Consider the following 72,089-nt stretch of genomic DNA (forward strand, 5'->3'; position numbering starts at 1 on the left):
TAGTAATTTTTCTACCATAGCAACTTTCCTGTACCGAATTAATTGTTAGTTATATTGTATTTTACGAGTAAGATCAGTTAAACTTTTAATTTACCTTTTAAATTTACTTACATCTTGAGAACATAATACCTAATTATAAAGTATGCTTTGAAACAAATGAATGATAAATGTATCAGCCAAATTATTTATTAATATAAATAGTATTAAATGGTGTCACAATAGCTGGTAATACTTTTGTAACAATTTTTTATATTTTCAATTTTAATTTTTCAATCGAACAATTGGTGGATATGACATTTGTTTTGGGCGAAACCATTAGAAATTATTACCAGCTTTTGTGACACGACTACATATATACTATGTACTTATTTACTTCATAATAATATACTTCTATAACGTTCATTTGTTTCAAAGCATACTTATACATAAATACAATTTACCTAACAAAATTGGGTACAATAAAGTTACTAGGGTAGAAAAATTTCTAGCGTAGATTTTAAAATTGTTGTTTAATTTAATAATTAATTTATCCATATTAATTACTTATTAGTATGATAAAATATTGTTTGTAACATAATTTTATATAAGTATAATAATAACTATAATAAGTTATTAAATTCAATTAAGTTGCACTTGCATACGTTTTATTTTCATATTTAATTACGTTTTTATTTTCATCTTTGATATTTTAGTGCATGTTTCTAAAATTCTATTAAATTTTTTTTTGCAAAAAAATTTAATTAAAATTGTCGCGGATATAAAATATCCGCGAAAAGTAAAATCTATAGTCCTTTTTTAAATATTTACAAAACCAGACATGCTATGTACATACAACCTTATACCAAAAGAAAGGTTGTAATATTTACTACAAAATGCAATAATATCATACAGGGTGTTCCATTTAAAAAAAATGAGAAAATTTTGTATTCGCAAATAGTGATCACACTATATATTTTAAGGCTATAAGTAAAAGATATTAAATTATTTAAAAATGACACTATGTATTATATAAAAACTTTGACCTACCACTTAAATTTTTATAACCTTGGAGACATAATCCACAGCCCTATAAATATTAGGTACCATTTTTCTCAATAAAAATGTAAATATTTCAAAAATTATTAACTTAAGGCTTATAAGGCCTAATACAAATTTTTCATATTTTTAAAAGCTATATTTAAAAATGATTTAATATACAGGGTGAGGCAAATAAAGGGCCTATTAGAAATATCTCGAGAACTAAAGGCAACAGAATCATGAAAATTGGAATAAAGGGGTTTTGAAGGATGGTCTATTAAATGAAAATATTTTCATCTCTTTGCAACTTCCGGTTATACCGGAAGTTGCTTATAACTTCGTTTTTTTAAATGGGACACCCTGTATATTTTTACATTTTTGGATTCTCTTTGATGTCTTCTTTCTTAAAATATGAGGTTTTGTAATATTATACAGGGTATTTTAAAAGATAATTACGTTTTTTTATTAATTTTGTAGCAAAATTAACACCCTGTAGAATTGTAGTAGTTTGACATCTAAAACTCTACTTACGTTCAAATGATTTTTAATATACTCTACTATTGTTAAGAATCATTAGTATAGCTAAATTTTTAATTTTAGTATACAGGGTTGGTCGAAACTCGGAATGAGTATTTTCTGAGTTTTCTTAAATGGAACACCCTGTATTTTAGTATTGTAATGAAATGATATTTTATGGTACTCTTTTATTTCTTAAGCATTCCCTATACCTAACTGCTTTAATTTGTGCTTAACTGTTAATCGCACCAACAATCTTAACTAAGTAGGTATTTCGATAGCTAAACCATTATTGGTAATTTTAAGGACCAGTCTGGATTAATAAGTATTTATTTCTGAAACATTCTTTGGGATTGAGTATTTTCACGGGCAACCTAATAAAATTTTACGTATTTTTTGTTGCAATTAATGTTTAGCTTGAATCACCAATAACTCACAAATTAAAGCAGTTAGGTATAGGGAATGCTTAAGAAATAAAAAAGTACTATAAAATATCATTTCACTACAATACAAAAATACAGGGTGTTCCATTTAAGAAAACTCAGAAAATACTCATTCGGAGTTTCGACCAACCCTGTATACTAAAATTAAAAATTTAGCTTTACTAATGATTCTTAACAATAGTAGAGTTCTTAACAAAAATCATTTGAACGTAAGTAGAGTTTTAGATGTCAAACTACTACAATTCTACAGGGTGTGAATATTGCTACGAAATTAATAAAAAAACGTAATTATCTTTGAAAATACCCTGTATAATATTACAAAACCTTATATTTTAAGAAAGAAGATATCGAAGAGAATCCAAAAATGTAAAGATATACAGGGTGTCCCATTTAAAAAAACGAAGTTATAAGCAACTTCCGGTATAACCGGAAGTTGCAAAGAGATGAAAATATTTTCATTTAATAGATCATCCTTCAAAACCCCTTTATTCCAATCTTCATGATTCTGTTGCCTTTAGTTCTCGAGATATTTCTGATAGGCCAGTTATCTGCTTCACCCTATATAGGGTGTTCCATTAAAAAAAAAACACAACTTTGGTTCGTACCGTCGTTCTGACTCACCCTGTATAATCGAAAATAATTTTAAATTATAGACGGTTTTGATATACATATACATTTATGTTTTGTTAAATGTTTTTTTTTTGTATATCCCATAGTTTGGCCGTAATCAAAGAAAACCAGAGGTTTGGCGCACCCTGTATAACCATACATCTGAGATATATAAACATACTACCAATTAATTTGCAGATGATAACTTACGGCATATTCTCCCATTCATTTAGCACAGTTTCCCAGTTGGAGTCGTGCGGCGCGACGTCTAACTATCCGATTAAGTGCATCTCACAGATGCTCTATGGAATTCAGGGCTTTTAGGTGGGTAATATATAACCTAAATATTCACTTCACAAAGGTAGTTCATTTATATAACAATGCATGGCCACGTGTTATCCTACATGAAAAGGTAGATGATGAAGTTAAACGGTACAAACGGCACAACATCACCTTTTAAAATATAGTGTTTATACAGGGTGTCCCGAAAAGATTGGTCATAAATTATACCACAGATTCTGGGGTCAAAAATAAGTTAACTAAACCTGACTTACTTATATACAATAATGCACACAAAAAAAGTTACAGCCCTTTGAAGTTACAAAATGAAAATCGATTTTTTTTCATATATCGAAAACTCTTAGAGATTTTTTATTGAAAATGGACATTTGGGACTCTTATGGTAGCAACATCTTAAAACAAAATTAAAGTGAAATTTTTGCACCCGATAAAAATTTTATGAGGGTTTTGTTCCTTTAAACCCCCCCCCCCCCCCCAAACTTTTGTGTACGTTCCAATTAAATTACTATTGTGCCACCATTAGCTAAACACAATATTTTTAAAACTTTTTTGCCTCTTAGTACTTTTTCGATAAGCCGGTGTTTTTCGAGATATTTTGAATACTTTTCGAATCCACCACATATTTGTATATGGTTAAGTACGATTGTAGCGACCTGTAATAATCTGAAACTTTATTTATAATTTACATTTTTACATCACACATCACATCTCGATAAAAGATGACTTATCAAAAAAAGACTAAGAGGCAAAAATTTTTTAAAAATACTGTGTTTAACTAATGGTACCACAATAATAGTTTAATTAGAACGTACACAAACATTTGGGGGGTTTAAAGGAACAAAATCCCCTTAAAATTTTTATGTAAACATATTAAAAAAGAAGCCGCATCTCGATAAAAACTGGCTTATCGAAAAAGTACTAAGAGGCAAAAAAGTTTTAAAAACGTTGTGTTTAACTAATGGTTCCACAATAATAAATTAGTTGGAACGTACACCAAAATTTGGGGGGGTTTAAGGGAACAAAACCCCCATAAAATTTTTATGGGGTGGACAAATTTCACTATAATTTTGTTTTAAGATGTTCCTGCCATAATAATGATACATGTCCATTTTCAACAAAAATCTATAATAGTTTTCGATATATTGAAAAAAATCGATTTTCATTTAGTAACTTCAAAGGGCTGTAACTTTTTTTATGAGCACATTTGTACAAAGGTAAGTTAGGTTCAATCGAACTATTTTTTACCCCAGAATGTGTGGTATAATTTATGACCAATCTTTTTGGGACACCCTGTATAAATCTGAATTTATTGATAATAAATCTCAATAGATGGTCATAAAACAAACAACCTACGTTTCGCAAATGAACAGCCCTTGCAAATAATCAAGCAGAGCTGATTGATCTTATACGACTGGTCGAAAATAAAAGTAAAATATTTTTTCTGCAATTAAACATATAAAAAATAAAGATCATGATAGTAGATAGACTATAATACCGGGTGTCCACTTATATTTTCCCCCATTTTAACTGCCTATATCTTCTAAACGTTTCAAGGCAGAAATATGCGGTTTTCGCTGAAATGTTTTATTTTAGTAAAAGTTTTGTCTGAATGGATTGAATTTTTTATATCGCTTTCAAATACGAAATAAAAAATGGCGGATTTTAAAAAAAACTTTGTTGACTTTTTTTTAATGGAACACCCAGTATATTTTTTTGTAAATTGAAAGAAAGGTCATTCACCTATCCAGCGATATAAAGTTTTTCAAAATCGGTTGTCAAATCACTGAGTAATTAATTTTTAAAATGAGGAGTGCAATGTGGATATCACATACCTAAATAACGTAACTGAGCAAAATGATATTATGTTATGTGATTTCCACATTGCATCTCTCATTTTAAAAATTAATTGCTCAGTCATTTGGCAACCGATTTTAAAATTTTTTATATCGCTGGATAGGTAAATGACCGTTTTTTCAAGACACAAAAAATATACTGGGTGTTTTAATAAAAAAAGTCAACAACGTTTTTTTTTTCAAAAATCCGCCATTTTTTATTTAAAAGCGATATAAAAAATGGTCATTTACCTAAAAACTTCAAAAAACGGTCATTTATCTATCCAGCGATATAAAAATTTTTTAAATCGGTTGTCAAATGATTAAGCAATTAATTTTTAAAATGAGAAATGCAATGTGGAAATCATATAACTTGCTTGTTATGTTATTAAGTATGTGATATCCACGTTGCACCTCTGATTTTAAAAATTAATTACTCAGTGATTTGACAACCGATTTTGAAAAACTTTATATCGCTAGATAGGCGAATGACCTTTCTTTCAATTTACAAAAGAATATACTGGGTGTTCCATTAAAAAAAAGTCAACAAAGTTCTTTTCAAAAATCCGCCATTTTTTATTTCGTATTTGAAAGCGATATAAAAAATTCCATCCATTCAGACAAAACTTTTACTAAAATAAAACATTTCAGTGAAAACCGCATATTTCTATCTTGAGCGGTTTAGAAGTTATAGGCAGTTAAAATGGGGGAAAATATAAGTGGACACCCGGTATAACAATCATCCACACATAACCACAATTAGTCGGTTAGAGCAGGGCTTCCCAAACTTATTCGTACTGTGACGCCCTTGGGACTTTGCTATTTTTTTTGCGACGCCCCTCAACCCAACCCCCAATAATACTTACAAATTTTAGTACTAACCTAGTAAGTAACAGGTTATAGTTATATTATAACAAAAACACTATTTGAACATTTATAATTTTTATTAGAAATTAAGAACGAAATCAAAACATAGGCACAAAAATAAAAAGGGATATTATAGGTATTTATTTATGTAACTGGCTGGTTAATGTGAGGGATGTGCTTGCTTTTTTGAGCACAGCTTATGCAACCGGGGCTTCAGTTTGTAAATTGCCACTCTCATTTCTTTTTCTACGTTTATGTTTGACCTGTACTTGTTTTTAATTACTACTGCAACCGCAAATGGTAATAAAACCTTTAATGCAGAAATACTGATGGCATGATATTCATGAGAAACTGAGCTCCAAAAGCTTTAGGTTAGAATCATAGGACAATTCTGTCAGTTGTTCTTCTTCCTCTGTTAAAAGTGTCAATTGTGTGGATAACTGGAAAGGGTTTCTGACCCAGTCATATTGCTCCAGATCTTCGGGAAAATATTTCTCAAAGTGTTCGCTCAATGATGACATGTGTTGCGTAAACATATTTTTTAAAGAGGGATCGAGGATTTCTATCGATTTTTCTTGTAGAATTCCTTGTAAAGCAGGGAAATAGTCAATTTCTTGATATTCTAATTTTCTCTTCCATAAGAACAACTTCTTTTGAAACCAAGTAATTTGATCTGCCAATGGCAGGATATGAGTATTGTTTCCCTGCAAAGACTTATTAGGATCATTTAATTTCTTAAATATGTCCAAGAGGTATGCTAATTTTATTATAAACTCTGAATTAATAAATTCTGAATGCAGATACGTGTAAAATTCATTTCTTAATTCGTATACATGTCCGAGTATGTTGTCTTTGGACAGCCAACGAGAGTTGTATTAATAAATTAAAGGCATTTCTGCACAAAGTTCTTGAAAATCTTGATTTCAAGGGTCGTGTGTAGTTCACCACTTTAATAATGCTATCCATCACAACACTTAATTCAGGTCTAATTTCTTTGCTGCTAAGGCCTCTCTATGTATGACAAATGTGTCCATTTTACACTTGGAGCCTTGGTTTTGATGAGAGCTTGTTGTAGTCCTCCATACTGTCCAGGCATCGCTCGGGCACCACCGTACACACGCCTACACAGTTATCCCAGTTAATATTATTTTCAGTCATATATCACTATATCAGTTTAAAATATCGAATAAAAGTCCGCGCTGACACGCGACGCCCCTGGAACAAAGCCGCGACGCCCCAGGGCGTCGCGACGCACAGTTTGGGAAGCCCTGGGTTAGAGGTTATGAGCTTATACTGTTATCTGAGATCATTGATCACAAACACAGGGTGGGGTCCGGACAAACAATCCCCGGACAAAAGTCCCCACAAATTATCCCTGGCCAAATTACCCCGGACAAAAAATCGCCGGACAAAAAATCCCTACAAAAATCCCGGACAAATATTCCCCACAAATTTTTTTGGACAAAATATCCCTACAAAAAATCCCGGACAAAAAATCCCTAAGAAATATTTGCTGCCGAATAGTTATCTAAAAGTTTTCCCGAAATTTTAACAAATTTCGAAGTCCAATTCCATGCTGAAAACTTCAAATTTTCATGACAAAAGAGTGTGAGTTTTTTCAAAAATCGTGGAAGATATAGGGAATGATCTAAGGCCCCGTTTTCATGACAGGAGCTTAACGCGCGATTACAACTACATACATTTTAGCATTGATTATAAATATTCCTCTAGATAGCTCACCTCTTGGTAACCGAAAGACGTATCAACAACTAGATGGCGCTACTCGAAAACCGTATCGAGATTTCTCATTCCCTCTCTGACTTGCGAGGAGGTAGGAGTAGCGTCAGGGCCGAACTTACCCTATAGGTGTATTATCTGTGACAAGTGTTGTGACAAGTTATAGCAAAATTAAAAAAAAGGACTCACATTTTAGATAAAATGGCCTCTGTAACGCATAAGTGTGTTTACGCGGGATGTTTTGAAAGAAACGATGGAACAAATAATAATATATCTTTCTTTAAATTTCCCCTGAAAGACGTATCCATTCTTTCACGGTTTTTGGTCTAAATTTTAAAGAACCGCTTGGATTGACATGAAATTTGGCATACGTATAGCTTACATGTCAAACAGAAGAAGTGATATTGTGCCGATGTGTGCTTTTTCCCTGGGGGTGACTTTCACCCCCTCTTTTGGGTGAAAAAATATATGTCCAAGATAAGTCCGGAAATGGGTAAACTGACTAATTTTAAGTAACTTTTGTTCTATAGAGCTTTATTATTCTATTAGTTCTATTAGAGAATTATGACAGGTGATAAATAGCAGTCTGATTTTTGCATGAGAGTTTAATCTCTGTTCGGAGAGTTTAAGTCTGTTCTGTCGGACAAAATAAATGTGCCGTTTTCGTGGTCTAGACCGTTCCAAATTTTTAAGCTGTTCCACAATTAAAACTGCCCCTGTTCCAGTGTTCCCATATATCAAAGTTTCTCCGACTCGACACCCTTAAGCTATTAACAAATTTTCAGCTTGCTATTAATCAACTTTTTTTTGCATACGTGGGATCCAGACCTATAAGTATTTTGTCGAAAAAAGCGTTCTTAGCAAAAATATAGCCTATAAAAAAGTAAAAAAAAAAATGTTGTACGCGTTAGGTCTCTGGATCTCGTAGAACCAGAGTTATAGCCAATGAAAAATAGATTAATATTCACCAAATTTCAAATAGAATATTTCGACGAGAAATATCCAAAAAATTAAGCACTTTTTGGGAAAACCCATTATAACTTTTTTAAAGTGTTTAAAAAAAGCTTTATTTTTGTTTTTACAAAAAGTTTCTAACATTAAATTTAAGCAAGTTACGCTCAAAATAAAGTTGGTCCCTTGTGTCTTTGCAAAAAACAATCGGGAGGACCACCCCTTAATTAGCAACTTAAATGAAATTAATCGTTACCGCTCCACAAATTATTTTACTTATGTTGTATTTATATGATCTGTAAGTTTCATCGATTCAAAAAGCTTATTTTTGAAAAAATTTGGTTTCAAAGTAAAATTATTAAAAATTTTAATTTTGAAAAATATGCTTTTCTTCAAAATAACTTAAAAATGGTTAGAGATACCAAAAATCTCGAAAAACACAAAAAAGTCAGCATTGCTTTTCTGAATATCACGTATTTTTTGTTTTTCTGTTAGACAAAAATTTATTAAGATTTGGTGTTACTAAATTTGCATACATTCGTGATCAGTGACTCGTTCAACCCCTTTTAACTACAGCCCTTTCAATAATAAGGACTTTGAACCGATGAAACTTACAGATCATATAAACAATACATACACGAGTCAAGAAACTTATGAAGTCGTAACGATTAAGTTCATTTAAGATACTCCGTATCTTAAACTCCGCGTACTAAGTCACCGCTCCAAAAATTATTTTACTTATGTTGTGTTTATATGATCTGTAAAGTAAAATTTTTAAAAATTTAAATTTTGAAAAATATACTTTTTTTCAAAATAACTTACAAAATTGTTAGAGATACCAAAAATCTCGATGTTAGGCGCATGTAAGGATCAGCCTGCAATAGAAATAGGAAATCAGAGGATTTTAACTGTGTTCGATACACCCCACTTATTAAAAAGTCTAAGAAATAATTTTCTTAACAAAAAGTTGACGTTTTTTGCCGAATATAAACAAATATCGTGGCAAGATATTGAATACACATACAACATCGATAAAACCAGTGTGAGAGTACGATGCATGGTGAAAATGACAAACGTTCATATAAACCCTAATAATTTTCAAAAAATGCGTGTAAAATTAGCAGCACAAATTTTTTCCAACTCAATTGCCTCAGCAATATCAACAGCAATGTCTGTAGGGCAGTTACACACCAAAACGGCTTCTCTTACTGCCGAATTTTTGAAAATTATAAATAATATTTTTGATGGTCTTAACAGCAAATATTGTAGTGATAGTAATCCAAACAGAAAGCCAATGTCAACTTTAAGCAAGTCAACTGAAAACTTAAAAGCAGGTTTAGAATATTTTTAAAAAATTTAAGTTTTTGATAATCAAAAAGAGAGAAATAATATTCACTGTCTACACGGCTTTCAGTGGACCATTTTCTCAGTTTTATGTTTGTGGGAGGAACTTCAAAAATAATATAATGTGTCATATCTTTTAACATCTTTTCTGAACCAAAATCCTCTAGAAAATTTTTTCTCTATTGTGCGCAATAGAGTTAGTCTAGTGCGTTCATAAAAAACATGTGTTTTTACTTAATAACAGGCGGTAGCTGGTTTGTCTTTAGTTTCATGCGTGGAAGAGAATGATGCTAGATCAAAAGTATGTGTTTTATCTCGTCAGGTATTAATGACGCACGGGTAAATAATCGTGGACTCAACTGAATGTTAAACTACACTATTAGCTTTAGTTTATATATACAGTAGATATTAACAAGTATTTTATAATATCAGGAAAACAATATCAGTATGTCTTAAAACATTGGAATCATATGGAAACTTTTTTATTCAGTTTAGGGAAAAATGTATTATTGATAAAAACTTGCACGTCCTAAAACTCAAAATGAAAGAATCAGATGTCAAATATTATGAGTCGTATACCAAGTTTGTTAAAAAATATTAATTCTTCTCAAGAGTAATATACCTTCATTTTTAAAGTACTTTCATATAAACATGAACGTGGTTTTTAATTGTTCTCGACTTTTAATAATAAAATGTTTCGATATTGTCAATAATGAAAGTACTTCTTGAGAACAAGAAATAATAAATATCTTTTTTTCTAAAATTTTAATTTTACTATCTTAGTTTGAAAATAATTAACATTCAAATATACTTATTTACTTTGTTTTGAAATATGATCTAATTAGTGATGTTTTAAACTTTCTAATCCTGTCCGTTTATCAGCTTTTACCTATTGTTCCTAGGCAGATGGCCCTCAACTATTTATATGTTGGAAATTCCCTGTCATTTTATCAGTATATGTATACCAAATTTCATGCCAATCCAATGGATTCTTTAAAATTCGGAGGTTTTGCAATATTTTACCTGGGGTGAATGGGTTAGATCTGGAAAGAAATTCTGTATATCAACTTCAAATAGTTTATTTCGCATTAGTTCTGAAAATATCATTATTTTACAAATTGCAAAAAATAATTTACATGTGAATTATCACTGCTAATTTTATTATGTATTTTCTATTTTGTTGTTTTTTTGTAGTGTATTAATAATTAAATAATTTTTAAGAAACCTCTTCACTATTTTTATTAATCAATTTTTAGCGTTTTATCTGAAGTAAAATCGGAATTCCAAAATAGAGATTACAATCGCGTTAAAATTATTTGTTAAAATGCTGAATACTACCCTTATATCGTTGTCTATTACGCCAGCCAAGCGACTCAAATTTATTTTTCAATCTTGGCAAAAATTTCAATAAATGTCGCCACCGTCCAGCCAGTTAGTACTTAGACTTGAGGGGCAAAGAGGTGTAAGTGGGCGGAGTTTAACACTGAATTCGGTTTTACCTAAAGGTGAGGTATCTATGTACTTATTAATCAATGATTTTAGTGAAGACCGTTCACATGCTAACGCGCGTTTTAGGTCATTAAGACGCGCGTTGGCATGTGAACGAACGGTCTCAAGTAAAATGTATGTAGTTGTAATCATCCGTTAAGCGCCTGTCATGAAAACGGGGCCTTAGATCATTCCCCATATTTTCCACGATTTTTGAAAAAACTCACACTTTTTTGTCATGTAAAATTTAAAGTTTTCAGCATGGAATTGGAATTCGAAATTTGTTAAGATTTCAGGAAAACTTTCTAGAGAACTATTCGTCAGCAAATATTTCTTGGGGAGTTTTGGTCCGCGATTTTTTGTGGGGATATTTTGTCCAAAAAAATTTGTGGGGAATATTTGTCCGGTGATTTTCTGTCCGGGGATTTTTTGTCCAGGGATAATTTGCGGGGATTTTATGTCCGGGATTATCTGTCCTTGTCCTAGCTTCGTTCGGGGACGAATGTTACGAATTATTTGGACTGACCCACAGTGTGTCGTTGAGCCTAGTAGCTGGACAAAAGTCATGTTCAAAACTAAAAGAATTATTATTTGAATATTGTAAAGAATACATCAAAACATCCTATTCTAATATTTATTTGTGTCTGACACATCCACCGTGTGAGTACTAATGTCCAAAAGTAAGTATTTTGATTGTAATAGAATAAATCAGTTGAATTCCGGACATCATTTAAATCGCACGAAATTAACGTTTCCTCCAATTTATAAAGATTAATTGTTTAATATGGATAATACTTATATTGGTAAGTGCTAATTTTTATTAATTTAACAAAACTATCTGATAACCAAACACTATTAAAAAAAGTTTTTATGATGAATGAAGGAAATTTTCTTCGTTTTGAAACTTTGGAAGGGTGGGAAATACTTGTACCCTTTTGTACCCGGGCTAAATTTTTTATATGTCGTAGCTGCACCTATCCCATTGATAATAAGGCTTATTATAAACTGCACACGCTTGCACATCATTTTGTTTTTTGAGTAATAGCGTCAAAAGGTACGTATTTTTATTGTAATAGAATAAATCAGTTGAATTCCGTAGATCATAAAAATCACATGAAATTTAAGTTTTCCTTAATTTATAAATATTAATTGTTGAAGGTGGATAATATTTATGATAGTAACTGATAATTTTTTCTAATTTAATAAATCTATCTGATAATCAAAGAATATTAAAAAAAATTTGTATGACGAACGAAGGAAATTTTCTTCGTTTTCAAAGTGTGGAAGGGTGGTAATGACTTGTACCATTTGTATCCAGGTTAAATTTGCTATTTGTCATAGTTGCATCTTTCCCATTAATAATAAGACTTATTATAACCTGCATACTCGAGCACATCATTTTTTTTAGAGCACTGTCTTCCGAGGAGGGAATTTTTTGAAGAATGGGTAAAATGCTCAACAAAAGGAGAACAGAATTGTTTTCTATTTGAGTTTCCTTTCTACAAAATTTAATTTTAGAGACCTAACAGAGGACTCTGACAGGAAAATCAGAATGAGGATAGCAAATTATGCCTCCAAAATTTCTGATAAATGGGTTGCTGCGGGAAGATCAAAACAGCGTTTTTTGGCAACTAATGAAAGTTGGTTGAATGAGCACATCAAATTTGAAGCTCAATGTACTGTGCCGCGATCGTCCATATTATTTCAAGGTTCCGATAGGAAGACCACGGAAAAAATTTGACGAGGCATCGTTTAAAACAAAAAAACGTATAGTTGAGGACCTCGTTGAATCACGCAGTGTGGGGAAGTTGGTAACTGCGTCAGAAGTAGCAGCTCGTGCAGTAGGGAAAAGAAACGTTGCAATTCAATTAGGAGCGTAAGTGAATGCTCAGTAGGTGCTACATCTTCCAATTATAAAAAATCGAATAGCTTGCAGGATGGTAGGCAATTAAGTGGAGATGAAGCATTAGCCTGTTACATAGACTCCAAATCTACAACGCATTCATACAAGCAGACTAGGAAGTGTCTACCATAAAATATGCATTAAATATAGAAAATCTTTTAATTTTTTTATATATTTCCCTGACGAACGCCTCTAATTTAGTCTTTGACTAATAAAAATGATTTATTTTAATATCAAATTACTTAACTGGTCGATACAAATGTAAATAGGATGAAAAATAATTTTGTCCACCTAGTTTGTTATAAGCGACACACTGTGCGACCGTGGGACAAATAATTCAATTTTAAGAGAGCTCAAAGTTAGCCAACGGCTCTCCAGTAAAGTACATCTCTAAAAATTAAAATACTTTGGACATGTCGCTCATTTACCAGAACAACGTGATAACACAAAAAGTACAATTTTACAGGAGAACACTTTTTATGTTTCAAAAAATCATAAACTGGTAATGACTAAATTAATTTGCTTGAAATTGTAATTGGAGTATAGATTAACTATTAGCTTTGAATAAAATTAATCATTTTACCTAGATTTTATCAATATACTTATAGAATTAAGACATGCAAAAAAAATTAACATATATATCACATTCTTTCTGAAAATATAGAAAGAAAGTAATGCAATAAATTAACTTGTAACATTGTAGATGATAAAATTTTCTGATTTTAGGTAACTTAAATAAATAAAACACATGGTTTTTATTCATATGTTTATTGAAAGTTATAAAATATTTTAAAATAAATTGTGATAATGATCATTCATGAATATTCTTTGAACACCAGGAGTAAAAAATTGCTGTAAATGAACAATTAAGTAGATAATAGTATTATGAGTATTAAGTAATTAAGTCAACTTTCGGTATTGCTTTTAGAACTCTCTAACTCCATTCTTTATAAAAAGACTAAGTTTTCAATGTAATGCCATATAAAACAGCATAATGCTACTCTACATCCCACCAGACTGAAAACAATAGGAACCTTCTCTGGTAACACCTCCGAGGCTACTACAATTTGCAAGCCATAACGGATGCTGAGTCTAAGGAAGACGAGGCAATTTTACAATTTATAGTTCACGTCCCATCTGCTCAGCGCAGTAAAGTTCCAACGAGAATGGAATCCATTCTTTATGTTTTCATCTAACTTCTATGATTTTCATGGCTCAAACCTTCATGGAAGAAATATTAGTATTTTTATTCTTTTTCTAAAGCTGTTTCGATTGGACGGTTGTTAATACTGAATGTGTTTTTAAAAAAGGTTTTGCATACTCTGGTTTTCACACCAGACACAGTTAAAAATAGGCATTATTAATTTTACGCTTTGGAACAATACATCCATGAGAGTCAACTTTGATATAAGGATATTTTGGGACAACTGTTTCGACGTTGTTACGACTTTGTTACGACGTTGTTTCGACGCTAAGAATGGACAATAATTATTGTTTTTCAATGTCCCCCGAGCCCAGTATTGTGTTAAAAGTTGTTGCAGCTGACTCACTGTGATTTACTTGACATTTGAATGTGCAGGTATCTTTGCATGGTGACTTTAAAGAGTGTTCCAGAAAAATTTTACTGGATTTTGAGGATTGGTATGCTTTTCCACTGTTTCTTAATATTTTCACAACATTTTTCTTCCATTCACTTTTCTGTTTTATTATCTTCTTTTCCTTTTTCGTTCCTGTTTCATCGATTACTCTCGACTCATGCTGCGTAGTAGTTACACTTTTCTCTACATTAGTTGAATGTACATTTTTTAAGTTGTCCTGTAACGTTTTATCTTGGTAAGTATCTTTGTATGAAGTGTCAATAGTAACCGATGTAGAAGGAGAAATTTATGTGTATTTTGTCGAATATAGAATGTTGTCACAGCAGTTTTCAATATCATCTTACTTTCAGTCTTACGTTCTGGCTCTTCTAGTTCAGAATTGGGATCATTGACAGAATCATCACTATCTACAAAATAAAAAAAATATGTAGACCAGTGAAAACAGTAACAAAAATCTACCTAATTCATATTGTTCTGCAATATAAAAAAAACTAATAACAAACTATACTATATTCACAATCAAGATGCACTAGAAATAAACACACCAAGTCACGTTAACTGCTACAAGAAGCACTCCTGAATCATGATTTACAATGTATAGGTATACATTGTAAATCCCAAATGATGATTTACAAAGTTTATACATTGTAAGTTATGATTCGGGACTTCGGGAGTGCGCCTTGTAACAGTGAACGTGTCTTGGTTTGTTTATTTGTAGTACTCTTGATTGCGATTGTTGTATAACTTTGCTAATAAAGTACTTACCTTCGTGAAATAACGAGATATTCTTTGTAGAACTACTTAATGATCTACTTACTGAATTGCTGCTACTTGCCGATTCGCAGCGATAATGTTTTCTGGGATTAACAACATTAATTATTTACAAAATATTACATTTATATCAATAGCAAATAATAAAATTTATAAAATTCTCATTTACCAAAAACATTATCAAAATCAGAATTATTGTTTAGTATTAACAACCTCATTACCTGACAATCCAGCAACAGCACAATTATGTATTTTCTAATGCTAACTTGAATATTTTCTTAGTCCGCGATCTCATCTGCAAAAATAACTCTCATTGTGAATTTTTATTAGTATGTATAACGTGATATAATGACATAGTAGACTGTGAGATAATATAATTTTTCTGGAAAAAGTGCACAACAACAAATAATCAAAAAAAAATATCCAGTTTATCATCAAAAGTGGTTCTTCTTGTGATATTACCTATGAAAAATAATATTTTTACAACAAGAACGTGATATCAATGATAAGATTATTTCACATGTTACTGAATTTTTTCTGGATTAACGGGTCAAATACCTTTGTTACATTTTAGAAATAAAATTAAATATTAGATTGTAGCTTATCTTTGTAATAACAGGGTGGTATAGTCGTGATGTCGCGTTGTTTGTGAAAACAGAGAGCACTTCACCCTACGCCAAACAGATCACAACTAATACGTCACACTATTGAAAATAACGAGGTGTCCAAAAGAAACAACGCTACAAGATGAGTTGTCACATCATTTCTGTCTCTGTCCCTCCAAAGCATACTTTACTTTTATGTTAAAGATACCACGTTTTTGCAGTATATAGAATGAAATACGGCGGATTTATTTAACAGATAATACAAAAATCAGATATTTTGAAATATCACGTTGTTCTGGTAAATGAGCAATGTTACGAGAACAAACACAGAAAACATGGAAAGACCCATTATACAAGGAAAGGTGGAAGGCCGAAGATCACGAGGAAGATCCTCAACAAGATGGATCGATCAAATTACAGGAATATGTAAAAGACCTATGCATGAGTTAAAAGAAATGACTAGAGACAGAGATCTTTGGAGACGAACAATACACGACATCACGTCGACCACAACACTCTCTCAGAGGAATCAGGATTGAAGAGAAAGAACTTTAGAATGCCAACTATGTGCAAGCGTTGAGAAAATTAGCAGCAAAAAGACCGAAGCCTACCATTTTTTGCAGTTGGATGGATCTTAATGAAACTTACTGCATTCGATTCGTAAGAGCCTTAGGAAATTTTGTGAACTAAAGTGGTGATGTAGAAATTAAATATTCATTGCTGAATAAGGAAAATGCATTTTCAACGTGTATTTCGAAGTTTATTTTTTTTTTATTATTTATTAAATTTACAATGCACCTAATCTTAAGACTAACCAGCATTTTACATTTAACTTAATCTACTACTGTACTGTCCTAGGTATTCCCAACGGTTCACCTTAGAATTTAATAATTATTGTTGCACACATCACTGTTGTGGCTAGGTTCACTGTCCGAATTTAAACTGACACTGACATTTTTATAGATTTATCACTATCACACAAGTTCAAAAGGTTTGGTGCGTTTGAGCCTGCGGACTAGGTTTTGATTATCTAAAAGTTCTAACACTTCCCTGTTTGTATGGTTGTGGAGTCGTTTTTCGTGACCCTTGGCAATCTTCTTTATTTCTTCTTTGATTGTTGCTATACGAAGTTCCCGATGTAGGTCTTTGTTGCGGATATACCATGGAGCGTTGACTATGTTTCTTAGTATTCGGTTTTGGACTCTTTGAAGGCAAGCATAGTTACTCTCACTAGTACAGCCCCATAACTGTAGACCATAGGACCATACTGGTTGGAGCATTTGTTTGTAAACTAATACTTTGTTTTTGATTGTAAGTTGTGAGCTTCTACCTAATAACCAATATAACTTCTTGTACTTCAGTTTTAGTTCTTCGGTTTTCTTTCTGATATGTTCCTGCCACTTTAATTTGCTATCCAAATGTAGCCCTAGATATTTAACTGTTTTCTTGTACGGAACGATTTTATTGTTTATTCTAACTGGGTGACTATTTATTCTTTTGTAGGTGAAATCGATATGGGCAGATTTCCCTTCATTGATTTTTATGCGCCATTTATTATTCCAGGTGTTTATTTTGTTTACTGCATTTTGCAGGTGTCTAGTTGTTTCTTCGAATGTTTCACCGACTGCTAGTATTGCAGTGTCGTCTGCAAATGTTGCCAGTTTAATATTTTCTGTAACAGGTATGTCACAAGTATATAATAAATATAGTATGGGTCCCAGAACACTGCCCTGTGGGATTCCTGCTTTAATTGGCCGTAATTCTGAATATTCGCCTTCCTGTTTAACTCTAAAAGTTCTATCTTCCAAATATGATTGTATTAGATGTACAAATTGGATGGGAAGATATCTTTTTAATTTTAGTAACAAGCCTTTGTGCCACACTTTGTCAAATGCTTTTGCTATGTCTAGAAAAATAGCTGAGCATATTTTATTCTCCTCCAGAGATCTCTCTATAATATCTGTTATTCGATGAATTTGGTCTATTGTTGAATGTTTATTGCGAAATCCAAATTGGTGGGAAGGAACAATTTCCCTGTGGTCGAGTATAGGTTGCATTCGTGCTAGCAATATCCTCTCAAATAGTTTGGATAAAATTGGTAGCAGAGATATTGGTCTGTATGATTCTACCTTGTTGGTTGGTTTCCCTGGTTTGGGAATCATGATTAATTCAGATGTTTTCCACGTTATTGGTACATATTGCAACCTGAATACTGCATTTATAAGGTTTGTGACTTTTACGATGGCCTTTCTAGGTAATTGTTGTAGTATTTCTCCTGTTATTAAGTCAAATCCTGGAGCCTTTTTGGGATTGATATTGTTTTTGATTACGTTGGTAACCTCTTTAGGAGTAGTAGGCTTTATTATGTCTTGATCAGTATTGTTCAAATCAATTTCAGTGCTTTGATCATCTTCGTTTTCGGCTTGATGATTATTTCCCATTTCGTTATTTTGGAATACATTTTCCAAGTATAAAGCGAAAAGATTTGCTTTTTGTTTTCCATCTCTTGCCCATGTTCCATTTTCTTTTCTAATTGGCGGAATCTGTTGCGTTGGTCTATTTATTCTTTTTGTACATTTCCACAACGAGTAGTCAGTGGTTTGGTCATCTGTCAGATCATTTAGGTATTGGTTTACTGATTCATTTTTAATTAAATCTATTTCCCTTCTTAACTGTTGGGTGAGGTTGTTTAATATATTTTTATTTTCTGCAGTTCTGCTTTTTTGCCATGTCTTCCTGGCTTTTCTTTTTCTTTGCACCAGTTCTCGAATTTCTTTGGGATAATTTTGTCCTTTGGTTTTTCTTATAATTTGTTTGGTATTATTCCAAGCTGCTTGTTGTATATTTATGGTTAGTGTCTCTGTTTCTTCATCAAGTTGTTCATTAGTTTTGATTGGTACATTAAGCTCAATTCTGTCACTTAACTCCTGTCTAAAGCTAGACCAGTCCGTTCTCTTATTGGTTAATGTTGGGTTATTTTCTCTTAGTATTATATGCTCACTGATTGTGAGTAGTATTAGAGAGTGATCAGAACTGGGACCATCAACTTCTTCTATTTTCATAAAATTTGTTGCAACTTTTCTTGAAATGAAAAAGTCAATTAAGTCTGGTATTTTATTTTGATCAGTGGGCCAATATGTTGGTTTTCCAGTTGAGTGCCATTTACCGTTTATCTTTTCTATTGCTGCATGTAGTTCTCTACCCTTTGTATTGGTTAACCTTGAACCCCATACAGTGTTTTTAGCATTAAAGTCTGCACCAATAATAAATTTTTCTCCAAGCGTGTTAAGCAAATGGACATAATTTTCTTTTTTTAGATTGTGTTTGGGTGGAAAATATGCAGCTGCTATTGTTACTTCATATTTTTTTGTTTTGACACTTATACTAGCTGCCTGGATGGCTTCAGTCTCTATATTTTCTCTTTCGAGGTGAATTAGATTACTCTTAACGATTATTGCTGCTCCTCCACTAGCTGTGTTTCTAGGGTGAAGAGCTTGATATATTTGATATCCTCTCAGTTTAATATATGTTTGTTTAGTGAAGTGTGTCTCTGATATTAAACATATATCGATTTTTTGGTTATTTAAGGTAAACAGCATCTCCTGCTGATGTTGCAAGAGGCCGTTTGCGTTCCAATGTAAAATTCTTAACTCTTCCGCCATTTTATCGTCTACTAGTTTCTATGCTATTTAATCTTTCTAGGATTTTTTTATTGAATTCTTCTTGATTGTTCATGCGTTCTATTAGTATGTGTAGCATGTTTGATATCGAATTGAGATCATTCTCTACTGGTTGTTTTGGCTGGTTAGAGGCTATTTGGCCATATGTTTGGTTTTGGTTAACCTCTCTTGGATGGATTTGCGTAGGATTCTCCATGTCTGCTGCCTTGTTTTGTAGTTTGGTTGTAGGTCTCTGTTTGTTCCGTAATTTTTGAAGAGATATAGCAGTGGTGCAACCTCTATAACTAGCTGGGTGGGCACCACCACAGTGTATGCATTTGGGTTCTTTATCTTGTGGCTTCTTACAATCTTTTGTTAAATGTTTTCCGATGCATTTTACGCATCTCGGTTCTCTTCTGCAATAATTTTGTGTATGTCCGTACTCTTGACACCGTTTACATTGTGGAATCAAATTCGGTTTTCTGAAAGCTTCTATCGTCACTTTCATGTTTAAAATTTCGGTAATTTCATACACTTTTTTTGTATTTTCCTCTTTACTAAAAGTAAGTGCAAAAAGTGGCAGTGGCGATTTGTCCTTTCCTCTTAGTAATTGGGTTACGTTTTCTATTTTATATCCCTTATTTTTTAGGTCTTCCATTATGTTCTTAACTTGGCAAGTTTGATGCAGTTTTCTTGCAACCACTTTTAGAGGTCTATTTTGTTTATCTTCAAACGAATACCATTCGAGATTTGTGTCATTTAGAGTCTTGGTTAGGTTTCTGTAGCTATTTTCGTCTTTGACATTAATTTTTATATTTCCACCTGCAAGCATGCTAGTTTGATAAGATATTTGCTTACCTGATAAGTGGCTGACTAGGGTGTCGTATTTTTCCAATTTGTTTATAATGACTGGTGGTGGTTTACTTGCCGTTTGTGTCTCATCTGGTTTACTTCTCTGTTGGTGGGAGTGGGGCTGTACTTCCTTTGGGGAGTTGCTTATCTTCCTTTTTTTTGAATTTTGGACTCGAATCCATTCCGTTTCTTTACTCAGTTCTTCGTCGTCTGTGCGATATTCTATATCTTCATTGTGCTGTTGTTTTTCTTCGCCTATCTTCTTTTGTAGGGTATCTATTTGGATTTTCATTTGTTGTATGACGATATGTAGATTTTCTCTTTCTTGTTTTTCCTGTAACCAGGCGTTGTAGAACATCTGCTCATTTTGACTTCTGGCTTGATTCTCAGTAAAGAGCACTTGATTTTGTTGAAAAGGTAATGTTTCACTTGATGTTGTCGGTAGGGAAACCATATTGTCTTTTTCCATTTTTCAGTACACCCATCTCACACTATGGCCCGAGATTGCCTGGACTATTCCAGGCCATATATTCCATGAAATATTTAACAGTGTAACTATTTATTTGTGCAGATAAAACTTTTGTATCTTATCACAGTCGAATTTTAATTTTGCAAATAAAAACTTTCTAACTTTAATAACAATCGGTTTTTAATTATCACCTTAATTACTGTAATTATGGCTTAATTCATTTGCTAACGATACTGCAATATAAAAAAAACTAATAACAAACTATACTATATTCACAATCAAGATGCACTAGAAATAAACACACCAAGTCACGTTAACTGCTACAAGAAGCACTCCTGAATCATGATTTACAATGTATAGGTATACATTGTAAATCCCAAATGATGATTTACAAAGTTTATACATTGTAAGTTATGATTCGGGACTTCGGGAGTGCGCCTTGTAACAGTGAACGTGTCTTGGTTTGTTTATTTGTAGTACTCTTGATTGCGATTGTTGTATAACTTTGCTAATAAAGTACTTACCTTCGTGAAATAACGAGATATTCTTTGTAGAACTACTTAATGATCTACTTACTGAATTGCTGCTACTTGCCGATTCGCAGCGATAATGTTTTCTGGGATTAACAACATTAATTATTTACAAAATATTACATTTATATCAATAGCAAATAATAAAATTTATAAAATTCTCATTTACCAAAAACATTATCAAAATCAGAATTATTGTTTAGTATTAACAACCTCATTACCTGACAATCCAGCAACAGCACAATTATGTATTTTCTAATGCTAACTTGAATATTTTCTTAGTCCGCGATCTCATCTGCAAAAATAACTCTCATTGTGAATTTTTATTAGTATGTATAACGTGATATAATGACATAGTAGACTGTGAGATAATATAATTTTTCTGGAAAAAGTGCACAACAACAAATAATCAAAAAAAAATATCCAGTTTATCATCAAAAGTGGTTCTTCTTGTGATATTACCTATGAAAAATAATATTTTTACAACAAGAACGTGATATCAATGATAAGATTATTTCACATGTTACTGAATTTTTTCTGGATTAACGGGTCAAATACCTTTGTTACATTTTAGAAATAAAATTAAATATTAGATTGTAGCTTATCTTTGTAATAACAGGGTGGTATAGTCGTGATGTCGCGTTGTTTGTGAAAACAGAGAGCACTTCACCCTACGCCAAACAGATCACAACTAATACGTCACACTATTGAAAATAACGAGGTGTCCAAAAGAAACAACGCTACAAGATGAGTTGTCACATCATTTCTGTCTCTGTCCCTCCAAAGCATACTTTACTTTTATGTTAAAGATACCACGTTTTTGCAGTATATAGAATGAAATACGGCGGATTTATTTAACAGATAATACAAAAATCAGATATTTTGAAATATCACGTTGTTCTGGTAAATGAGCAATGTTACGAGAACAAACACAGAAAACATGGAAAGACCCATTATACAAGGAAAGGTGGAAGGCCGAAGATCACGAGGAAGATCCTCAACAAGATGGATCGATCAAATTACAGGAATATGTAAAAGACCTATGCATGAGTTAAAAGAAATGACTAGAGACAGAGATCTTTGGAGACGAACAATACACGACATCACGTCGACCACAACACTCTCTCAGAGGAATCAGGATTGAAGAGAAAGAACTTTAGAATGCCAACTATGTGCAAGCGTTGAGAAAATTAGCAGCAAAAAGACCGAAGCCTACCATTTTTTGCAGTTGGATGGATCTTAATGAAACTTACTGCATTCGATTCGTAAGAGCCTTAGGAAATTTTGTGAACTAAAGTGGTGATGTAGAAATTAAATATTCATTGTTGAATAAGGAAAATGCATTTTCAACGTGTATTTCGAAGTGGTGAAAAGTAATAAATTTGTAATTCGGAAATAATCGGCGGAAACTAATTCAGTATTACTACTGCAGGATTTATGATTTTGTCCATGTTTGCTTTTGTAAACTTCCACGTTTGGGAATCATAAGTGAGAACAAGGAGTACGCATTGATTGTATACCTTGACATGTCGATATTTTTTATTTTTAAGGATGTAGCTTAATTGGCCAAATGCCGCCTATACCAGTCTAACTCGTCTTTCTCTGATGTTTGGTTTTCCTTGATAATTTTTATAATTTGACCCTAAATAATCGTGAATTTGTTCTATTTCATCTTATCCGATTCTCATTGTGATGTCTTCATCTGTTATTGGTTACGATTTTGGTCTTGCTGTATAAACCTATAAGTATGTCTGCCATATTAAGGCCTATCTTTCCAGCTGCTGTGTCCAGTTCTTTTATCATTTTAAACAATTCTTCCTGTTTATCGGTTATCAATACGATGTCATCATCGCACTTTACACGGTTCAAGAGTTGTCCACAAATTTTTATATCTGTTTCTTCCCATTCTAATCTTTTACAAATATCTTCCAGAGCCTGATTGAAAAGTTTCTGCGATATTATGTCTCACGCCTCTATTTATTTGTACAACAATAATAAGAAGATAAAAGACAGTTTTAAATTAGCGTAGAAATAAATAATATTAATTCACACATATCGTTTTTATCACCTTTGGTCGTCGAACGAGAATGCCCCAAAACAAATAAGACATAAATAACAATAACACAATGTCCAAACAAATTAAAACCCCACAATCGGTATGCGCCTACAGAAATGTGTGTACCTGAATCACTAAATAAATTTTACTGAATTGCCATAACGCCGTACATGGTGAGGTCACTCCCAAAATTCTCCACCTACGGAAAGCCATAAATACCCCAGGAGTGAAATATTTAAATAAACAAGACGGTCTTAATTCCAATGTAGACAACGCTGGGAATTATCTAATATTTGGAATGACTACTTGGTGTGTACATTATTTTATATTTGTAGGGATAATACAATGCTCAAAACAAATTAGAGCATACGAATACTAACAAAAGAAAAACGAATAGTCTCTAGTAACTCGAAAGTAGTCTCCTCTTTAGGACAAAGCTGCCTAGATGTCAATCAAGATATATCGCACCCTCAGTAATATAGAGGCACAATTTAAAAAAGTAGATTTTTGGGAAATCGCGTTTAAAGATTCTAGTTTCCAAAATTACAGCTATTGTTTCAAATAACATGCTTATTATTTAAACTATAAATGTGAAATTTGGCAGATTTGTTATTTGATAATTGCACTACAAATAGCAATGAGAAAAAAAATAATATAAACAGATTCCATTAATTACATGTAATTGAAAAAAATATTAAAACTATATGGTCGCCAAAAAGGAAGCGAAAGTAGCAGTAGCAAAAGCTAAAGCAGAAGCGTATTCAAACCTATACGATCAACTTGATACCAGGGAAGGCGAGGCAAAGATATATAAAATAGCCAAACAAAGAGTAAAGAAATCAAGAGATTTTAATCAGATTAGATGTATTCGAGATGAAAATAATAAAATACTAATTCACGAAAATGATGTCAAAAAGAGATGGAGAACGTATTTTGACAGTTTATTAAATGAAGAATTTGACAGTCAGCCTGCGGAGTCAACGGAGACTGTAACAGCAATGGTTACCAGAATAACAAACGAGGAAGTGGCTCAATCGCTTCAAAAAATAAAGAAAGGAAAAGCAGTCGGACCAGATGATATTCCTGGGGAAGTATGGAGAGCATTGGGAGAGACAGGAATAAGTTGGCTAACAGGTCTATTTAATAGCATTATGGAAGTTGGACAAATGCCAGACGAATGGAGAAGCAGTATATTAGTACCTGTCTACAAAAACAAGGGAGACATACAACAATGCACAAACTACAGGGCTATAAAACTACTTAGCCACACCATGAAAATATGGGAGAGAGTAATTGATAGAATGATACGTGAAGAAACCGAAATATCCGATAATCAATTTGGCTTTATGCAGGGCAGATCAACAACAGATGCAATTTTCATTGTAAGGCAACTGATGGAAGAATACAGGAATAAAGAGACCAACGCTCATATGGTATTCATTGATCTTGAGAAAGCATATGATAGAGTTCCTCGAGAGATTCTGTGGTGGGCACTCAATAAGAAAGTAGTCCCTGGCGAATATGTAAAGATCGTGAGAGATATGTATGAGGGAGTAACGACTAGTGTTAGAACAGGTGTGGGAGAGACTAATAAATTTCAGGTCAAAGTAGGATTGCACCAAGGCTCGGTGCTTAGTCCTTATTTATTCCCATTAGTTTTGGACCAGATAACAGTGAAACTACAGGGTAGCATTCCATGGTGTCTAATGTATGCTGATGATGTAGTGTTAATAAGAAATAATGAAAGAGACTTAGAACAAAAACTGGAACAGTGGAGACAAGCTCTGGAGGAAAAAGGTTTAAAAGTTAGTAGGACAAAAACAGAGTATTTGGAATGTTCATTTAAAGATGGAGTTACTACAAATAAAATGGTATCTTTGGATGGTGAAATGATTGTGAAAAGCAATAGTTTTAAGTACCTAGGATCGGTATTACAGAGTAATGGAGAAATAGATGGAGATGCATGCAGTAGAATTAGGGCTGGACAAATGAAGTGGAAAGAAGCGAGTGGTGTGTTGTGTGATAGAAAAATTTCAATGAAGCTGAAGGGAAAATTCTATAAAACAGCCATAAGACCGGCTATGATGTACAGAACTGAATGTTGGGCAGTGAAAAAGAAAGAGGAACAAGAATGCATGTGGCGGAAATGAGAATGCTTAGATGGATGAGTGGAGTGACAAAGAAGGATAAAATTAAAAATGAGTATATTAGGGGAAGTCTAGGTGTGGCACCAATTGATGCCAAAATGAGAGAGCATATGTTAAGATGGTTTGATCATGTTCAACGTCGAGACGTTAATCACCCAATACGAAGAATAGTTGAAGTGCAGATTCCTGGAAGGAGTAGGAGAGGAAGACCAAAGAAGACGTGAGGGGAGACGATAAGGTAGGACATGTTGGTAAAGGGGATTAACATTGATATGACCTAAGATAGAATTGTATGGAGAAATGCAATTAGGGAAGCCGACCCCGCATAGCGATAAGGCAAAGAGAATGATGATGATGAAAAAAATACTTTCAAGTTAGCCCCATATAGTACAAAAAAACGTAACAGAAATAAGGAACTGTTTAAGTCTGATCCCTTATATTATAAATATTAATACCCTGTCACTGTTTATGCAAAATAGCGATCTATTATGAATTATACCCATTTATTTATTATATTTTATATAATATAACGGCTTAACTAAAAACTATTCTCTATACCTAATACAAAATGTTAAAACACAAACTAACCAGGATTTTCGTCATAGAAAGAGATGCTACTGATTCCTCCCTTGTAGCAGTAAAAGCCAGAGGTGGCCCGGGAGAGTGAGAGAGAGGCACAAATATATTTACCGAACCATTCATGTTCTTTTTCTCCCTCTGTCAATACTAACCGGTAGAGTAGATAATTTCATTTTGTGTCCTTATCATTTAAAATCACAGTTAACACAAATTTTGAGTTAAGCCTTTATATTACTGAGGGTGCGATATATGTCTGTTTTATCGACTGTACTAAAGCTTTCGATAAAGTTCGACATGAACAATTAATGAATGTCCTGAAATCAAAGAAGATAGACTACAATGGCATCAGGATCATATCATCTATCTAATTTATATTATAAGCAGCGAGCAAAAGTACGTGTAAACGAACAGTTGTCAGAGGAAATTGAAATTAGACGTGGGGTGAGACAGGGTTGCGTATTGTCCTTAATGCCTACTCGAAAGAGATCCTAAAAAGATCATGTTCCTCTTATGGGTGAAATAGCTGGAATAAAGGTAAACGGAGTTCCCATTAACAATATTAGATAATATGCTGATGACACTGGCATCTTATTTGAAAATCTTGAAGTTCTTCAGAGATTGGTTAACAGAATAGCGATATATAGCCAAGAATATGATCTAACAATGAACATCAAGAAGACAAAATTTATGAGAATATCTAAAACGCAAAGAAATAACGAGAATCTTCTCATAAACGAAACCAATGTCGAACGAGTAGACCAATATGCATATCATGGAACAATAATTATCAACTCCACAAATGATTATTTCCAGGAAATTAAAATTAGAATGGAAAAGGCTAGAGCGAATTTTAACAAAATGAGAAAAGTGCTCTGCTCAAGAGATCTGAAGTTAGAGCTAAGGGTAAGGAATAGAAGCTTGGGCCTTGAATGCGGTATCAATAAAAAAATGGAATCATTCGAGTTGTGGGTGTATAGAATTCTGAAGATATCATGGACAGAACACGTCACAAACAAAGAGGTTCTGAGAAAGGTGAATAAAGAAATTGAAGTCTTAAATACAATCAAAACAGGAAATCAGAATATCTCAGGCATATTACACGTGGAGAGAGATACAACTCATGATATAACTCATTATGCAGGTAAATATTCAAGGAAAAAGAAGCATAGGGAGATACAGAATATCGGAGCTGCGCAACCTGAGAGAATGGTACGGATATACATCAAATAAACTTTTCAGAGCAGCCGTCACTAAAATCCGAATATAGCTATGATGATTGCCGACTTTCGTCGCGGAGATGGCGATTGAGGAAGAGTCTCCTTTTAGCACGATACACTTGACCCAGTGATTCTCCACCTTCTTTACAAGGGCGGATCCAGGGAGGGGGCCATGGGGGCCATGGCCCCCTCCGAGAATTTAAAAAATAGTAGTTTAAATATTTGCAGTTCAAATATTTTTAGTTTTAAACACATACTTATATATGCACACAACAGGGGATACATATTATGTCTTCTGAACTATAATTGAACAAAAGCAGTAACGGAAGCTTTAAGAATGACATAGGATTTTTTGTAAATATAAATGTTAATAATTTTACAAAGTGTCATTTGTTAGAACTTCTTTGGCAGCCATCAATCGTATCAATTTCAATATTCTGTACACACAAAGAATAAAAAAGAAATTAAGTGTTACTTGGGTCACCAGCACTTAGAACAAAGGAGTTGGTTGGTACTTTCGCACATTAAAAAAGGGATTGTTTTGCAAGTATTGCGTTTTATTTTTCTAATAATAAATATGGTTACAATAAAGGGGTGACAGCCCAAAGCCTTGTCACGAAACCTTAATATTTTTCGCCAAACTCATGGGCAAAGATGGAGCCATACAAAACCATGAAGATATCGCAACCCGCAAAAGTCAGATATTAACCAGATAGACCAGATATTAACCAGATAGGTCTTTAAATATTTATTCTTCTTGACATAGTAGTCATGTTGTAAATGGCTGATTGACATAAAGTCCATGCCATTAAAAAAAAACAGATAGACTCTCAGAGGTCTAGACAGCTACAAGCAAATAGAGAAAGACTACGACCAATAGTAGAGTCTATAGTGTTCTTAGGTCGACAAATTATTCCTCTAAGAGGCCATCGTGATGATGTCCTTCTGCTTCTGGAAGAAGATACTGGACCTAACAATGAGGGAATTGTTAAGGTTTAAAACAGCATCAGGGAATAAGACTCTTAAACAACACCTATCCACAGCATCCTCCCGAGCAACATAGGTTAGTGGTACCAATCAAAGTCAATTGATAACATGTTGTGGGGAACAAGTGATGGAACAAATAATGAATCAGGTTCAAAGTGCAAATTTTTACCCTATCATATTTGACAAAACGACCGACGTATCCCACGTGGAACAACTTTTTCTACATTTGAGATACATATTATGTAGGAAAAATGAAAGATTACCCATAAGCGATCATATTAAACACATCTTTTCTATGTTCCACAAAATAATGAACTAGCACCAGTACTATAAGAACAGCTTATATAAGTATTATACATGTACTTGCGTTGGACAATTTTTTTTGTGACACGGTGACAGAAAAATACAGCTTGTTTTATATGTTCGTTCATGGGTAATCTTTTATTTTTCCTACTGTACACAATAACAACATTCGTGAAGCCTTTGTCAAGTTCATTGACGATTATGAGAAGATAAAAATAATTAGTAAAAATCAAGAATGAGGGGAAGAAGAAGGCCTGACAGGGGAAGCATTGGGGAAAATAGTATTAAACTTATTGAAACAACTGCACTTGGATCCGAAAAAATGTGTAGGAATCGGTGCTGACTTTAATAATACTTTAAAAACATAAGTTTTGAATGTCTTTATGGCACTCAATACTGTGTGAAAAGTGCCTTAAAACTCACCATTGTAACCCAAATCTTTAAAAATTACCCCCAGACCTCCGGTCTCCCTCCCAAAAAAAAGTTCATGGCCGCTCCCGAAAATCGGTCCTGGATCCGCCCTTGCTTCTTTAAAGCGTCTGGAAACTACGTTTTTTTCGACGTCTTCAAAGAAGGCTTCCGTGGCGGTTATGAATTCCTAATTCGATTTAAATTTCTGCTCGGTGAATGATTTTTTCAAGTTTGGAAAAAAAGAAGTCCAATTCGACCAATTCAAAGAAGTACGTTGTCCAATTCGACCAATTTGGCCATGGCAACGGCGGAGGTGTGAGCCAGTGCGTTGTCATGGTTTAAGGGTAACCTTTTCTTGGGGCTGTTTTTTCTGCAATTCTGTTTTGCCCTTTTCCAGGAGTTGACATAAATAACAGCCTGTGAATCCCAGAAAATGTTTTAAATGTTCGCCCTCTTCGGAGCACGTTCGCTGGGTGACGTCCACTGTATCGACTATTCTTTGGTGTCTGGTGTATACCAGTAGAACCATGTTTTGTCGACAGTTGTGAAACAACGTACAAATTCCCTTGGATTACGCTTAAACAGCCTCAGACTCTGCTCTAAATTAGTCTCATGGTTGTGCTTATTACCCGGAGTGCGGCACGCATAGTGCCAACTGTTTTCTTATGCCCACAATAGGGATGTTCACTAATTTTTAAATATAGTTAAATTCAATAGATTACAAGGTATATAAAAACGTAACAATCATAAAACTGTTTAAAAATGTATATTTTTTAAGATAAATGAGTTCATAATGTTGATTTTCTTGGAGGCTAGAAAAACGGTACCCTGCAGCGAGGCTACGGTCTGTGACGTCAGCAGTCGTAACGTCTTTGGTCAACGACTAGCTTTGTATACTTATTTACTCAGTGTATTTGAATGTGCGCAGTTTTTTACGTCTTTAATTATTAAAAATAAAGCCAAATAAGTGGTGTTTTGTTCCTGGGTGTGTAAATACATCAAAAAACAGTTCTGACAAGATTTTTATTCCGTTCCAGCCAATTTAAAACAGAAAAAGAAATGGTTTGTTGCAGCTAGAACTTAAAATGACTAACTTAAAGAACTAACTTAATAAAATAAACATTATAGAATTTTTCCAGAGACTTTCGGCCCTTGGTAATAATGTAATTGTTCTTTCTGCATTTACATTTTTCAAAAATACTTATTAGTTTTCTCAGGATTAAAAAAAAATGAATGAATTTAAATAGCATTGGACCAAGATTTTGCACCTACCCCCTTAAAGAGTAAATGAAAAAGTTTCGGGACCTCAAATTTGTATTCCTTAAACTGGGATATTCCTAAAAACGGGATTCTAATAATACATACAGTAAAAGTAAACCTTGAAATAACTACATGTGGATGTAGGTATGACTTTATATTATATTAAAATCATTAATAATTTAGTGAAAAGATTGGTTGAAATGAAAATGTATAATACCCAAGTTCAAAAATATTTTTTATCTTGGAACAGTTGCCAACTCGAAATACGAAACAACCGAAATAAGATCTAGGGTTGAAAAGGACATAGCAACATTTAACAACATGCATGAGAAATATTTTCACCCATTGCGACATAATATCTCTCCCACTAAAAATGCGGCTGCTAAAATGTTATTATTTCCGGTCTTGCTATATGGCGCAGAGGCCTGGACAATAATGGAAACATTAATGAAAAAGCTAGAGGCATTCGAGATGTGGGTGTACCCACGTATCCTCAAAATATCCTGGGCGACCCACACCAACGTACAGGTATTGCGTCGAATGGGAAAAGAAAAAGAAATCTCTTTTACAATTAAGAAACGAAATCTTAAATATTTCGGTCATATCATGAGGCATGATAAATATCGTATACTCCAACTGATAACGCAAGGTAAAATAGAGAGGAAACGCGGACCCGGAAGAAAAGACACTCATGACTTAAAAACTTACGCCAATGATTTGGACAAAAATCGATCGAGTTATTCAGAAACGCCTCAAATGAAATTAAAATTGCCATGATGATAGCCAACGTCCACAACGGACAAGGCACATGAAGAAGAATAAAAATATTTTTAATACACCTAACCAAGGTAAAGTAATAACGAGCCAATGTATGTATACAATATGCATGCGTACAATGCATGCATACAACTTTCTCTATTTTTTTTTTGTGGAGTATTAAGTATTTTTTTTGCTTAAAGAAGACATGGAAAATTATATGGAATATACACTCAGTACAGCTGTGGTAGATTTATTTTTTTACAAGATGCCAATAAATCATACACCATTGTTACATCTACACTACAGTCGGTAGTTTATACGAATCGGATTTCTGAAAACCTTCTTCCATTTTATTTGTTTATTTTTGTAAAATCCAAAATATGTCCTTACAAACAGTCTATCCACTTTAAACTAAACAAATTCACTATAAAACTCCACTTTAACCCTAACAAAACAAGAAGAGAACACATGGGCGTCATTTGGGCGTCCATGGGGGGGGGGCATTTGCCCCCTCCTGGCTCTAAAAATGACTGAAATTTACAAAAAATACATCAATATTCGTCATAACATCATATATAATGTATTGTATTTATAGTGCTTGCCCCCCCCCAAACAAAATTTCAAATGACGCTCCGAGAACAAAATAAAATGACCTGAAACGTCAAACAGGTAAACAGTAACACTATGAGAATGGCGCGCCCTTGGGGTATGCAACTAGTGACGTCAGGCCAATAGTGAAGCGTTCTTGAAATTTAAAATAATGCTAGATTTCTAATAAAGATTTTTTATAGAAAGGCTTTTTCAATTTTGTTGAAATTTTGGACAATTATTCCTAGGGTGTTTCTTAATCGTTTTACATGTTTGAAATGACTTTTTAATTTTTTGTGAACATCCCTATTGCATACAGGATAACACGCGATCATTTGAGATGCCTACTGTCTCAGCTATCTCGCGCATCTTCAGTCGGCGCTCTGCTAATATGAGATCGTGGATTTTATTCACGTTATACTCCGTGATAGCCGATTTCGGGGCACCTGGGCGTGACTTATTAAATACCGACGTGCGACCACGTTGAAACTCGTTAAACCAATTTTTGATGATCGCCATCGAAGGAAAATAGTCATCGTACACATCACCCAAGCGCTCTTTGATTTCGCTGTAGGATTTCCCTTCCAAAAAACAAGAGTCGAATCACCCATGGATCTTTTTTCGTTTTTCTAAAATTCTCAGATACGTCCTCTTAGACACGCGTTCAAAGCTACGAGTCCGATTTGGCTAAAATTTTGACATAGGCAGTCTACAAGAAAGCATTAAGCGATAGTAGATTTCTCTTGCGATAGTGGCGCCATCTGGAGGAGAGGCTAAGTACTTATCGTACCACCCACGTTCTATTGAATTTTCTCGTTTCTTTCATTACGCGTTTGTTCTTCAGATGCTTAGACGTAAAATAAAAAATCGTCAGTACCTAGTAAAAAGAGTACAAGAGATCGGTTGAAAATTGAACAGTATTTAAGTTACGTTCCTCACCGACTTCAAACATGCAAAGGTTCATGAAATGTGTTGGTTTTTTGTTTATTAACGTAATTTTTTTTCTTTAATCACACAGAATCATCAATACCGAGTCCATAAAGTAAAGGCTTTCAACAAGAATTTCGAAAGAATCTTTTTGAATCCTACAGAAGAACTGCCTTTGTACAATGGTATAAAAAGTTTATTAAAAAACTTTTAAAAAGTCATCCAAAAGGATTCGCAAAACGTTTTTGATCTAGATCAGATCATCTTCAGTGCGTTCTGTTTAGTAGATACCTTATAGCAACCTTATAAAAGTGGTAACATTGAGAAATATGGTTTACATGTTAATAATGTGATATTTGATAGTTATTAAAGATTTGCTTTTCGGAATGATGTCAAATTCTGATTTTGATCGAATTATTTTTAGTTTACAAATAATTTATCAAAATTCATATCAGAAACAAAGAAATATACATTTAAATAAATTTAATATTCTTTTAGAACAAAATAGTATACATACTTTTAAGAGGAAACAGTAGCGATCAACAGGTGGCGAAAACGCGTTCCAAGATTGCGGCTGTAATTTTGAATATTTTTTCGAGATATTTGGCTCACGTATTCGTAATATAATAAAGAATGGCGGTACAGAGCCCAATTTGAAAAATATATTAATATGTGGAAATTACTCTGTAATTAAATACAATATTAAAAAACGAGCCTGTATCGCCATTAAGAAGAACAAAAAAATACACTTTCTTCAAATAAACTTTTTTATCCGATGCCTAGATTTTGTGTCATTTTGGAACTACTAAAATTTTTTATTTCATTAGTAGTTCCAAAATGACACAAAATCTAGGCATCGTATAAAAAAGTTTATTTGAAGAAAGTGTATTTTTTTGTACTTCTTAATGGCGGTACAGGCTCGTTTTTTTAATATTGTATTTAATTACAGAGTAATTTCCACATATTAATATATTTTTCAAATTGGGCTCTGTACCGCCATTCTTTATTATATTACGAATAAGTGTGCCAAATATCTCGAAAAAATATTCAAAATTACAGCCGCAATCTTGGAACGCGTTTTGGCTACCTGTTGAGCGCTACTGTATCACCTTAATAACCTAAATAGAAATAATGACATATTAGCGACAGTTGTCAATCTATCAAATAGACAGTTAAATGCAACGGATAATATGGTATTGTCAAAGGGTTTAAACTATGCTGTTACTCATCCATTTATTCCAAAATTAGACATAATTAGTTCAGTGGAAAAAATATCCCAGTGTTGACCAACTCGTGAAAAAGAACAGTATAGGGTACTATGTAAACTTGAATTGGAAAAGACAAATAAAATTGAACAGAACATCAGTAAAGAGGAAATGAAAGCTTTAAAAACTTTAAAAAATGATGACTCCATAACGATCCTACCAGCGGATAAAGGAAATGCAACTGTAATAATGGATAAAATACAATATGAGGACAAAATTACAGATCTAATTAAAAATGGACCTTATACCAAATTAACGAAGGATCCAACGAAAACACTGGAAAACAAAATCTATAGAACTTTATTCAAATTTAAAAATGATCTAACATACTATCAAAGAAAATTAATGACACCTCATTACAGTAAGTCACCACATTTTTATGGAGTGCCGAAAATTCATAAAGCGAACATACCACTTAGACCCATTTGTAGTACCATCAGTTCTCCTTGTAGTGAACTATCAAAATTTTTATTAAACATTATAAAACCATTTGCTAATAATGATGACACATTTATAAAAAATACAAAACATTTTTTAAACAAATTATCAACTATTGAGTTTAATCCAAATAATATTTTAGTAAGTTTTGACATAAACAGTTTATTTACAAATGTGCCATTAGATAAAACTTTAAACATAATCAAAACGAAATTAGAGAATGATGATACATTGGCAACTAGGACAAGACTAAATGTATCAGCTATAATGGAGTTATTGACATTATGTACTAATAATACCTATTTTCAACTAAATAATCAATTTTATAAACAAAATTTTGGTCTAGCAATGGGCTCCTCTTTATCTCCATTATTGGCTAATATATTTATGGAGAATTTCGAAACTAATATCATTTCTAAACAAAATTTAAAACCCACTGTATGGTGGAGATATGTAGATGATGCGTTTTCAATATGGCCTCATAGATCAGAATTGTTGGATACATTCCTGAATATTATAAACGATCAAGAAGAGACAATGGAAAAGGAATATAATAACACCCTACCTTTCCTCGATGTTTTAGTCTCAAAGAAGGATACTGTATATGAGACTCAAGTGTATAGAAAACCAACACATACCAACAGATATCTCAATTACAAATCAAATCACAACATCAACGTTAAAAAGGGAATCATAAAATCCTTATATGATAGAGCCAAAATTACTTGTTCTAACGAAAATTCATTTTTAGAAGAAAAACAATTCCTAACATCTGTTTTACTAAAAAATGATTATCCTTTATCGTTTATAAATAAGGAACTGTCAAGATTGGATCGAATGGAACAGAACAACATAGAACGGGATCCTACAACATTCACAAGAAATAATACGAGGAAAATATCAATACCATACATAAAAGGACTATCCGAGAAACTTAAAACAATAGGAAATAAATTCAACATTTCAACAACATTCAAAACAAACCAACACATTGAGATCTATTTTATCTAAAACTAAACCTAACAATGAACAAGAAAGGACAAAGAATTGTATTTATACAATACCTAGTGAATGCGAACATTTTTATTTAGGTGAAACGTCAAGACCATTAAACGTTAGAATAAGTGAACATCAATCTTATATTAAAAATAGAGAATTTGATAAATCTCAAATATGTCAACACGCATGGGATAATGAACATAGAGTTATAGAGTTCAGTGGAGAGATTCAAGTATAGTCCTGAAAGAAACAGATAGTAAAAAGAGAAAAATCAAAGAAGCGGCTCTAATTATGCTAAACGAAACCAATTGTGTCGCAAATTCCTCGGTGGAATGCAGTAAGATGTGGATACCCATACTGAAAGAGGAAGTCAATAGAAAGAAAATACTACAATTAGTAAGTCAATAGTCGAGTTAGTACATATTTTATATTTTAGTATTACTTATATATCCATGTATTATTGATATTATTTATAATTTAAACAAAATTATAGTAAAATTATAATTATTTCAGAATTTGGTATTAATTTTGAGAGTAAATTAAATGTAAGACCAAATACTTACGATGTCGGGATAGTATCACGAGGTTTTTCCTGGTGTTCCCTCGTGATTTACTATGAGATCTCTAACGCGAGAATTTTAATGTCACCGTTGCATGTGGTTGTCTTTTTAAAGACAGATCACATGCTATGATTTTTTTGTGACGGATATTCTTGAGTTGGGGTTGATTTCATGTAATCGAATGAACTATCTTTCAGTAAAGTCGTCCCAGGAACGCAACTCATAAATATTGGCAATATCATTTTAAAGTCTTCTACTTTAAAATGTATCATATGTATCTGAATTGCCGATATAAATGAGTCAAATTAAATAAATTATTAGAAGAATTTTTTTACTAAGCAACAACATTTTTGTTTATGTTAGTAGTATTTTGTATTTTGACAACGGCACCCAATTTGGGCGTCGAAACGTTAATAAAAATCATTTTTTAATAATATTGTGGCTTATTTCCCATTATAAATAGTTAAAATTTTAGCGACACCAAGTCGATGTTAAAAGATTAAATTTGTTAGAAGTGCTCAAAGGGCAACATGGTTCCCTGCTCGATAAGAACGTGTGGTTCTTGCCAGTTCAATGGACACAGACCCTGGCTCTAGGCACTGAATAATTTAATCTTTTAACATCGACTTAGAGTCGCTACAAATATCACATTATTAACATGTAAACCATATTTCTCGATCTTACCAATTTTATAAGGTTGTAGTTTCATCTACTAAGCAGAACGCACTGAAGTTGATCTGATCTAGATCGAAAACGTTTTACGAATCCTTTTGGATGAATTTTTAATAGTTTTTTAATAAACTTTTTATACCATTGTACAAAGGAAGTTTTTTCTTCTGTATGATTTTTAGTTATGGTATACAGCCAGCTACTGCGATTTTCCCATTGATTTTGTTAGAATCTTTTTGTTCCTTCTGCGGAAAACACGTCCTTCCTTTCGCTCTCTGGGCAGTAAAGCTGTTTAATAATTCTGATTCTATCCAGCATCCACAAATATAGTATCTCATTATAAAAGTTATTTTAATAACAGCTGTTAAACTGAATAATCCCTTGAAAATCTCTATTGTTGTATAATTATCACAGTTACCCAATCTGCCAGGACCGGCTTATAGCCAAGTCAACTGTAGGTACATAATATGTACCTACTATATCACCAGATCAGATAAAATTCCTTAAGCCGGCCTTTTTCACTATTGACCTGAAGAGGCAAATCCCTTTATGGCTTCGACTTTATCAGCGAGATACTCTTAAATTCTGCATAAGTCAGTTACTAATACTGCTAATGAACTTTACTTTCCTAACTGAGTGTTCTAATGCGAAGTTGACTAGTACAGAGGAAAGTGGATCGCTTTGTCTTAGATCCGTTTCGGTTTGAAACTCATCTGACGTACTGCTGCCAATTCTGATACGTGCACATGAATTCTGCACACATATCTGGGCTAATCAGCTTTAAAAAAGAAAATGAAGACATACAATGAAATAAGTAAAATATATAACTAAATAATCCAAATATTATGTTATGCAGACGACGCCGACGCCGCATTAATCGCCAAGACAGAAGACGATCTCCAAAGATTAACATACATCTTCAATACAACAGCCAAGAAATACAATATGATAATATCAGCAGAAAAAACCAAACGTATGACAACATCTAAATACTCATTACGATGTAAAATCGAAATTGATGGGAAAATAATAAAGCAGGAAGCAAGGTTTAGATATCTGGGAATAAAAATAACCAGTTACGGAGATGTTGAAGATGAAGTACGACAACAAAGCTTAAAAGCGGCGGGATCTCTTAATGACACAATCTGGAGGAACAAACACCTAAGACAAGACACAAAAGCAAGAATCTATAAAGCAACAATTATACCTATATTAACATACACGGCGGAGACAAGACCTGACACATCTAAAACGAAACGACTACTAGAAATAACAGAGAAGAAAATACTCCGACGAATATCAGGGAAAAGTCTCTTGGATAGGGAATAGGGAGAGAAGCGAGAACATAAGAAGATCATGCAATATAGAAGACATAAATGGATGGGTGACAAAACGGAAACAGGAGTGGAACGAACACATTAGTAGAAGGGCAGAGGATATGATAGTACGAATAACACGAGATAAGTCACCAAATGGACGAAGAAGTATTGGCAGACCAAGAAAAAGATGGTGCGATAACTTAAACAGGTTAGGAGGCTAATATTGAAGAAGAAACAGGCTTCAAGCCTACATACAAGAAGGAAGAAGAACAAGAAGATAAAACAAAATAAAGTCATATTAATTGATGGATTCGACCGTTACTTGATGGAAGTTCATTTTTTCTCACAATAAAACACTGAAAACCTTTGTTTTCTATACTTCCACAAAATTTATTATTTACAACTATGTGACTACAGCTGTTTCGGCAGAGTGCCTTTCTCAAGTGATATAATTTACAATGTGTTTGCCTTTTTAAGTCTCTAACTGAAGAGGTTGAGGAGTGAGGAGCTGTTTTTCTCGAGTTGGTCATTCAGAATTATATCTGTATTTTTCAGTTTATTAATTTCCATAGATTCTAAAAAAGATAGCTTAAGGCCTTTATTTTGGATATGCAGAATTTGAAACACTTCATTGAAAGAATAATTATGATCTAGAAGGTGAAGTGCGTATGTAGAAGTGTCTGTTTTTCTATTGTTGAAAGCCCTTTTGTGTTCTGCTATCCGTTTGTCAAAAGTTCTGCAATTTGACCGATGGACGTTTTCGGACAGTCACCACAAGTTAGTTTGTACACACCACTCTGTAGTTGCTTTCTCTTTCGGCTTTTATTGTTCTTAATATATTTGCTTAAGTTGTTGTTAGTTCTGAAAGCTGGTATTATTCCTTTCTTTTTTATGTATCTGGCTATTTTTGTTGTTATCTTGCCAGTATATGTGAGAGAGCAGAAGGTACTGGGTTCTTTCTGTGGTGGTGGATACACTAATTTCAGGGCTTTCTTATGGAGTTTTTGATTTAAAATTTTTTTTAACTGTTTGTTCGTTATAGCCGTTGTTTACTGCTATTTGTTTAATGATGTTTAGTTCTATCTCGAAGTTATTTTTTGTCATGGGAATTTCTGTCAGTCTATATATCATGCTATGGTAGGCTGCTAATTTGTGTTGTGTAGGATGGGATGATGAATTGTGTATAGTTGTGTCAGTATGGGTAGGTTTATGATATACGGAGAACTCATGTTTGTTGTGTAGTCTGGTAATCGTTACATCTAGAAAGTTTATGGAATTATTCTGTTCTGTTTCTATTGTAAACTCAATATTACTATGAAGTGAATTAATGTATGATAGAAATTGGTCAAGTTGTCTGTTAGTTCCTGTAAAGCATACTAGTATATCATCCACGTATCTCCACCAATATAAGAACTGTTTAAATACGGGATGTTTAGAAATTGTTGTTTCAAGTTGGTTCATAAATATATCTGATAGTAATGGGCTTAGAGGATTACCCATAATAAGTCCTGCACTGTTGTTTGTGTATATTTGATTATTGAATTCAAAATAGTCTTGATTTATGCAAATTTCAAGAAGGTGTAAAACTCCATAAGAAAGCCCTGAAATTAGTGTATCCACCACCACAGAAAGAACCCAGTACCTTCTGCTCTCTCACATATACTGGCAAGATAACAAAAAAAAAATAGCCAGATACATAAAAAAGAAAGGAATAATACCAGCTTTCAGAACTAACAACAACTTACGCAAATATATTAAGAACAATAAAAGCCGAAAGAGAAAGCAACTACAGAGTGGTGTGTACAAACTAACTTGTGGTGACTGTCCGAAAACGTACATCGGTCAAACTGGCAGAACTTTTGACAAACGGATAGCAGAACACAAAAGGGCTTTCAACAATAGAAAAACAGACACTTCTACATACGCACTTCACCTTCTAGATCATAATCATTCTTTCAATGAAGAGTTTCAAATTCTGCATATCCAAAATAAAGGCCTTAAGCTATCTTTTTTAGAATCTATGGAAATTAATAAACTGAAAAATACAGATATAATTCTGAATGACCAACTCGAGACAAACAGGTCCCCACTCCTCAACCTCTTCAGTTAGAGACTTAAAAAGGCAAACACATTGTAAATTATATCACTTGAGAAAGGCACTCTGCCGAAACAGCTGTAGTCACATAGTTGTAAATAATAAATTTTGTGGAAGTATAGAAAACAAAAGTTTTCAGTGTTTTATTGTGAGAAAGTCATATTATGTTAAAAATACTAGGAATATTAAAAATAAAATACTAAGCCAGCACTAAATAATTTTCCAAATATGTAGTCTCATTGATATAATATGTTTACACTTAAGAAGGTAAGAATATGTGGGTTTTTGAATTAAATGTAGACATAATATTTAGTTTTTAAACGCGTTGATAAAATTGCCTGATATATGCATAATAAAGCTTTATTAACATATTTACGGTTATATTTCTTAAAACGTAATATCGTAGTTTGATCGTAAATAGCCACTCGCTTATCGTAACATACCGAAAACCATTTAAATAATTACCCTACTTGACCCTACTAAAGGAGTCACACTCCCAAACTTTTCTACCTACGGAAAACCATAAAGACCAAAAGGAAACCCACGCGAACTAATCAATTTTACAGCAGTTAAAATTCCAGTGATAAAACGGAAAAATGGTCTGTACATTTTCGTTCGGAATAAAAGAATTGATTGCGACCTTGGACCGGAGCCAAAATATGGAAGTTTGACCAGACTTATTTTATCTGAATGTGAATAATGACGATTTCAACGTAAAAGAATTGTTCATTGTTTTTATTGAATCATAAATGTCTGCTTTGTAAACACGAGGCAGAAGATCTTGTTTAATGTTATTTGAAATAATTTTAATGTGTTTGCAAAAATATAAAATTTTAAAATTTCTAAAAATATAAATCAGAATTTGTAGAACAGGATTTTAGAAGAAAATAGACTTGTGAACGAAGAATGGACAGATTTATATTTTATATCAAGTGTACTGGAAAACCGTTATGTTTGATTTGTCAAAACATTTGTCAAACAGTGCATATAGATTTTCACTTCCGACAAAATCAAACAAGAGCTTTTTGTAATTTCATTAAGAAATGTTTAATAAACAACATATCAAAAAGTTCTACTCGAGAAGTGGGTGTTTCATTTTTATTAAACAAATGAACTGCGAAATTAGATGTTTTTTTAAATAACTCCGAAAATATAAATTTTAGAAAAAACTGACTTGGCCATTGACAAATTCAGAAAATTTTACAAAAAACCTTAGATATATAAAGATTTTTCTAAAATTAAATCTTTTATTTATAACGCTAAAGTCGCCCTTCTCACAGAGATTGGCGCACTGTAAACTAGCGTACGGCGAAGTGCACGGTTGAGTTATTTTAATGTAAATCTTTAACTGACCGATCAAATGAAATTTTAGAAATTGGACATGAAAGAAGAATAATTAAGCTATCTTATGGTTATAATAAAAAGAAATAAAATTTATGGCCATAAGTACGGTGTGGGCTGAAAGTGAGACTTACATGAATTTTGTTTAAAAATGATTTAAAAATGTGTAACTAATACAATTTTTCATTAAAAAAAAATCTCAAAAATTTAATTCAAATGATACGATGTCTTAAAAAATGTAATTTTTGAAAACTTCATAGTTTTACAGAATGAACACCAATTTGAGACGGTATTACCCAAGTTTGAACAGGTTTATTACAGTTCTATAGGTGTTTTTTAAAGCTTAGGATGTAGTCTTTAAAATGCACTAAATTATTTTACTTTAGAAATGAAATACACTATTTCTTTTTGAGAAAATTAAGAGAGATAACAAAAATGTAATACAAAAACCGAAAATTACCGGCTAAAAAATGTTTATACAAAGTGATCAAAACTTTTTTTTGTAAAACTTACCTAAAATGCATTTAATAATAAGCTTCAACAATAATAAATTTTCAACAAACAATTTTTTTAGCTCTTATAGAGCAGCGGTTCTCAAACTTTTTTAGTCGCGGCACCCTTGAAGGGCTAAAAATATTTCGAGGCACACCAACCCTTGAAGCGATTTCGGAAACGACAAAAAATGAAAAAAATACAATTCCGGGGCGCATTTTATTTCAATATAAACTTTATTTCAGATCAATAAAACACAGTACATTTGATATTCAAATATCCTCACTTAATGTGATAAATGAACTCAAAATTAAAAGAAGCAGTAACAATCCTGGCAAAAGAAGCAAGGAAAAGAGGTCTAGAAATTAATGAAGGAAAATAAAATATCTACTCTGCTCTAGAAGAGAAGATAACAGGATGAGAGAAATCAAAAAAGAAAACTACACTTTTGAGAGAATCCAACAATTGAAATATTTGGGAGTAATAGTGAATGACCAAAACAAGAGAAGTGAAGAAGTAACGGAACGAATTCTAGCAGGCAACAAAATATACTGGAGATATCATAAGCTTATGAAGGACAAGAACTTATCCAGAAATACAAAACTGAAAATATACAGAGTTGCAATCAGACCAGTAGTTACGTACGCAGCTGAGACAATGTGCTTCACGGAAAAATATGAAGAAAAATTGAGAATATTCGAAAGAAAAATCTTCAGACGGATTATGGGCCCGATAAGAATGGACAACGGAGAAATGAGAAGAAGAATGAACCATGAACTAAGAGACACAATGAAAGGAGAAGATGTAGTTAGATTTATTAAAACACATAGGCTGAGATGGCTGGGACACATAGCGAGAAGGAAAAACGACCTACTGATTAAGAAGATCACCAGATGGAAACCAGAAACTGAAAGACCAAGGGAAAGACCCAGAGAGAGATGGGAGGACCAGGTCATGAGAGATATCAAAATTGTGGAAGTTAGAAACTGGAGGGAACTATGCACATATCGAAATGAATGGAAGAAAATTGTAACGAAAGCCAAGTCAACAAACTTTGACAACATACAAGTGGAATGCGGAGTGATTCACCGCAATGAGCGAATCAGAGAGCTCTAAGTAAGAGTGGCAAACATTCCACCCGAAATGAAAAACCCTGATGATGATGAATGTGATGAATGAAACTGTTTCGATGATGTTTTCATTATTTCCTTTATAATTATGGGAATCTTTGTAAGTTTAACCCTCAAATCCCTTGATGCTTGAAGTTTGCTTCTGTATTTTTTGTTTTTAATTTATTTATTTATTTATTTATAAAAATCCAAACAGGTCCTAAAACCTTTTTACATGGACAGTTATAATCATAAACTTTATATAGCAAATATAACTAATATATACAGTCATTAGCACAACTATTGATAGGCAGATATAGAAGACTTTAACACAAAAACAGATAGACTAATGATATCTATTATCCATCTACTAGTTTAAAGTGCTCTTGCACTATACGTCTATAGCAACCAACTGACATTGTAAAATCAATGTTTTTTACTAAATTTATATTGTTCGCTAGTTTCAACATGGCCTCTAGAGGAGAGCAAACGGATGTTCTTATTTTTCCAAACAACAACTGATATCTCGTTGCTTTTCGAGGAACATTAAATGGTATCCGCATTCGTAAATCAATTGTACCTGAAATATTATTAATTATTTTATATAAAATCATTGCCATTATAAATTTGCGCCTACTAGTCAAAGACAAAACTTCAAATTCTTCCCTTAGCATGGTTGATCTTATGGTTCCATAATCAGGCCATCGATGATGTTTTTTGAAATACAAATAACGGAGAAACTTATTCTGAACTTTTTCTAGTGCCTCTAAATGTACTTGAGGTTGTTGTCCCCAAATAATGGAACCAAATTCTAATATTGGTCTAACTAAAGTATTATATAATATTTTTATACCCTTAATACTAGTAAAATCACAAGTTTGTCGACATATAAAACCCAGCATACGGTTCGCTCGTTTTGCAGCTTTACCAATATGTGTAGCAAATGACAGTTGATTATTATAAATCAAACCCAAATCCTTGACCTCACTGGTCCTTTTTAAAACATTCAGTCCTATTAAGTAATCAAATACTATTGGTTCTCTTTTACGGGTAATAGACATAACGTAGCACTTATTTATATTGAATTTGATCTTATTATTGTCACCCCATAATAAAATGTTCTCAATATCCCTTTGAATCATTACGCAATCCCTAACAGTTTGAATTATTTTGAATAACTTAAAATCATCTGCAAATAATAAGTAATCTGAATACTGGATGACGTTTGCTAAATCATTTATAAACATTAAGAACAAAAGTGGTCCAAGATTAGACCCTTGTGGTACTCCCGAGTTAGCCTTAAATTTACCAGAAGTATTTCCATTGTGTTTTACAGCAAAACTCCTATTCTGCAAATAACTTTTAAATAACTTTATTAGATTATCAGATAAGCCAAAATTACATAACTTTCTTAAAAGAACATCGTGTTTTACTTTATCAAAGGCTTTTTCGAAATCCGTATACACTACATCCAATTGCAATTGTTTTTCTAACGCATTGTTTGCAGACTCGGTGAATGAAATAAAACTTGTGTTTATCGAGCGACCCGACATAAAACCATGTTGATGATCATTAATACTATTTTTGACGTGATTATATACATGAGCATGCAATATTTGTTCGAAAATTTTTGATGGAGCACACATAATAGCGACTCCTCTATAATTTTTAATATCTCTTTTGTTACCCGCCTTAAATATTGGAGTAATTGAAGATAGTTTCCATTTTTCTGGAAATTTTGAATAAGTTATTATTAGATTAAAAATATGTAATAATGGTAACTTTAACCACTCTTGGCATGCCTTTAAAATATACGGGGGGATGCCATCTATACCGGCAGCTTTCTTTGGTTTCAGCTTTTTGACTGCATTATCATAATCTACGCTTGTTATTGATGGTAAATTCAAAACATTGTTATTACTAATAATATTTGTAAAATTAGTGTTATAGCAGGAAATGTCGGTAGAATAAACAGATTCAAAATCAAAATATTTCGCAAACTCATTAGCAGTATCACTCTGATTTATTTCTTTACCCCCAAAATAAAATATTTCTGTTTGATTAGACTTAGAATTCTTATTATTAATGAAATTCCAGAAATTGTTAAACTCATTTTCTATATTTTCCTCAATTTGCCGTATATATTTCCTGTGCTCTATGTTAATTAATGATTTCAGTTTTTTTCTGGTCTCTATAAATTGATTGTTAAAATAAATTGAAACATGTCTTAACTTTCTAAAATTATTTTTTTGTTTGAGCAACTTTTTGATATCAGGCGTAAACCATTTCGGAAAATTAGAATAATTCTTGTAAATATTATATTGTGGTACAGATCCTTCAAATATATTAAGTACTTTTGAGTAAAAGATATCTAGAGCTTTATCTACCTCTATTTCCTCTGTTACAGCTTCCCACGTCATATTTCTCATCAAATCACACATCAAATCAAAATTTGCTTTTTTAAAATTAAATCTATTACCAACTAACTTATCTGTTTGTCTAAAACTTGATACTGTAAATGAAAGTTGAATTTCCAGAGATGGATGTAATCTATCTTCCTTTACTAACGGTAACTGCTCTTGACATACCTTACAACTATTTATATTATCTGCAGATGCTACTACTTGATCTAAAGTTTTGCCCTGCCAGTTTTTTACATTGTTATAAAGCAAAAATGAATTAAAATTTAAAAACTCAATCATACTTTTAAACTTAGCACTTCCATTAGTAAAATCTAGATTTTCGGTTCCTTTAATTTCTGCAATATTGAAGTCGCCAAAAATAAACGTGTTATTAATATCAGTAATATGTGTTTGTAACAATTCGAAGCAATTCGCATAGTCATGTAATTTACAATCTGGTGGAATATACACTCCAATTAATTTTATATTTAATTTGTTATTAATTTTTAAATCCGCAACCAAAATTTCAAAAGATGAACAATGTTGTGTTACTTTTAAAATCTTATGCTCCTTTTTTATTACCATTAATACTCCTCCTCCCTTAGTTTTGCCAGAAATCTCCAGGTTTCTGTCAGATCTCAATAAGTTAAATACATTTATATCAATTAGTTCTCCATCAACCATATCCTCCCGAAGCCATGTTTCTACAGCTACTACTACATCATAATTACCTTCCAAGCAATTTTTATAGAATTCAGCAGTTTTCGTGTTCAGTCCCCTACAATTCTGAAAGTTTATGTGAATCCCTGTCATGAATTGAGTTGTCCCCTGATATCAAATCCTAATCATATTATATTTATTATTTAATATATATTTTTTTACACCTATTTTATTTCTACTATACCGTAGTAAATTCTTTTCATAAATTTTTGACAAACCAAATAACTTAAAACAATAATTGAAATAATTTAAAACATCCAGGTTTTCTATAAGTAACTCATTAACAACATCAATATTTTTATCCTCTTACACTACAAACCAAAATCAACGAATTTAAGTTCCAAATTAATATATCTAAATTACTATCAACAAAAACTTATCAGTCACTAATATACACATTACAGAAACTTTGAGTATAAAGTAGCCCACACACGTTAATTGTCAAGATACGATTCGCAAGTAATCACTTTAATTTCATCATTCTTCTTTATAAATACTCTACCATCGTAACTCCATGCCTCAGTCTTCCCGAACTTACTCCTTGCCTTCTTCAATAATGAATACCTATGTTTCGTTAGATCTTCATTCACAAATATTTTTGTTTCTCTTAATTGTCTTCTAGCACTTAGAATTTCCTTTTTCTTCAAATAAGAACTAAAGTCTACCACCACTGTTCTCGATTTATTAGTTTGCAAGTTTAATTTACCTTGTCTGTATAAATTAGAAATTTCGCTGGAATTGCATTTTATTTTCAATGTGTTGTTTATAATATTTATGACAACGGACATCAAATTTTCATTATTAGTTTCATTAATGCCATCAAAACGCAGGGTCCTTTTCTTTTGAAGTGCCTCTATGTCATCAATTGTTTTTGCTATGTTGCTAATTTCTGTTGTGTGTGTTTCTGTTTGTTTTCATATTTAATATATTTGTTGTGATACATCATTAAGTGTATCCTGAACTGCATCAAATTTTGTCTCCAAATTATCTAAATTCTGGTCCAGTTTTGTCATAAACTTTTGACATACTTTTGATATTATGACTTCTAAACTGTTTTCGTCCAAAGAAGCACCACTTGATAAGATTACGCTTCTAGTTTTTGTTGCCATTATACGTGTATGGATCCCTTTAGCAGTTATTAATTTAATATTCACCAATACACTGTATTACTGTAATTGCTCAAATTTCTCTATTAATTAGTATATTTCTAACTTACTTGGACCTTCACTAAGTACTGCAACATCAGTTGTCACCACTCAACAAAGATGAGAACTTTATTACTGAAACGAATTACTACTTATTTTAAAAATTTCGGGAGCACTCATACACACGACTATTCACAACGAGTGGCCATGACAATTTAATTTTATGTAAGCATATGCGGAGAAAGAACACTCACAGAAATAAGTCGATGTGAAACACACAAGTTTTTTCACTACAATCTTGCCAACAACATTATTTTCTGAATATACCTGCATCCAGAACTCTTCTTGGCTTCCTTCACGGTATTTGAGTTTTAAACTGCTATCTTCGCTGATCTCAAGTAGATTTTGAAAAACTCCATTTGTCATTCCGACAAGTTTATTTTTTGGATCACACGAAAACGGGTCCATCATCCAGCTATATAAATCATCTGAGTCAATGTCAGGAAAATATTTTATAATACTTTCTTCCAAACCTTGCAAATGAGCAATAACAATTTCAAAGAAGTTCGTTTGAGGATTGATTTCATTTGTTATAACAAATTCCTGTAATCGAGAGAAAGTACAAATAGTCAACATGTTTCGATTGGACACTTGGACAGTGGCGCAGCGGTCAGTTGTTCGACTTTCCTTAAATGTTCCACGTCACCCTTGGCAAATGCTTGAGGCACTCCAGGGTGCCGCGTCACCCACTTTGAGAACCTCTGTTATAGACTATGTCTGGGTAACTTGGAACCTATTGATAACTTTTTTATTATCAGTCTTACGAAAAAAAGTTATTCTTTATAAAATACTCTGCATCATATATAATCTAAAATGCAACCAGCAAGTATAAAATTTTATTAATTTTATAGGTGGTATGTCAAAAAATATGAATTTCACTCAAGAGTAAAGTACCTTTACACAAAAACTTAAAGGTAACCTATTGGCAGTTAATTGGAGGAGAGCAGCGGGAAAGTCTAGATTAGAACATGTGAAAAATGGGGACATCAGGAGACAAATAAAAGTACAAAGATCAATTATAGAAGACATCGAAAAACAACAACTAATATGGTACTGACATGTTAGATGTAGAGCAACTCTCAGCTGAACTTACAACTAAGAATCAAGTTCCTAAAATGTTATGTGTATCCTGTATTACTATATATGGATGTGAAACCTGGATCATGAATGTTAACATGATGAACATATTAGAAGCCTTTGAGATGTGGTCGTATCGTAGAATGCTCAGAATATCTTGGGTTCAACGCATTTCAAACAGAGAAGTCTTAAACAGAGTAGGTCAAGGCGAAGGTGACTTAATGAAGATGATAAAAAAGAGAAAACTTGAATATCTGGGGCATATAATGAGAAGTAGCAGATACAGGATGCTGCAGTTAATACTCAATGGAAAGATCGACGGAAAAAGAGGAATTGGTCGAAAGAAATATTCATGGCTCCGAAACCTTCGTCAATGGACTGGCTTATCAGCAGATCAATTATTACATGCCGCACAAGATCGAGAACGATATCGGCAAATTGTTATGGAAGCTACCCACGCCTAAAAATTTGGGCACGGTACTTAAAGAAGAAGAAGATGTTAGATGTATGGGGGAAGCAGGACTACCCAAAAAGATATTAGAATGGGTACCACCCGAGAAAAGAAAACGAGGACGACCACCAACAACATGGATCCAAGGAATCTCAAAAGCAATGTCAGCAAGAAATCTATCTGAAGATGACTGGCAGAATAGACAGGCTTGGCGAACGGGAACCCAAAGGCGTATTAGGCTGTGAACGGGATATATATATATATAGTAAAGTACCTTTATAATTCACAATATCGAAAATTGTTATTAAGGACAGTTGTTTGGAATTTAAAAACATGTTTCAGTGTTCAATTACATCCTTCTAATTAAAATATTGTAAATAATAAAGTCACTTAACTCTTAAGAAAAATTCCAATTTTTACATACCTCATATAAAACTGAAAAAGTTTGATATCTGATGGTTGTATCTTAGATCTTAGACCAGGTAGACCATTTTATGAAGAATAACTTTTTTTCGTTAAATTGATAATAAAATAGTTACAATAATTGTGAGAAAATGATGATGGATATTCGTAATTTGAGAAAACGTTTAAAATTTTTTTCGATTAGAATGATGTAATTCTATATTAAAATATAGTTTTTAATTTCAAACAACTTTTCATATTAGCATTTTTTGATATTCTGGAATATAAAGGTAGGTATGTACTTTACTCTTTAAAGAAATTCATATTTTTGACATAACTCGTATAAAATTGATAAAATTTAATATCTGATGGTTGAGTTTTAGATCTTTGACTATCCAGAGTATTTTATGAAGAATAACTTTTTTCCGTAAAATTGATAATAAAATTTTTTTCCATGTGGTTCCTAGCTACGCAGACACACTGTATAAGAGCTTCTGTATAAGAATTTTCAAATTGTAATGCCATATTCGGATTCAGTATAACCAAAAACAAAATAGAAATATATTTGATCAAAGTAAAATTATGAATTCAACGATATTTTTAAAATTATTTATACAAAACAATTGTTATTGTTTAAGCAATTAATAAACAATTAGTGGCCAAATCTGCGAGTAGAACTTTTTACTTTAACATGTATATAAACTAACAAAAAAATTTTTAGAAAAATATAAGCTTGTTTGAATTATTCGGAAACAATGCATGTTTTCGTTCTAATTGCACTCCCCTACAGTATCTCTTCCTGATTTGTCAAAAGGCAAACAAACCCCGGCGTGCAGTCACGGATTGCAACGAACGAAATGGCATAGATGCCCTAGCGGTAACTGCTAGCAAAAGACCGAAACTAATAAGTTTCGAAACCGGTAGAGGTGCTTGCTGCACTCTCTGATTGGACTAGAATATGATGCGGCTGTATTTTCGTTTTGCAACGAAATTGAAAATGGTTATTCATTTTTGATTAATCATCGAATATAATAATTAGTACTGTATATAACTGGGTATATTCACCAACATAGTAACTTAAACAAAATGTAAGTGAACGACTGTAATTCTTAATACCTACCTCAAAAAATGAACTGAATAGGTAATAAAAAAAATGAAAAGTTGATAGTCTAAAAATCTTAACGTTCACTTACAAACAATAAAAAAAGCTTTTTTTGTTTCTATAATAATAAATATTGTAATTACACCAAAAAAATTAGCATAACGAAAATGTCTATGATCACCGATTTAAAAAAAATAATCAATAATGACATAAACTTCACACTAAAAGAATGACCTACTTTTCAGAATGTCAGTGAACTTTTTCAGCAAAATAAACACAAAACAGGTGTTTCTCTGGACCGCACGCGACAACCAGAGGTGTAACCAGGATGATCCTAAGGGGGGGGCTACATCTACTTGAAGGCTCTGGGGGGAGTATGGAATAATAATGGTGTTAAGCGTATAGAGCTCAAAGTACATCCAAAAGGGGGGTTTATTACATTTTTAACCCCCAAATCCACCCCCTGGTTACGCCTATGGCGACAAGAAAAGCATATTGCCTGTTCACAGTAAGCAGATAATAATTAGTAACTTACTAGGGAAAGTGAGGGCATCTGGCAAGCTCCATGTGGCCCCTCAAATATGGGCAGTACGGTTGAATTGGCCCCAAAGAATAAGGCCGGTACGGTAGAATAGGCCCTTAAAAATCAGGCCGGGCGGTAGAATTGACCGTGCGGTAGAACTCTTGAATAGAAAGAAAAATGACTTCTTTAATAACGTTGGAACAATATAATAGAACAATAGAATTGGTTATTTCGACCATAATTTCAATTGTGAGTTCACTCCACTACTTATTACACACGTCCCCTATGGGACAATACTCGACGTAGCAATGCATCTCACTGCATCAAAATTCAACTCACAAATGCCGCAAAATCTTAAGAATTCTTCAACTTATAGGGTTGGTAAGCGTCAGGACGCTACCCAATTAAAATCATGGGAAACTGTGACATATCTTAACAACGGTAGTTAGAATTTACACGTTTACTGAAATGGCTTAGCAGCTTACATTTTTAACCGAAATAAGGGAAATAGAGGATTAAATATTAATGGGTTTTTGCTACTAAGAGCCCTTGTTCCCACGTTGTGTGCGAGAAGAAAAAGGCTTTTAGAGGAAAACATGATCTTTCAAAAACACATGTCAATACACCTGCAAAGTCAAGCTAAGTGTGGACGTAATCGATTTAAGATTCACGCAGAAAAATGAAAACGCTACACCCTTAGTATACAAATAATGGCATATTTATGCTGATAATATTAAGGTGAAGTGAAATAACTGCTAAATAGGCCGGAGGGAAGAAGAAGAAAACTTACTTCCCTGGACTAATAATAATTACCTCTTAAGAAACGTCAATTCATCTTTTCATAGCTGTAACGATATGATACCACGACAATCCATGAGCTGGTCTACCAGAGACGACCGTAGGAGTGTCCGTGTTGGCGCATTCCTTCTTCATAACACCGCTGGGGGAAACTGAAGGAGAAGCGGCATCAAGAGCATATTTAAGACGAGCCAGAAGAATAAGAAAATCAGTTGTTGCTAACGTGTTGAATTAGCAATAGCTCGATTGGCAGAGATGCACCGTATTTGAGGTGGAACTGTGCCTAGTGTACGGCCTAGTACCGTCGTGGCGTTCACCGTAACCGTTACCGCAGTAGGCGGTAGTAGCGAGGAACGAGTGACTGCGTGTCGCTGTTCAACCGTGCCGCATTGAAGTGAAATGCGGTGTCTCCGTGTCGGGATATGTGGCTATGGATATGTTGATTTAACGTAGTGAGATTGTTATTGTATATATTGTATTGTTTATCGTATCATTTTAATATTACTATTATGTTCGGATGGCAGTAAGAAATATAATATTGCTTTTCATTTGCAGAAGATACAAATATATTTTATTTTATTCATTTTAAACTGTATATAATTATCTTAAATAGATTTACTTTATTTTTTAACCTGTGTTTTACTGACTCTGTCGTCTTAAAAGAGCTACCCGTTACATAGCTACAGCTTTACATTTGCAAGTTTCCTAAGAGGTCAATTATTATCCCCTTTCTAAAATAAATAAAATTAGTATTGCAACTGTAAATTCAACAACACCCACAATTACCTTTACGGGATTAATACTTTCTAAAAATATGAAAAAGGCATATAAATAATATATTTTATATGACAACGTAAACACTGTTTACAACAATATTGTGTTAACTTTATTTATATTTCCTTGCCAAATCCACTGATCAATATGTTAGTCCATTTACTCACGGTTTTTGCTGTAAATTTTAAAGAATCGCTTGGATTGACATGAAATTTGGCATACCCATAGCTAACATGTCAAAGACAAAAAGTGATAGTGTACCGCTGTGTGCTTCTGTCCTGGGGGTGAGTTTCACCCCTTCTCTGGGATGAAAAAACACAGTTAAAGTAAGTCCGGAATTGGATAAACTGACTTATCCTAAGCAACTTTTTGTTCTATAGAATTTTTTTCATTCTTTTCAACTTATGCTAGTGAATATTTATTATTTCATTTTTAAACAAAAAAAAACACATTTTAGGAGGTTATTCGCAAATAACTCAAAAAGTAAATATTTTATCGAAAAAAATATTCTTAGCAAAAATATAGCATATAAAAAGTGAAAAAACGGTGTATACATAAAGCCTGTAGGCCCAGTAGAAGCAGAGTTGTACCTTATGAAAATTAGGTTCTTATTTGTTAAATTCCAAATAAATATTTCAACGTGAAATAACAAAAAAATGAAGCAGTTTTCGGGCAAAACTCATCACAACTTTTTTAAAGTGTTAAACAAGCTTTATTTTTATTTTTTTTTTTTATAAAAGTTTCTAGCATCAAAAGTAAGTGAAAGAATCATAAAAATTACCTTCTAATTAAGATCCCAAATGAAGTGAATCATTACCGCTTCACAAGTTACTTTACCTATGTATTGTTTATTTAATCTATAAGTTTCATAGATATCTATGTAGTGCTGATTTTTGAAAAAATTTATTTTTAAAGTACATATTTTTTTTTATTTTGAAAAAAGTGAGAAAAGTTTTTTTCAAAATAACTTAAAAATTCTTAGTAATACCAAAGACGTCAAGGAGTAAAAAATGTAGGTTTTGCTTTTCTGAATGTTTTGGATGTTTTGTTTTCCTGATGTTGATTCTCGTGATTCGTGACTTGTTCAAGCCCTTTCAACTACTTACCTCCTTTTAAACAAGGCAAAAACGGCGGGTTCGTTGGAAAAAATATTACCATGAGATATTTTTGCATAATCACATTCATGAGACATCCCAGAATAAGGTTCAAAAAGTCGCCCACGCGAAAAGTGGTCCAAATTTTTTTAAACAATTTTTTCAATCAAATTGCAAAAACCAATATTTTCGGCCCGACAATTTTTTTAAAGTTTGGACCATTCTGGACAAAAAAGGTCTCCTATAATTTTTCTCTAATGTTGATGGTTTTCGAGTTATAAGCAATTTAAAATTGAAAAAAAAAAAACGAAAAATGGCGATTTTCAAGGCTTAATAACTCGGTTAAAAGTTATTAAATATTATGAATGTCAGAAAGTGAATAAATCAAAGTTTAAAGCCCCTCCTACAAGATCCTGTAGAAATTTTTGTTATTATTTTATTACTAAGCTGTTATTTATAAGTAATAACAATGAGCGCCATGCACGTATTAGGCGACCGTCAATGGTGAGTGCGAAAGAGATGCCATTCTGGCAGTCCAATCGTGCATCTTACTCGCACTCACATTTACAGCCGCTCATCTTACCGCTCATTGTTAATAATTAAAAATAACAGCTTAGTAATAAATTAATGACACAAATTTCTTCAGGATCATGTAGGGGGCCTTAAACTTTCATTTAGTCACTTTCTGACTTTCATAATAATAATTTTTAACCGAGTTATTTTGTTATTAAGTCTTAAAAATGGCCATTTTCGCGTTTTTCAAATTTTAAATTGAAACGAAATATATCTCAAAAACGAGATATCGAGATATATTATATAACTCGAAAACGATCAACTTTCGAGAAAAATTACAACAGACCTTTATTGTCCAGAATGGTCCAAAAAACCTAAAAAAATTTGTTTGGACCGAAAATATTGATTTTTGCAATTTGTTTAAAAAAAAATAAAAAAATTTGGTCCACTTTTCGCGTGGGCGACTTCTTTGGGGTGTCTCACGAATGTGATTATGCAAAAAATCTCATGAGAATATTTTTTCCAACGAACCCGTCGTTTTCGTCTTATCTATTTTCAAAGATAAGCACTTTGAACCGATGAAACTTTCAGATCGTAATAAACAATACATACAGTCGGAAAAATGAAAGAATACCCATGAACGATCACATCAATCACTTATTTTGTATTTGCTGTCTTTTTCTATAACAAACGTTTGTTATTTGTAGAAAAAAACAGCAAATACAAAATAAGTGATTGATGTGATCGTTCATGGGTATTCTTTCATTTTTCCGACTGTAAGTAAAGTGACTTGTGAAGCGGTAACGATTAATTCCATCTGGGATGCTAATTTGGGTGATTTTCACGGTTTTTTTAACAAAAAAAGAACCAACCCAATTATCTTGAGCGTAACTTACGTATTTTTGATTTCGATAAAATACTGACTTATTGAGTTATATGCGAAAAATTGTCCAAAAACGTGTTTTTTATTGAAAAATAAACATATTCACTCGCAAATAACTAGAAAAGTATTCCCCAGTAAAAATTCTCTATAGGACAAAAGTTGCTTAGAATTAGTCAATTTATCCAGTTACAGACTTATTTTGAACGTACCTATGTTTTTGCACCCCCCTGATGGGGTAAAACTCACATCGGCACAATATCACTTTTTTTCTTTGACATGTTAGCTATGTGTATGTCAAATTTCATGTCAATCCAAGCTGTTCTTTAAAATTTGGAGGTTTTGCAATATTTTACCGTGAGTGAATGGACTATGTGTAATACCAGTATTTTTGACTACTGCTAATGTACTAAGTACAGATAAATGTCATTTTATACTTCTTTATATTATAATTATTTACACTCTGTTTTACCTAAGATATTTATTTTATCACTTCGAGTTAATTGATTTTTGGACCATAATATTTAAGTATTATTTTTATTAACCAATTAAAATTATTTAAGATTACTTGCATCACTGGCAATAAAGTACCACGTGCAAAACAAAAAAGCAGTTTGCTGTTACATGCATGGTTACTACATTGTAAGTTAATGAAAAGTTGTTACCAGGTAGGAACATAAAAAAGGTGAATATAGTTGAAAGTGTTGTAGTAGCTATCGATTTAGGTACAAAAACAGTAATAATAAAAATAACAGTTTTGTCTTCATAATCGGTTTAAAAATTTTTTGGAAAGCTCAAAAAAATCCTAGCTTCTTAAAAAGAGCTAACGCAAAACGAGTGGTATTAAAATCGCCACCATTTGCTTTCTTCCACTTGATCCATCCAACCCGAAGTCTACTGCACGCATCTTCATCTATTTCCCCATTACTCTGTACTACCGATCCTAGGCACTTAAAATTGCTACTGTACACAATAATTTCACCATCCAAAGATACAAATATCATTTTATTTACCATAACTCCATTTTTAAATAAACATTTCAAATACCTTGTTTTTGTCCTAGTAAGGTAGGACTTTTTCTTTCAGGAGCTTATCTCGATCGTTCCAGTTTTTGTTCTAAGTCGCTTTCCCTATTACCTACTAACACCACATAATTAGCATATATTAAGCACCAGGGAATGTTACCCTGTAGTTTCGCTGTTATCTTATTAAACACTAATGAAAATAAATGAGGACTAAACACCGAGCCTTAGAGCACCCCTCTTTTCCCAAATTGTATCAATCTCTCCTACTCCGTCCTAACACTAGTTTTTACTCCCCAATACATCTCCCTCATATCCTTTACATATTCACCTGGCACTGGCACTCCTTTCTTATTGAGTTCCAACCACAGAATCTCTTGAGAAACTTTATCGCTTTTTTTTTCGAAATCAATGAATACCATAAGCCTTATGTTTCTTTATTTCTATATTTTTTCATCAACTGCCTTATAATGAAAATTGCACCTGTTGTTTATCTGCTTTATAAAGCCAAACCGGTTATCGGATTTTGGTTTCTCCACATTCCCATATGTATCAATTACTCTCCACAATATTTTCATAGACTAAGCAGTTTTATGGATCTCTAGTTTGTACGTTGTTTGTATATCTTCCTTTTTTGTGATTCTATCACTCCTAAGACTGTCCACATTTCGCCAGGAATATCATGTGGTTCAAGTGCTCTACCTTTCTTTTTATTTTCCGAACTACTTGAACCACTTTCTCGTTTATTGTTTTGGTGGCCATTGCTGTTACTGCCTTCATTACTGATGTTCTTCATATTATTAATTTAATAAATTGTGAAAGTACTTTTTCCATCTTTTTTTCAGATCCTTTTCGTGAAATAGTATTTTTCCTTTTTTCCGCATTTTTAGCTATTTTACCTATCTTTGTTTCTCCTTCCCTGGTATTAACTTAATAGTATAGATTTGTATACGCTTCTTCTTTATGCACTGGATATACAATTTTCTCTTTTCTCCTTTACTTTTTCTTCATCGTCGTTTGACCACCAGGTCTTTTTATTCTTAAAATTATTTCCTGACGTTTTTCCAAGTACAGTAAAACCCCGATATAACGGACTAATTGGGGGGACAAGGTGTCCGTTAAAGGCAAAACTCCGTTATATAAAAATAGGTTTAAAATAAAACAAAAAAATGTTTCTTAAGTTTTGTTTGCACTTTTGAAGATTGCTGTTTTTTTATAATTAGATATGTGTCCTCATTATGCGCATTATAAAAAATTTATTGAAACTCTTTGTAAAATACAGAGACGTTTTTAATTTTTTTTTACATTTGACCCGATTTTCTTCTCCGTTATATTTAAAATCCGTTAAATAGAGGTCCGTTATATCGAGGTTTTACTGTAGTGTAGGTTGTATACCGGGTGGTGAATTGGAAAACGGGCCATAGGAAACTCAATGTAAAATTCTAAACTGTTGAATTTCTGCCTCCCTAATTATTTTACATCAAAAGTTGTAAGAAACTATTTGTAGAGGATTGAAATCTGTATTGAAAACAACTGTTAAAATTGTTCTAGGAACAATAATTATTCAAAAATTTTGTAAAAATATAACACAATTTTCAGAGTAATACGCCAAAGTCAGGCCACACACAGTGCCATAATGTGTATAAGGTTGCATTTGGCGACAATAAAGTTATTATATTAACAATTTGAACTGTCAATTTTTTATTTCTTTTATCATGTATTGTTTAAAACACAATAAAGTTAAGATACCCTCAGTTAAGGAGAAAGTATTAATAATAAAGATATTTTCTTCAGTCAATAGTGTGCGCACTGTCAGTTAAATAGTAACGTGTGTCCTTAAATGCCCACACATACCTACTGCGGTAAATACATTATATTTTTCAAAATTTTGGAATGTGTTTAAATCGTAAAACAATTGTAACTTTTGTCTTTAATACATATTTCTCCTCTACAAATAAGTTCTCATGACTTTTGATGTAAAATAATTAGGGAAGCAGGAATTCAACAGTTTAGAATTTTACATTGAGTTTCCTATGGCCAGTTTTACGATTCCACCTTGGCGGTTATACACTTTTTCCGGATTTACGAAGTGTAAATCGAAACGTCAAATTTATAGGTAAAAATGTCATTTTCAACATTAATATCACAAGAAAGTGAGAATAAATTGAAAATAATGCGACAATTTTTCGAAAACTAGTTGCCTGGCAACAGACATGAGAACCCGCAGTGCTTGAGTGACTATTGCTGAATAGAAACAAGTTTGAGAAACAAATTGGAGCATTAATTTCTTATGTATTCTTACTATCGTGTGATATTCGTAAGATTATTTTTTAATACTTACATACAAAACTTTGTAACTAAGTCTTTGTAAATAAACGTTCAGTGATATTTATCAGAATTAATGTTTTTCAACTTGTCAAAGTGAACAGCGCAGTTTAGCAAATATTCAGGCGAAGACATCAATAACTAATAGCGCGATCAGTGAACATAAAATTTTACGAAGACCTCCAAAAAAATAAAGGAAGGATGATTTGGGAATAGGTAGTTGAAATTGTCTATTATTATATAAGAAAAAGTTTACAATTCCACATCCTCTCCATTTTACAAAAATTGGGAAATACGGGGTGAAAAATATTATCTCGGGGGTGAAAAAATATACGTTCAAACTAGGCTCGGAATTGGATAAAATGACTAATTCTAAGCAACTTTGGATCTAGAGAGTTTTTTCACTAAATTAATACTTTTAGACTTATTTGCGAGTGAATATGTTCATTTTTAACAAAAAAAAATATGTTTTTGGACGGTTTTTCGCAGCTAGCTCAAAAAGTAAGTATTCTAGCTAAAAAAAAATTCTTAGTAAAAATATAGCTAATAAAAAATTGAAAAAAATGGTGTATGCAGACCCAGTAGAGGCACTTTTCGGGGAAAATTATTTATAACATTTTTAAAGTGTTTAAAAAAAGGTTTATTTTTGTTTTTGAAAAAAAACTTCTAACATTAAAAATAAGTGAGCTACGCTCAAAATATTGTTGGTCCCTTTTATTTTTTGGCACAAAAATCGCGAAATAAAATAAAATAAATCGTTACCGCTTCACACGTTACTTTACTTATGTATTATTTATATTATCTATTTCATAGGTTCAATGTGTTCATTTTTGAAAAAAATTGGGTTTAAAATAAAACATTTTGTTATTTTGAAAAAAAATGGAATTGTTCATGGAATTAACTTAAAAATTATTAGTACATAATACCAAAAATCTTAAAGAATAATAAAATGTACGTTTTGCTTTTCTGAATATTTTTGCTTTTTTGTTTTCCTGTTAGACAAAAATGTGTTATGCTATGGCTGTTCAAAATTCGCCTAAACTCGAGATTAGTTACTCGTTCAAGCCATTTTAACTACAGCTTTTTCAAAGATAAGCACTTTGAACCGATGAAGCTTACAGATCATATAAATAATACATAAGCAAAGTAACTTGTGAAGTGGCAATGATAAAATATATTTGTGATGCCTATTAGGGGGTGATTTTCGCGATTTTTTTTACCAAAAGAATATTTTTTTCGCTCAAATACATACTTACGTTTTGAGTTTTCTCCGAAAAACCGTCCAAAAACATGTTTCTTCCTGTTAAAAATGAACATATTCACTTGCAAATAACTCGAAAAGTATTGACTTAGGGAAAAAACTATATAGAACAAAAGTTGCTTAGAATAAGTCATTTTATCCAATTCCGGACTTATTTTGAATGTATATTTTTCACCATCGAGAGGGGGTATTCCCCTCCATTTTTGTAAAATGGAGGGGATGTAGAATTGTAAACTTTTTCTTATATAATAAAAGACAATTTCAACTACCTATTCCCAAATTTTCATCCTTCCTTTATTTTTTTGGGGGTCTGATTGTTCTTTGATCGGGCTATAATAGTATGTATTAGTAAAAATTTGACATTAGATGCAGAACTAAAAGATTATTGTGGTTCATTTTTTTAAATGTGATAATAATTATCAAAACCAGGAAACTCGTTGTAATGAAACAGAAACAAAATACTTAAAATTTATTCTCAGTTTAATAATAAACTGATTGGAGAGAATCAAACAAGTGATGAAAAATCTTACTACATGATTGGAACTTAAAATCATAAAAAAAATAATCATTATAATCAACTGTGGTTAATCCCATGTAAGCACAATATTTAATGTAAGTCGATTAAAGCAATATACAGACTCAAATATTATTTATTTATGTTTATGTAACCAGTACGAATAAAATTAAAAGAAATTTGTGTAGTTACAAAACAAAAAAAGTTCGCAGTCAGTAGGATTCGAACCTACGCTCCCAGAGGGAATCTGATTTCTAGTCAGACGCCTTAACCGCTCGGCCATGACTGCTGTTACAGATTCTGTTTTATACACACTGTAGACAATGTAGATAGTTAATGAAATTTTATTATGTTACAGTTACAACACATCCTTTGAGATTATGAATAATTCTTACTATGTATTTGAATTTTCCAGTGTCGTTAATTTTTCTTGGTCCATTTCCAAGTTTGTTAGTGATTTTTTTTCTGTTGTTAAGTATTCGGTCTTCTAGGTTTATTGCCAGACCATAAGCAAAATCTTTTTCACGAACGGAACAATAGTTATTTATGTAGGTACCCAGTCAGTAAAGTGGTAACAGACGAGTAAAGTAAAGGAGAGTAACAGACGAGTTCGATAAAGAGTCTTTACTGACGTGGTGCATACAAAATTTTATCGCCAATCATAAAAAACATTAACACTTATTTAATTACTAGACCAGGGCGCATCTGTAAAAATATTAGTACATTTGGACGTTGAGAGGTGACTCAAATTTTTTTGCAGAAATTGCTTGAAAATAAATCAAATAATAATATTTGAGTTATCCTCCCTCTCAAAAAGGTCCGGAACATTGTTTAAATAATCAAAATATCAAAAAATTAAGGAAAAATTCGATTTTTTTCTTGGTTTTTTGATTATAACTTTAAAAGTATTCATTTCCGAGAAAAGTTGTACTGACATAAAAGTTGCGTAATTAAATTTCCTACAATATAGAATTGGTTAAAAATTTAAGAAATAGTCACCCTTGTTGCAAAATAGCAATAATTGTGAAAAAAACATACAAAAACAAGTATTCGCATTTTACGTTTTTCAACCATTTGTGCTACACTTAGGACCTTCATATTTCACCCTGAAAAATTTTATGATACAGTAAATCAATATTGTAAATTTCATTAAGATCGGTTCGATAGATTTTGCAAAATAAATTTTGCAATCCAGCTTTCGTAAAAAAAATTCATTTTTTCAAAATGTTACAGGACTGAAAATGAAGCAGATAGCAAATTGAAAATTTTTTTGCATATAGAAGTGTACTGTACCTTTCATTTGCAATTTTTGCAAAATTAAAATCACTTAACACCACGGCGTAAGAAATTTTTGTAAATAAACATTAATTATTGGTGCTACCGATTTTGAACTTTGAGATTACATTTTCTTCAACCTAATTTTTGATTGAAATATTGCTATTTTTGGCACTTTTCGCTCGTAATGTCGATAGTTTTTATTACAATAATATATGTTATCAGTATTTTAAAAATATGACAATTATTGTTCGAAAATTATGAACCTATTTAAATCTTTGCCGTAAATGCCGGCCAACTTTGACCGGTTGTATCTCAGGAACCACACATTTTGGAAATGTGTGGAAAAAACAAACATTCAGGAAAAAACAAAGGTTTTTTCTTTTAAAAGAAGCGTCCTGCCGCTTTTTTCCAATACCGTTTTCATGATTTAATTTAATTTAATATTTCCCGAGATTATTTGTTTATAAGCTAAAAAATTGTTTATAATTTTAAACTATTCCTGAGGCAGGTTAAATAGTCCAATTTCAATTTTGTAAAGTACATTAAATAGGTACAGTTTCTTTTTATGCAAAAAATCATAGTGATTCTTATGTATCATAATTATTTAGGTTATTATTATAGCGACCGTAAATTTTGAATTAACAATTCAATTGTTGCTAAACTGTTCATTTAATTTCCATCGGCTTCTGGAATGATAATCTATACGAAAAGACCTTTTATATTACCAAGTTATTTATTTATTAATGAACAATTACTTATCTAAAATTTTAGTTGAAAATTAAAGATTTTGTTGGAAGAACCCGCATTTTCCGGGGAAAATTTTCGTCGAAGTAAATCCGGAAAAACACGTCTCTATGCAGAATTTAATTACGGTGAATTTTTATTTGGGTGTTTTTGGTGTAAAGTTAAAATCTTTGGAGTTATAGAGCAAAAATTGAAAAAACACAATTTTCGGGCGCCATTTTGTTTATAAAAAAAAGTAGCACACTATCTGCGGACTTTGCATACCTATATGATTAATATATAGAACTATAAGATTCGATTCCAGCAATAAAATTACTCGTAAATAACTTTTCCTTGTATTTTGCTAATTAGCCCAGAGTACTTCTACTAAATCCACATATTTAATAAAATAATTCTTTTAAAAAACGGGGTATACTCTAACCATTCTTCGTTCGTTATCATATTTCACTTGTGTTTCCACACACCTGGCTGCTGGCTGCACTCTACTTATATTTCATTTTGATTTATGTACTCACTATTGCGACAAGTCGCAATTCGGTCGAATGGACTCGCAAAAAAAAATACGGCGACCACGCGTCTCGAAAATTTTTACAAAATGGCTCTCGCAATGGGTCAGTAGATATCGAGTCAAGGAAAACGTGTTTCTGTGTCTTATTCAAATCATGAATTGAAATAAGCGTACTTAAACAGTTTCGTTTGGGATTATTGTTAGTTTATTCGTTTAATTAAACGAATTTTGTGATATTATATTGTTTTATATACTCCGTTTCAAAATTATAGATAGCATCCTTTTTATGGCACTGCTCGTTTGGATGTAGGATGTAGTCCATTCGTTAGATATTTGATCTCTAAAATCGAGACGAATAATGAACATGCTGAATTTTGCTAAGGATGTCAATTTTTGACGGATGTCAAGGATGTCAAGATTTGAATGATTTTTAGTTTGGCTTTGTAATGACTGTCGACGTTAAGTACTTAGTCTTTTAAATACAGTTTTGTGGCGGGAACTCACATTTTGCGGTAATTTTTTCTGTTTGTTGTTTTATTATAAAATATAGAAGGAGTTTATTTTTTTGACGAGCAGATAAGAATGGAATTCGACTTGAGTTCGAAGTTGTTGCCTTTTTTCATCGGGGCTTATAATCTCTAGGGTTGAAAGATATCAGTTCATCCACCGGCTGATTTACTTACTTTTTTTAAGATTATTATGAGTATGAATTTAATTTTTTTGAGATTATTACGAGTATGCATTAATATTTGTTGAGAATATTATGAGTATGATTTAGTTTAGACATTTTATGAATAAATTAATATCACTTCGATTATTAGGAAGTAGTTCGTTCGAGATATTTATTGGCGCCCATAAATATTCCACAATATTCCGCCTATCTTTGGAGCAAACATACTGTTTGCTCTAAAGATTTGGAATGAATACTTTGCTATTTAAAACCCACATTTCTAATTTTGTTTTTCTTTTTCAGGTAAGTTTGTACAAGATGTATACAAGTCTAAATCGTAAGTAACTGTTTATTGCAATGTAAATAAACTTAGAAAGTCTTTTCAGTTTGAGGGAAAACACAAATTTCGAAGCCAATATTCAAGAATGATTCTAAGACAAAATTTATGGTAATCCACGAGAAAATTAAATTTCTGTAGCTGCCTGTATACCAAAAATCACAAAAAAATAGTAAATTCCTTTGTAAAAGGCATATTTATGAGAATCCCTAAAAAGAGATTCTACATCACAAAACGTTTTCGGAATAATAATTTCATCATGGGTGTTTATTACAGGTCACATTACATGTCTGAGCCACACACATTACCTTTTTAACCCTTAAGATCCTGAATTAATTTATTTAGAATTTTTTTTTATTTTGATGTATTCAAGAGAAGGTTTTAACACAAAATACATAAATTTTTTTTCTTAATTATTTTTGATTTTTTAGAAAATCGCCGTTACGTATATGTAACGCTAGGAAGATATAGGAGCAAAAATATTTAAAATATTTCCGATTATAAATTTCAAAATAACAAATAAATTCAAAACTAGATAAATGAAAAATCATAATTAAGTTATTGTAGGTGAAAATCTATGTTGCACTTGATGCACACTCCCACATTGCACTTGCAACCCATGGTACGCACATAAGAACTACAGCATTCATCTGCAAAAGTCTCCTTTTCTTATCAGGAATATAGGTCAGGAGATGATCAGTCTTATCATATCTTATATCTACGACTACTTTGAACGAAGATAGCCTGCCTGCATCTTTTGGTTTGGTATCATACTTCGTAAGATACGATGTTACTAAATACCTTCGAAATTCTAGTTGTGGCATAGGATCATAGCATCTATTATGTCCAGTTATGTCCAGCATCAATGTAAATAGACCATTATGTCCATAGTTATGTCCAGCATTAATGTAAATAGACACCACCACCATTTTTTAGAGCAAATTCCTACTTGGTATCTAGCTACATTCTGGTCCGTAAGATCAACTTCAACTTTTCTTCACTAGTTTTTTAGCTGTTGTTGATGATTTGGAAAGCTGAGCCTCGTTAATATCATCAAATATTTCGGAATCTCTTTCACTCTTTCGTAACACAAGTTCAACAGGTGCTCTAAGAATTCTCTCGGACAGCCTGTTAAAATCATTATATTCCTCATCACCAAACTCCTCGTCTGTAAGCACATTCAATTCTGGGGGTTCAGTACCTATATGTATCTACATAGCATCAACGTCTAAAGTTTCAACGGCATCGATCATCTCCAGCGCTTCTTAAGAGAAACCTCTTTTCTGGAACAAAAAATACGTTACAATTCTAAAAGTTCCGATTTTTGCTCCCATATGTTCCTAGCGTTACATATATGTAACACCAAAAATTAAAGAAATTTTATACAAAACCAGGGTAAAATTTCTAAAAATTTATATTATCAATAAGAAAAGACATCAATTGATTCTCAATTGAAAACACTTTAAACAAAATATAATAACCAAAGAATAGTAAAGATATACTTACTCAAACTTGAGATCCATCTTTACCATAAATAATAAACACCGTCACATAAAACACTTAACTAAATAAACAGTTTATATCAAATCCTCGAACCAACTGCTGAAAACTAGTAAACAAGTGTCCCTTGAAAGTCTTGCATCACCATGTAGTTAAAATTAGAGTCACTTCCCGAATATAAGGCTTAAGATTTTAGTGGTTTCTGCGTTACCTATATTAACGCTAGGAGCTTAAGGGTTGATTAAAAATTTTAATTTTTCGTGAAAGGCGGTTTTAAAGCACTTTTTCATAAATGACTCAAAAACTAAAAGTTTTTACAAAATAGATGCTTCAAATATTAGTCTGCTTAAAGCTGTAGATAGTAAAATTCCACGATATCATTTCATTTCTTAGTTTGTCGTCGAAATGCCAATAATTTTCTACTTATATTTCATTTTGATTTATGCAGTCACCATTGCGACAAGTCGCAATTCGGTCGAATGGACTCGCAAAAAAAATACGGCGACCACGCGTCTTGAAAATTTTTACAAAATGGCTCTCGCAATGGGTCAGTAGATATCGAGTCAAGGAAAACGTGTTTCTGTGTCTTATTCAAATCATGTATGTATTGAAATAAGCGTACTTGAAGAGTTTCGTTTGGGATTATTGTTAGTTTAATCAAACGAATTTTATGATATTGACGGTTGAAAGGTAAAAGGTTGTAACCCACAAATTAATTTTTTTCAGGAAGTAGAAAAAACGTTACATAAGTAACTTTATGAGGTTTATTATAAAATTATTGGGTTAATTCCTCATCAAATTACTTAAATGGAACGTTTTCTCTACTTCATGAAAAAAACTTATTTGTGGGTTACAATAACTTTGTCGTTTATTATTGTCACGGTTTCTTCGGAGTGCGTGACTTTTGCTCTGTTTAAATTCATTTTCAGTCCTATTTTAGAAGATTCGGTATATAGTTCTAAAAACACGGGTTGCAGTTCTTGGAGGTCAGTAGCGATCAGGATTATGTCATCCGCAAATCGTCGATTACTGAGGTAGCGGCCATTGATGTTTATTCCCTTATATTTCCAATTTAGGTTTTTAAAAACATCCTCCAAAACTAAGGTGAACAGTTTGGGTGGATAGAGTGTCTCCCTGTTTGATTCCCCTGTTTAATGGTTTAGGGTTCGTGTATTGTTTGATATTATGAAACCTAAATACTTGTACATGTCTGTTTCTTTGATTTGTTTAGCTTCGTCTATTGCAAATGCAAATGGTATATTCCGGTAGGTGTGTTGCTGGAATTAATTGAAATGAATATAATAAAACGAACGGTAAATATTTATTTATTTTCGTAACAAAAAGTATTTGCGCTTAGGTCTCCCTCGAAAAAGGGCCGAACGATTTGTGTGTGATTCGTTCTCCCGCTGTGTAGTGACTGAATAGAGAAACCACAACGATTACTGTTATCTTTCTTCCCTCTGACCAGATGACTGAGCAATAAATCATTTATTAGGTCTGGTGTATACTTTCGCAGTTACAACAAAAAACACTCTCGAATGCATAGTGGGTTGTTGACATAAACGTCAGATATGGTAACTAATTTATGTGTACTTCAGTTTGTTAAACTGCCACTCCAAAAACATATGGTCAGGGGATGCATTCGTTTCGTAAAACCATGTCTTTCTTAGCGTCTGTTTTGTATATAACCCTCAAACCACACGGACCACGCTGCAGCGCTACGCTGTGGATCCACAAAAGTAGTTTACCGTGGGTTCTTATGCGAGCGACTGTGGCCGGCTACAAACGCTCGTGTGGGGTGCGCCGGCCACTCTACATAAGAGCCCACGGTAAATCATCGTCAGCCACTCTGTGGATCCACAGAGTAGCGCTGCAGCGTGGTCCGTGTGGTTTGGCTCTTAACGGTGACTTTATATGACCCATATTATTTCGTTTTGAGAAAAAATATTAAAATTAAAATTAGCAAAAATAGTAATTAAAGCGTATCGCTGTAGGTATAATGACCAATAAGAGTAAATGCCCCCATTCGGTGGTTGTTTATTTAATGAACGCCAATGGCTTGTGTATAGACCACATATGTAAATTTTATTATAAAATCATTTTCCGTATAAGGCTAACGCTTCAATGAACGATTTATTGTGGTTATTCGTTTTTTAATCAACGGGTTTTTGAGATACGGCTGAGATTTATTTGGAGATACGCCTGTATCTCTTGTGAATTGTTCCTTGTCGGTCGATATCGATACGAAGATATGTTTTATCTTTTGATTACGCCCTTCGATTACGTCTATACGGTATTGGATGTGCAATGCAATCAAAGAGGGTGGTCTTGGAAATATAAATATGCTTTATTCATTATTGGCTTTTAGTAATTATTAGGTGTTCTACTAATTAGAATACATTTATATACACCGGGGCAATATTAACAGAACACCTTAAAAATGGGACATCAGATGTCTCGAATTTCCTAAACCTGTTGTCCTATTTGAGTGATTTTTTAGTATGTTATATGTTATAGCCTTATTATTTAAGAAAATCGATGTATTAATATTGTTGCTAGACAGGTAAATGTCATTTTACACCGGGTGTAACAATCATACTGTGTTTTTTCCTTAAAGTTCGGAACATCCTGTGGAATATTATAGCACAGGGATGGCGAACTAATGGCATGCGTGCCACAAGTGGCACTTTTAAAAATTTTGATGGCCCGCACAAAAGCAAAATAATTTTTTTATAAGTTACTTTTTTAGTAGAATTGAAAAATCTTCGAGTGGTTAAATTTTAATGAATTAGAAATGGAATTAGTTGAATTTCAGTCAAGAACCATATGGAACCAAAATTTGTTGATTTAAGAAATGATTTAGAGGTTATTGAAAATAATCGATTATTAAAAATCCACGAGGAAAATAAAATTCCTGTATCTGGCTGTATACCATAAATCACAAAAAAATACCAAGTTTTTTGTAAAAGGTATATTTTAAAATACCACAAATAAGGGTCACAATACAAAACGTTTTCGGATTAATAGGTAATCCATCATCAGTGTTTAGCCAATAGCATGCATGCGTCAGCCACCAAAAAGTTATGGGTAAGAACCCATTAAAAGTTACAAGATCTTAAATGATACTACATATTTTTAATAAAACAGTTGACACTCAATTTTCAATATGTGAGGTTCATTCCTTGCATATCACATCCACGTGGGTTAGACTCCTGTGTTGCCCTGGGTTACATCCAGGAATATTTGCAACATCCTTCTGTTTTATTAAAAATATGTAGTATCATTAAGGATCTTGTAACTTTTAAAGGGTTCTTACCAATAAATTTTTGGTGGCTCACGCATGCATGCCATTAGCTAAACACTGATGATGGATTACCTATTAATCCGAAAACGTTCTGTTTTGTCATATAAGCCTTATTGGGTTCTTTTCAATATACCTTTTACTAAGGAACTTGAATCGATTATTGGATAAAATAAATAAAATTATTCCAAAAGATGAAATTGTAACTACATGGAATGCAATTCCTGACACGTTTAATTGTTTAAAAATATTAGCAAAGACAATCTTATCAATATTTTCATCAGCGTGGGCATGTGAATCTCTATTTTCCGAATTAATAAATATAGAAATAGAATGACAGGTGAGTCATGCAAAAGATATTCAGAAAAGCAAAGCCGACTTTTTTTATTGTTTGAGATTTTTGGTATCTCTAATAATTTTTCTCTAATTATTTTTAAAAGAAGCATTTTTTTCAAAACTAAAAATTTTTAAAATTTTACTTTAAAACCATTTTTTTTTTAAATAAACACGTTGAATCGATGAGACTTACAGATCTTATAAACACAACATAAATAAAGTAACTGGTGTAACGGTAACGATTAATTTCATTTAAGTTGCTATACATATTAGGGGTGACAATTCCGATTTGTTTTGCCAAAACAAAAGGGACCAACTGTATTTTGAACGTAACTTGCTTAGATTTGATGCTAGAATCTGTTTTTATAAAAAAGAAATAAAGCTTTTTAAACTCTTTAAAAAAGTTGTAATGAGTTTTCTCCAAAAGTGCTTCATTTTTTGGTTATTTCACGTTGAAATATTCGATTTGGAATTTGGCGAATATGAACCTATTTTTCTTTAGCTATAACTCTGCTTCTACTAGGTCTATAGACTTCATGCATACACCATTTTTTCACTTTTTTACAGGCTATATTTTTTCTAAGAATGTTTTTTCGATCAAATATTTTAATGTTTGAATTATTTGCGAAAAATTGCTACACACTACACATTACACTATAATCTGATTTCTTACTCAACTGTACCATGCCAATGGCCTTAGTTGTCGGGACATAATCTAACTAAAATAGTTATTTTCCTAACTAGTGCGGAAAGTGATACTTTCCCGCACGAGACTGTCGTTGACCCGAACGACGCGATAGCGGAATTCGGGCAAGCAGTCGAGTGCGGGGAAGACACTTTCCGCATGAGTTAGGAACAATATTTTTTCTACGGTAGTACGTTTGGAAAAGAGCCACAACAAATAGAGTTATATCATTTTTCATCGAGGAGTGAAAATACACAAATTAATATGTTCTTTTACAAGGTTGTCAAAACCAAACTTTCAGTAAAATTGGTTACCATGACGATGATTTAAAACCACTGTTATTGTTTACTGATTTGACTTTTGAATATAATGTCAAAATAATTATATTTCAACGAATTATCGTGTTAATTTCATTAAAATATGAACACAATCTGCTAAATTTTAAATAAATTTGTAAATAATATCTAAATATTAGTTTATTGCATGTATTATAATGTATTATAATGCCATGGTACAAGGTATTCTACTTTCCCGCACGCGTGCGGGAAAATTTACTTTCGGAAACGAAATGCGTGCGGGAAAGTGGCTGTTTTAGCACTATAAAGTGACCGTAGATAAAAATAAATCCCATTCATTCATTTGTCATACATGTGTACAAAAACATATCAGCCTTTTTCAATCGAATTTAATATTGTTTGTAAACTATATTTCTTTTCTTATAGCTTTATATACTTTTTTTTTCTTGCGGAGTACGTTTTTTTATTGTTTTGTTACGGTTTCGTTCTTGATATATCCAAATTACTTTCATAAATTTTGTATTCGTCAAATCCCAACGTATTACTGACAAGCCCGCAAACTTATTTAAAAAAGAACAGCGAAACCAATCTGTTTGAAAGCAGTTGAACATTTTGGCGAAGTAAAAAAAGAATTGGGTGATTCATGATTGACATAAAATGGCAAAAATAAATCAAGACCGATGTGCTAATACAGACGTTCTCTGGTACAATAGGCCAGTATATACCACCGCATTCTAAAAAGGCGGTAATATAAACTTTTACAAGCATCTAAGTAAATATCATCCAATATAGAGCTTCGTAATAAGGATTCTTTATAAATTTCATTACTTCTTCCTTTTCTTCCTGCTTCCTTAATAGGCTCGCGCCTGTTCCATCTTCGGACGCCTCCTCATCAGATATCCAGGTTATCACCCCATCTCTTCCTTGGCCTTCCTATACTCTTTCGGCCGTTTGGTGATCTGTCTCGTGCTATCTTTACGAGTCTTGCTTCTCCCATTCTGCATATATGGCTATACCTTTCCTTTTTTCTTTTCAGTGTCCAGTCATTTATGTTCTCTATATTACCACTTTACCTGAGGTCTGTGCTACTTTTTCTATCCAATAATGATTTTCCTGTGATATCTCGGACTATTTTCATTTCACACATTTCCATCAGTATTTTTGTCCTTGTGGTGTCAGGTCTTATTTCCGCAGTGTAAGTCATAATTGGCCTAACTATGTTACTCTTCGCCGATGTTACCGGTTTTTATTGAAGGTATGCGAAGGTAAATAACTAGTTTTATTTTCTACCAAACAAAAAAATAATAATAAGAAATCAAAAAAATCGGAGAATTCACAAACTATTTATTCTTATTAACCAAAACTAAAATAATTCATATTAATCTTAATTGAAAATATAAAAAAAACCCAAAAGGAAAAGGTAAAAAGCTCAACTAAAGTTTATATTTGCCTCTAAGAATATTCTTTTCAGCGTACACCCATATTATAATTCTTAAAACTATGTAATATTATATTTAGGTACTATTTACAAGAAAAAAATACAAAACCGAGATATTTGTCAGACTGCTGTATGGTGTGGTGGCTTAGACAGGCAAAACAACGTTCTTTTAAGAGAAGTATTGGTTTGATCCTACCTTATGTTTTTTTCCGTCGATGTTATACACGTGGATGATGTCGTACTGCATTTATATACTTGGATACTTCACAGATATACAGGTTATATAAATATCGACCCTGGACAAGGGTGTTTCAAAAAAAACTCACAACATCAAAATGAATTGGAGAGAAAGAAAAATTGTTGGCCTGAAATGAATAGATACATCAGCATGCAAGCAGAGCAAAAGGTATAAATTAAAATTACTAAAGGTTTCCCTTTAGACAACGAATCAGGTGTTAAAAAAACAAAGCTTACCTTAAAGATAGCGTATGGCCAAAAAGAAAGGTCTTGGGGACCTAAATATCCAGATATTTTAAATCCTTGCTGAGCAAGACAATCGTCAACTTCATCAAATTGAATATTTCTTAATTAGTTATCTGGATTACTTCTGATTAAATATCCTCAAGGAGTTTCATAGGACAATACTAACTTGTCCTCATGAAGTGTAAATCAAAAGTGAGCAAGATATGACACTAGACAGGTAAAGACAAAGAGATGACCCTTACTAGACAGGTAGCAATGTATACCTAAAGCCTACTTCATGCCTGATTTTCTATATGATTTCGGACTTAAAAATGGCTTGATAGCAGCTACTGTTCAAGACAATATAGAAGCCTGATTTTTATAATTGTTTAGGCCAGTACTTGTGACAATAGAGCAAAAATTATGACAATCTTATTTATAAGAATCGTTTCTAGTTGC

At 32.5% G+C, this 72,089-nt stretch overlaps 1 protein-coding gene and 1 non-coding gene across 2 annotated transcripts; both read right to left on the bottom strand.

Moving 5' to 3' along the window:
- Nucleotides 1–5,925: 5,925 nt before the first annotated feature.
- LOC126891008 (uncharacterized) lies at nt 5,926–47,705 on the bottom strand. Its single transcript, XM_050660188.1, has 4 exons — nt 47,607–47,705; nt 44,847–46,200; nt 14,950–15,012; nt 5,926–6,359 (listed from the first exon to the last, which is right to left on the bottom strand). Exons 1-4 carry the CDS (start codon nt 47,703–47,705, stop codon nt 5,926–5,928), a joined length of 1,950 nt encoding a protein of 649 aa, XP_050516145.1.
- A 12,577-nt stretch (nt 47,706–60,282) lies between these two features.
- Trnas-aga (transfer RNA serine (anticodon AGA)) lies at nt 60,283–60,364 on the bottom strand. The gene has a single exon. It is a non-coding gene; the product is annotated as a tRNA-Ser (tRNA).
- Nucleotides 60,365–72,089: the final 11,725 nt, after the last annotated feature.

The sequence above is a fragment of the Diabrotica virgifera genome, chromosome 9 (genome assembly GCF_917563875.1).
Source record: "Diabrotica virgifera virgifera chromosome 9, PGI_DIABVI_V3a".
Classification (NCBI taxonomy): Eukaryota; Metazoa; Arthropoda; class Insecta; order Coleoptera; family Chrysomelidae; genus Diabrotica; species Diabrotica virgifera.

Excerpts from the sequence above, each read along its gene's own strand:
- LOC126891008 (XM_050660188.1), bottom strand. The coding sequence starts at position 47,705 with ATGACAAATGGAGTTTTTCAAAATCTACTTGAGATCAGCGAAGATAGC. Across the intron at positions 15,013-44,846 it reads GAAACCAAAGAAAGCTGCCG|ATAGTGATGATTCTGTCAAT; the intron begins GTATAGATGGCA and ends TTTATTTTGTAG. Across the intron at positions 6,360-14,949 it reads GCCAGAACGTAAGACTGAAA|AGTTTATAATAAAATTAGCA; the intron begins GTAAGATGATAT and ends TTATTAATTCAG.